Genomic DNA, 70,586 nt, shown 5'->3' with positions numbered 1-70,586 from the left:
GCCTTGTCAGAGTCCAAGACCTGCAGCTCGACCGGCAACGGACGAGACCGCTCAGTACTTCAGGTCCAGGAGGCTGAAGGCAAGATGCCTTTGTCACCTTCGGCGACAGGAAAGGCTCAAGACTTTTAACTGCACCAGCAGTTTGTCAGGTAACTCAAGAGCTCTGCCGTGGCAGATGAGTTGCTGAGCACGTGATGTACATGGTCCCACTGAAATAAAAAGGCTGTGACTTTTGCTGGAGCTTGAGAGTCAGACAGGATTTTTTTCTCCCTCACTTTTCTATGAATAATGTCAAGCTGCTTATTGTCTGCTCAAAGTTTTATAGAAAATAGCAAGTCTTGTATCAGAACTACTTATATTTTTGGTTTTAAATTAAATATTTTGGTGACCTTAAGAGAGTGCCACCCGTCATGCCCAGAGCTGGGCTCTCCATATCTGAAGCAAAGGCCCTGTGCTTTCCCTGGGGCTTTGCTCTTTCCCACTCACCTTGGAATCGTTCTACCTCGTATAAAATCAGTAGTTTTCAATATTCTGGATTTGAGGTCCCACAGAAATCTGTCAAGTACTGAGCAGGTACCTCTGAAAATCCCACCCGTGCGAAACACAGTATAGCGTACGTGAACTCACGAACTTGCTGGGTTTTTTTTCAGGACACTGTTTCAGGCTGAGCCTATGAACAAGAATTTCCTGTTTTGCAGGTAAATTCCAGGGACACCACATTGTGGGGGAGGGAAGTTTATTGACAAAGAGCTTTTCTTGATAAACCAAGGATTCCTGACAAACCTGCTCCATATTAAAGCTTATCAAAGCTGCACATGTCTGTGAAGTATTTTGCTTTTGATTAATCAATATCTTATGAAAAATCCTCATAGCCTCAGAAATTAGGCAATCCTTGGGTTACAGGATGATGCGTGAAGAGATACGTGTATTTGGCATCTATGCCCTTCACAGAAATATGCTCTAAAAGGCTATACTTTGGTAGCAGGTATACTTATGCTATAAAAGTCTGTTCTGAGTAGTCTGTATTGCCAGTAAAAGTCCACACGCGTCCCCCATCTCCCCCCCAGGCACTGGGAGGCTACAGCGAGTGCTGCCGTTCAGTGGTGACTTCTCGGGCTGTACCACAAACCCCAAGCCACGCTGACAGTCACTTTACTCTCACCATGTTGATTTTTGGTCAAGCTGGTGCCAGTTGAAGTGTTCCAACTTTCCTAGAGATAAATGTAAAAAGATGAGTTTGTGGAAGTGGTATCTTCAGACTGGAAAGTCCCAAGATGAGTAGCCTTCTAGTGGAAGCAAGCTAAACACAAACAGGGTCTGCGTTTACTCCGGAGTTTCAGGGCTGAGCTGTAATACTTATTGACATCCGTTTTTTGTGCTTGAGCAGTGAGCACTGCTAGAGGACCTCTGCTACATCATTCCTATTTTAACTCTGAAGATGAGCCGCCTATCCTGAAAATACTGTTTTGACTGGTAAGAAACTTTCTCTCCGTAATAAACCATAAGGCAAATACATGAACATAAATCAAGATTTTAACAGTCTTTATGTCTTCTGATGGATAAACCCGAGAGACATCATTCTTTTACTGTAGTGATACTATAAAATGAAGAGTTATCATGGTTGAGGTTTCAGAAGACACCACATGCTGCACATCCTTCACACCTAGAATCCAGATCGGGGAGCTAAAGGATGAGGATTACGTTTATTTATGCATGAATGTAGCGAACATCTGCCAAAAATCTATCTAATTATTTTAATCCTCCATTTCAACAAAGTTGACCATCTGCTCTGTCATCAGCAAAGATCTTGTTCTAAAAGCTAAATCAAAAGATCACCTGCCTTGTGCATCTTGTTCTCGCTTAGCACAAACAAAATTTTAATGGTATCCATCTGTAGGATGGTGACCTGAAGAAGGTATGTGCTCACTGAGTCAAAATTAGCAGCTGGAGTTGTAGTAAGCAGAATGACAATTAAAATGTTTAGACTCTGTCTAACTAAAAGGCATGTAACTTGGTGTACTCCTTAAAGCAGTCACTCTGTGTAATGGTAATATGGAACCTTCAGACACCTATAAAAGCCAGCGACACAGAAATTAAAATATATAAATTTTCCTCAAGGTGATGCTAAAGTCTGCAATGAAACTGTTGAACCTGTATTCTCTTTATATTTCAGGGGACGCATTTAATTGACATAGAAAGATTCTATCACTGCATAACTATAAAATATAATACAACAAATTGCCAAATTAATGTTTAATATGAGAAACTGAGGTTTGTGTAACGTTCTGATTGTTAATATAATTCCTCAAACTACAGAATAGTTCATTCCATTTTTTACTTTTTTTTTTCTTGCATCCCTCCCTGCCAAAACGAGGGAAAATCAGAGGTAGCTGTTAGAAACTAGACTTCAGTGCTCACTAACTGAAAAGAAAAATGTTAGAGAAGAGGGTTGTATCATATCATATGAGCTGGTTAATGGGCTTTTATGTGGCTTGCACAGCCATCACTGGCTTTGCAGACTTTTATTCACAGAATCCCAGAATCCCAGGTGGGAAGGGACCTCAGGGACCATCTAGCCCAACCTTTCTGGGAAGAGCCCACCCTAGACAAGATGGCCCAGCGCCCTGTCCAGCCAACTCTTGAAGGTGCCCAACATGGCCGAGCCAACCCCTTCCCTGGGGAGATTATTCCAACGGTGACTGCCCTCACTGTGAGAAACTTCCCTCTCGTGTCCAGTCGGAATCTCCCCAAGAGCAACCTGTGTCCATCCCCTTTGTCCTCTCCATGGGACTCTGTGTTAGTTTTAACAAGAAGAAGGTGGAAGCTTTGCAGGACTGTAAAGACTTTAATGGTGTTAATTTCTCGTAGGAGGAAATCTGCCGGCACCGGTACTCGATAGGGACTGGTCCCCCCCGGCGCAGGCTGCCGGAGGAGCTGCGCTAGCAGGAAACCCTGCGTGTTATTGCAGCCCAGGCCAGCTGAGCCGGGCCTCCAGACCGCTGCCAACGCTTCCAATGCCTGGCACTGCTGTCAAAACCCCAAGTTTTTGCTAACTGAGGCTGCAGATAACAGTACGTGGTTGCCGCTTAGCACTTAGCAAAAAGGCAGCGTTTATGTTATGTGCTTATTTGCAGTGCACCAGAACTGTTTAGTCTAGCATTGGCGTGAACTTGTTTCTGTCCGCTAAGTATAGTACTATCAGCCAAAATTACGTGACTTCATCAATCTCTCTCAATACCAATTAGTGGTTATTTTCCAGAACAGTCCCATTTAGATTAAGATAACCTATTACGCTATTAGTACTTATATTATCCTGATGATCACGATCCAGCTGCTTTAATTAGGCACATCAGCATGTCTGTGTAAGACTGCTCTTTTGCAGGCAGTCTTTTCAAATTTTTTTGTTAGAGGCTCATTAGCCTTACTGACACATCATGTTGTGTGCCAAGAAACACCTAGCGATCGGGCCTTACCGCTGAATTTCAATGGGAAATGCTTTTTGTGAACAAAGTCTTCATGAAAGAAAACGCAGTCTTTTTGAAATATTTTTTTAATTGAACAACAATAGGATTGTACTCAAGGAGTAGAGATTATCTGAAATAATAAAATAAAGTCTAGTTATGACAGAATCCCAGACTGGTGGGGGCTGGAGCTCACCCCGTCCCACCCCTGCGTGAGCAGGCACCCCCAGAGCAGGGGCACAGGGCCGCGTCCAGGCGGGGGGTGAATGTCTCCAGGGAAGGGACCCCACAGCCTCTCTGGGCAGCCTGTGCCCCTGCTCTGGCACCCGCACAGGGAAGGGGTTTGTCCTCATGTTCAGGGGGAACTTCCCGTGTTCCAGCTTGTGCCCGTGGCCCCTTGGCCTGGCGTTGGGCACCGCTGGAAAGAGCCCGGCCCCATCCCCCTGACACCCGCCCTTCAGGTATTTATAGGTATTGATGAGATCCCCCCTCAGCCTTCTCTTCTCCCGGCTGAACAGACCCAGGTCTCTCAGCCTTTCATGCTTTACCTCATGCAAACTTAGGCTGTGGATTAGTAGAGGTAACAGAATAAAGCATGGTATTTACTCACCATGAAAGCAAATTCCTTTTCTCTCATATGAACTTACCATGTGTCTTTCAAAATCCTACATGTTGGTTTCAAATAGTGTTTTAATAATCTATTTTTCCTTAGGTTTTGTGGAGGCTGGAGCCACAGCAGAGAAGAGGTAGCTCCTGGCGTACGAGGTCTGTGCGTACTCGCCGGGGCCGAGCTCTGTCACAGCAGCAGGAGTTTCCCCATGGCTCAGCCCATCCTCCTCAGCCTCTGCCCGAGTCACTGTAGGTAACTGCTCCGCCAGATAATACCAGGGAAAAAAGGTCTATGGTATTTAATATATACTTGATGCAATTTTTTCTCCATACGGAACGCCTTGTTTGACTATATCAGATGTTCAAATAGAGGCCATTAGCATTCTGTCTCTGAACAAAGCACTTTCCTCTGCACTAAGTTGTCCAGGTAATGGTAAAAAGTAATTCTGAAGGCTGATACTAAGTATAATTGAACGCATTCAGGGCACAACTGCAAATCTTTTGAAGTCGTCATAAACCATGCAAAACTACTTCCTTGGTGACAGTTTGTTGAGCATAAAACTGGAATTTGAAGAGCCTAAGCTATTGATTTCCATTCAGTGAGACACTCAGCACAGCTTACAGGTCTGTTACATTCCATAGAGATGCAGTGTCTCCTGAACATCGGATGATACCGTCTATATTATAAATATCGCTACAACGCTGCTGGTGTGTGTGTGTGTGTGCACACAATAGATGCACATTGGTAGCTAGGGTAGGAATATATTTATTTCGCACACTTTAAATACTTTCAAAATTAGGGAGCAGCAGAACTGTGGTTTTATACATTCTCCATCTCTTGTCTAGTGCATATGGTGTCTAAAGTAACTAGCAGCATGGTTTAAAATAGCAAAATTGTGACCACGACCTCAAAGGCAGCATGGATGGCTTCTCTAGAATCTCTAGGTATTTGTTTTAGAAAATGTCTTTATTCCTATGTATTAAAAGTTTGGGAATTCCTCAGTGTTGCTGATACAAGCATTTGTGGAGCTGGGTGGAATGGCTTCAAGCTAAAACCAAGCAAAAGATGTCATGAATGTAAAGAGTATTTCTTCCTTTTTTCATCTTTGTTCTCTTATTATATATTGTATACAGCTCGCGTTTGAGATACCATAAATTGGAAATCCCATGCAGATTTAGTATCGTGTAGTCACTGGCACTGTAGCAATAATTAAACGGAGTTGTGAACAAGAGAGTTTTCTAATGACTTTTTAGAGGAAATTTTCTTTCTGATGGCTTGTATTTTTGAGAGCAGAATGCCTATTATTTTTCAAGGATGATAGAAGAATCCATGGAAGCATAGACTGAAGAGGTGTTGTCAAGGTGCTCACCAGAAATATGTTCCTAAGTAATTTTAATTAATAGCAGCACAAATGTTTTTTTATCAGCTGAGCAATAATATCATGAGTCTGTGCAAATACTAACTGGTGGTCACTTATAAACCAAATGAATAGTGTTTCCTAGGAATTGCTTGGGGACAAAATTCTTCACCTACCTCTATTATCTAGCCATTATTGTAAAACAATAGATTTATTAATGATCCATTTTCTGGTGGGTGAAGAGGCCAATAAAATATCTTTGTTTTCAATCAGAAGACAGCTTTTCAATAACAGAAGAATTGAGCTGTAGATTTCCTTGAATTTTTTTCATTAGGTCTACTCTAAATCTGGCTGGAAAATATACACTTTACTGCACAACAGTTAAAGCATAAAAAGGCGAAGAGTTTTGAAGCATTGTTAGGAACGTGGGAACAAGAGCACGAGGCTGTATATACGACCAAGTAGTCAGAAAGCAATAAAGTAATGAGAGTAGACCGTAGTGACAAAATAACTGTCTCATTCTCATAAGATGAGTTTCTTGACGTTTATTTTTAACTGCTGTCTTTGGCGTTTAGACTGCAGCTTTATCCATCACTCTGATGAATTTATTGACCATTTATTCCCTAAAAATAAGGCACATTTTGTTGAAATGAATATGGCTAATATCTTGCCATTGGGGAGGTAAAATATTTTGCATTATTTATCATTCCGTTTTAAAACAGGGTACACGCACAGTAGAAAACCTTTCTGTCAAGTATCTTTTTTTCCCCCACGTAGTGCATGAGAGCAGTGGGTTCAGTATAAGAAAGGAAAATTAATACAATAACATTAATGTTCCCTTACACTCTTAATGCTTAACAATTTTCAAAAGAGAACCCATCAAGGAAGTTTGAGCGTCTGTGTTGGGGGCTGTAGCCCTGTCTGAGGTTTATTTCAGACTTGGAGGGGTGCCGGTGCTCTCTCCTATATTTTAAGACATGGCTCTACTAGGCTGCAGGTGATTTGGGAGGGACAGGGAAGGTGTTCTTTGTATTTTGTTGAAACTATGCTGCTGACTGTCCAAAGTTCAGTAGCAGAGCGAGGGGCTAAGCAAGACTGATGTGTGCCTAAATGAGCTAAAGAGCAGTTTCCTTTAGGGAGAGGAATGCCAGGACTCTGCCTTCACCTGGGGCGTTCCCTTGGAAATACTTTCTTCCTGGGAAGAGATGTGAGGCTCCCAGCTTCACGTTCAACAGCGTGGGACTGTCCTACAGAAACACCCATGGCTCCGGTACAGGTCATAATTTTTGGGGCCTTAGTGAGCTGTTCTAAGGCTTTCATGACCCTGCCCTATTCCTTCCTGAGCCTGTCCTAACCAAGTCTTTAATTTGGCAGGCTGAAGACCAGGCAGGTCCAGGCTGTTTATACCTCAGTTACCCTTCTGTAACACAAATCCTTCCCCAACACAAGTTGCCATGATGAGGAACTCATTCATATTTTTCAGATATTTATGTATTAGGAGGAGAAGGAAGGGATGAGATGTAAATACAAAGATAAGTAGAATTGACCTTATTGCACTCTCAGCCTTAAACCAAATTAGGTTAGGACAAGTATTACTTTAATTAAAGTAATTATTTCATTCCGTATGTGACCACCTTGTAATCAGACACCGAACAGACCTGTCAGCTCTCACACTTTCTTTATGAGACTCTTCCACACGGGCTCCACGTGCTGTTCCCCAGCCACAGTATCAGCATTACAAGCCCTTGCAAAGCAACCTCCAAGATGCTGCCGGGACTACAGCAGTGGTGCCATCTCCTGCTGAGACCCCTGAACTCCAAAGCGTCCTGCAGGACAGTCCACAGCCCCTGAGTACTCTCGTGATACCATAGCCTCATCATCAGTCCCTTCAGTGTCCGCCATCAGAGTATATGGAAAAATCATCTTTCTATTCTTTTCCTTCTTCCAAATCTGAAGCCACCTTCCCCCCACACTAAATATTTCACATAGCCATGTAGAAACAGAGCGCATACCAGCAAAATAGTGAAGGGAGAAGGACAGAAATCAGGTTTGCTTAAAGGACTCATAAATACAAATTTGAAAAAGAACGGCCATTTCTGTCATTTTTGAGGAACAGGAGAGGGAGCAGGGAGAGTTCAGACTGCAGGTGTTTTACTGTGTAAAGGCTGTTGGGCCTCAGTGAAAAATTTACCACTTAAACACTCATTTGTTACGATAAGGGTGAATTAAAATTCCATCTCGCTGCAAAATCATACAAGTATCTTAAAACTTGAGATTAGAACTCACTATAAAAATAGGACTCATTATTTCAAGCGTTTTAAGGGAGATATGCATAAACCAAAAAGATCACTGTATCTGATCATTCTGGTCTCAGTGATCTTTTTTTTGTTCTTTTTTTTATCCCATACTGATATCTACTTGATCTCAATGAAAATTCTGAGTGCACAAGAAGTATGAGACTGGACCATCGATTACCCCAGAAATAAACCCTTATTTGCTAATTCAGGTCCCTAAACAGTTATGGCAGAAACTGAACATAATGGGATCTATAAATATTTTATATAATTTCCAGCTAAGTGCCTAAGGGATGTCCTGCAGGCATAAGGAGTGAAAAAATATGTATACATATACATATGGATACACACACGCACACACACACGCTTATGTTCTACTTGATATTACATTAGTCAGAGCACTGGTTTCCTAATCTTTTCAGGGTAGGCACATATGTTGAAACAAGGTTATACCTGCAATGATTACAGGTTAACTGACAACGTTGATGAGTGTACACATACCAGATCATTGATGCCAAAAATCTACGGAATCATGCATGATTAGAACAATTCTATTACCAGATTTTTGAGTCTACCTAGATACAAATGAGGAAGGGAAAAATGAAAGTGGCTTTCATTTTGTGACAGTGGACGTAGTTCTAATTGAGGTACGCACCACTGACAGACACTGACATTCAGCCTACACTTAGTTCCTCGGCTCCTGATAGGAAATATTGCCAGGGGAAAGGCAAGGCGCTATTTAAGGTGATTAAAGAGTAATGAACTATAATATAAAAATGTAAATTTTAACTTACTGATAAAAAGCAATCTGCCCATACCGTCCATTAGGCAGCAGAGTAGCTTTTCAAAAGAAGTCACTGATGCATCAAGAAAGCTGTTCGAAGTAGACCAGATAAAACACTTAAAAGATAAGTGGAGAGGATCGTGGTGTAATTATAGTGCACCTGAAATGGCCCCAATGGTCTTGTCCGACCTTCTGATCTCTAAGTGTGGGATAAACAGACCATGGCATGTGAGCGTGAAGGCCGGATGAACAGAAAGCCACCCGTGACACTAGATGATGAATATTTTTCCCAAGCCCGCAGACACGGGAAGAGCAATTGCATTGCTTCCACAACAAATGGGAAGACAGCAGTAGTAATTCAGGGCTGGATTACGTGATGTTTCCTTCTTTTAGAAAAACACAGCCCTCCACGGTGAAGTTACGTCACTTCTCCAGTTTGTCAGCTTTGTAAATAAGCTGCAGACCTGTTGAGATAAACCTCCTCCGATCTCACGTGAGGTGAGACACTGATTTGACTGGGTATACAGTGAGTTTATGATACGCAGTGCCACAAGAGACCATCAGCAGAGGCAATATGTGGCTTTCCTCATGAAGAGGGGGCAGAAGGTGTTTGCCCTCAATGCAGAAAATCAGGAAAGTTATTTTTACTACAATGTTATTGCAATTTTTATTGCTATTTTGACTTCTGTTTTTGCATATGTAGGGGCTTCTTATGCAGAACTGCCGCGTTCACTTCCCTTGGCAAGCAACAGAGTACTTACCTAGAGGCCACAACTTAATTTATGATGCCAGTGCTGGCGGTGAATGTGGCAGCTAGTGTATGTAAAAGATGGCTAATTTTAAAAAATCTGTAGAAGCGCATACTGACAGCAATTCAAAAGAAAAGTAGAAAACTAGATCCAAATCCTCTGCTCAACTTTTTCTGCCACATTTCCTTCCATCTTGTATTATCTGAGGTCTCCCATCAAGAGGTTTTAACATCCCATTCCTCTTACACAGCATACAATCCTGACACCAAAATGCAGCAGTCTATTTGTCAGCACAAGGTCATTACTTTTATTTTCATGGAGTAAATAGACAATTTGCTACAGGTTACAGCATCATAAAGTTCTCTCACAGCTGTTCTAAGATATAATTTCCCAGTTAAAGCATAAAAGCCCTATCTACAACACATAAACACAGTGCTTGATAATCCAATTGCTTTAGCACTAGCTTTTTGTTGTTTCAAGCATCTCCAATTCCTAACCATGGATGCACCGTTTGCCCTAGACAAGTCATCCAGCAGGAGTCTGCCTGCTCTCTGTTTGTGTTCTATCTTGTTATCTATTATTTGTCTTTATTCATCCTGTCAATACCATATTGACAATATTCAGCCTGGAGGAGAGACGGCTGCGGGGAGACCTTATTGCGGCCTCCCAGTGCTTATCGGGGGCTGTAGGAAGGGTGGGGGTGGCCTCTTTAGCAAGGGCTGCTGTGACAGGACAAGGGGTGGTGGTTTTAAACTAAAGGAGGGGAGATTTAGACTGGGTATAAGGAAAAAATATTTTACTATGAGGGCGGTGAAGCGCTGGCCCAGGCTGCCCCGAGAGGTGGTCGATGCCCCATCCCTGGACACACTCCAGGTGAGGCTGGACGGGGCTCTGAGCGACCTGCTCGGGTTGATGTCCCTGCTCCCTGCAGGGGGTTGGGCTGGATGGGCTCTGAAGGTCCCTCCCAACCCAAACCGTTCTGGGATTCTGTGATATTTGTCAACATTGGTATCCATTCTGGTTTCCCACCAACCTAACCGTTCTGCCATGCTCTCTGCCCCCCTGACTACCCCGGCCCGTCACTGTCACCACCGCCCGTACCCGCTGCCTGTCGCTAACTGCACTGTCTAGTAAAGGGTAGATTCAAGTAGTATTTGTACAAAGGCAGAAATGTGCACAGGGCCTAGATAGAGAAAGCTAATTTTTTTCCTTGTGTGTTATTGGCCCTTATGGCGTTAGTTACTGCTACACCCCATTACCTGTCCTGGTAGGGTTCAGCAGAACTTCTCTGAGTTGCAGTGAGAGTAGTTCCTGGAAGCCCACAGTAGCTCTGTGCAGGTTCAGCCGTCCTGGGGTCCATCATCTCAGCAGGAAGGGTCCGATGTTTTATTGATCCCTCTATTATCTTGCTGCAGCTTCACAGCACGCTATTCTCCTGCCATTTTCTACCAGACCATGTAAATTATATATGTTTAATACAATCAAAAAGGGTGGTTACAAATGCTGAAAAGCGGGATAGAAAAAAGACAAACGTGGAGATATTCAGACGTCCATAGAGAGGTGTGGATATATGTTTGTGAAGCTGCCTTCATTTCCAAGAAACTTCCATTTAGGAAAATGTTGTTACTGCAATTGTATTGCTTTGTAGGAAGCATTAGTAGGGTCCCGGTTGTGCTTTTACATGGGCTGTGACGCCATGACGTCTTAACAAATGCTCGTGTAGTTCGCTTTTGCTAATTAAGGCTATACAAGAGGCCTTTCACATTCACTTTGGTTTCAGAGCCAGAACAGAAGACAAGGGGGGGGGGGGAAACCAAGAGGAAAACACCTGGAAAAAAAAAGGGAGGGGAAAAAAAAAAGAAAAAAGCCCAAATTATCCTTGTTACACTGGTGTTAATCTGGCTGGCTCAATGTCATTTTCCTCTTGTTTTTCTTTGTTACTAAATGTTATGACTGGTGAGATTCAGCTGACCTAAATGCAGTCAGTGGCCGTTCTGCACATAAATGTTTTTATCCTTCAAGCTCAGGCAGTAATTATTTGAGCTTGGTCTTGACAATTCCCAAGACACAGATATGCTTACAAAAATCTTAAAGACTTTGGACAATAGTGGTGGAAGAAACAGTTCATTTTAAATACAGATGAATTCCAATACTTAAGATATACCACAAGGTCCTCAAAATTTTAGTGACTGTCTCCCACAAACACTCTAAGGGAGCAGCTCTGGAATAACACCAATGTAAATTAGGCCAATATCGGAATGTTCATTATTGTAAACATAAAATGTTCCCTGTAGTCATCTTGCCCAAATTCTAAAGGTTAACTTTCTTCAGGGGTCTTCTGCCTGACTCCACGTTCCACAGAGTGTTCAAAACGTTGCAGAAGGGGCAGCCGCAGTTACTACCATTTGTCAACTACCAACACACAGAAATTGCTACGCTGCCAAAGGGATTCTTCACAACTGGAGTGAAAAATAAAATATGATGCTAGTGGTGTCATTTACCATGGCATACCCTTTCCTTTCCTCGGGGGGGGGGGAAATATCCTCGGAATAATAAAAGTATAATGCAGTTAATTAAGCTACTTCTCAGTCTTGGTGGTTGGATAATGCAATCTAATTCTTAGTTTAAGACCAAGGAAGACAATGGAGCGTCGTTCTCTGACAAATATTTCTATTTCCTTTTTCAACTCACAAGTGCCACCGAACCACTCACACTTCACTGCTCTCCAACAGGGTGTGCGTCGCTTTCTTCATCGTACGTTAAGTGCTCCGGCGATTCATCCCAGAGCACTTGGTGTGCCAACCGGGTGAAAACCCAAGCACTTTCGCTTTGCCTCTAGTAACCGGAGACAATAATTCACCATTATAACCTCAAACAGTGTCACCAGAATAGTTATGACCAAGACCTTTTGTATTAAATGTCATCTGAAAGGCAACAAATTGAGTAACGTTATTTCTGGTAGCGCTCTCTTACCGTCACCCCGATTTAACGCTAAGGCAAAGTGAAAACTGCCATGGCACGAAAAGCTTTGCGAAGGAAATATCTGTGTATTGTTCAGCATACGCTGTGCAGTGAGACTGATAGACTAAGACGGTTAAAAACACAGATTGCAGATAAAGGAACCAAACACAGGAATAGCAATTAAAAAGTTAGTGTTATGTATTGAGTTTTTCATTTGTTTCCCATTAAAACAACATTTTAACTTGAATAAAATTTTCACGGTCTCTATAAAAAAGACAATAGACTGCTAGCTTCCCTTTACAGAACTCATTCTTCTGCTAGAAAAAATAACAGTGATTCAGGGAAATAATAAGCTGACACAGAGGCATGCAGAGCTGAACAAAAGTTTCCATTTTTGCTGTTGCATTGAGCTGAGAAAATAAATTTCCATGAATAATTCAGTAAACTTAACCTTCTGGTCCACTCATAGACAATCCACTAAAAGTTCATGATTTTTCTAATTACGTTGTTTATTCCACCTTATCTGACAAATACATAATTTTAACTCTGTGGATTAAAACCACTAAAAGGACAAATCATCTTGTGATGTATCAGACCCATCATTTCTCTTTTCTGGTCGGGTGACTGTGAAAGTGTTTACTGCCTGAATGTGTCTGTATATATAACTCAGGTATTCATGAGCAGTTGCACATACAACGTAGCCGTTCGCTTTGCTTTATTGTGCATCGCTTCCATTAAATCCTGATCGCTGTGATGCTGAAAGCTACATATAGAGACAGAACTATGGTGAGAAATGGAAAAAGGAAAAAGAAAAGGAAAAAGAAAAAGAAAAAAGAAAAAGAAAAAAAAAGAACAAATTTACAAACTTTACAAATTCACAAAATTTACAAATTTTATGGTATTACTTGCAATATATTTTTGAATTAACAAAGAAACTGACAGTTTCCATCTCTGAGATTCTGCCATGGTCAAATGGCTGCTTAAACTGAAGAACTCTTGGTTAAATACAGCAAGGGGCATTTTTTCACTGACTTCTACTTCAAGAATGCAACATTTCACTTGGTTCAAAGTAGGTGAAACTTTTGACAGGATAAATCTTTTCAAGAGCTATTAATTTTCTTGCTTTGGGGTGAATAGAGACACAGAGGGTTAATCAAATGCCCCACCATGCTTTTAACAGGCCACTTAGTCTCATTTTGGGAGGTAGTTGGGGGCACTGAGATGCTGAGTCTGCTCGTTTTATTAGTTTTGCATTTCTCGGTTACAAAAAAAAGGAATAGGAAACATGCTTTTAAGTTTTTTAATTTTATGGGTATGAGCAATGCCGTAATAGTCAAATAGAGAAAGCTGAAATATTACACCACATTGTCTTTGAGCCACTTGGAATACTTTGCTTTCCCGTGTAGGCAGATAAGATATGGGATTTGACACCGATGAGTTAAAACTGACCTTACTGAGAACGCGTTTAGCCGATACTCGCAGAAAGCTACACAGGCCGTTCAGAGAAGTTGCACAGCTCAATAGTGAATTCCTGTTCCCTGTTCTGAAGGAGATGCTTGCAGACGGTGATGGCCGCCATCTGATTACCGTTGGTCTGCTCTGCGTAAGTAAGAGCATTGCACCATAAATAATCACCAAAAATGCAATACCGCTGTGACCGGATCAGGCACCGCAACAGCTGACAATTTGTAGCATAACGGGTCATCTAGATCTAGGCTCAACATTTCACGTTAGGTTCTAAAGGGGCTGAGGAACTTCCCTGTTGTGAGGACATTTCTAGACTTTCCTCACATAATCTGCCGATAACATTAAAGGTGTCCAATTTATAGCTTCTCCACTAGTAAAACACTGTGTTCTGCGTAATTCAGTGCAGCGGTTACACATAGTCAGAGAGCGCACGGCCAAAACAAACGGACGTAACAAGAACATGACATCTATTGCTATGCCTTTTTTTTCTTTTTTCTTCTTCTGTGTTCTAGTTGTCAGACATTTAGGTGAACAGTAAGTGTTCCATTGCCTTTCCCACCCCTCTACAATTAAAACCCCTCATCACAAGATCTATTTAGAAAGCAAAGGACATTTCTTTCTTTATCACCCAATTAAACACAAGTACAATTAAATAAATGAGAAAAGTATAAATTATTCCTCATTGATTTTGCTAGCAGTACCTGTTCAGGGTCTAACACCAGCCCCAGAACTTTCTTAGGGTAGAAATGACCCAAGTTACAATGGTTGACTGGAGGACCATAATACAGTTTACAACAAGAATTGGTAGAGTCTTAAACTTTCTCTGTAAAACCATTTAACTGCTGTCCCTAAAATGTTCTCTAAGGGATATAATTGCCAATAATGGATACTTACAGACCATCTGGGTGAAATAAGTCAAGGAATTTTTTCTCATACCTACACTGCACATTAATTATCTCCTCATTGATCTTCCTTCTGTTCCAGTCGACTTCCCTTAAATGCCTCCATATGTTGTATGGCACAAAACAAACCACGCTTGAAATACATGTTGATATATACAAAGTCCTGCTTCATTTGAATTATGGTACCTAAGCAATGTAGCTATGGCAAGTCATACCTTTATAGGCATCATGTTCCTTGAAGAAGGTAGTTACAGTCTTATTCCACCCTTGCTCCAGCACAGTATAAAGAAAATATCCAGCTTCTTCTTCATTTAAAGGATTCCTCAACACTCACCATTGATAGCTAAGTTACTTTACCATTTTGCGTAGCATAAAAGCAAATGCTTCCATAAAATCGTCATTGCCTGGGGGGGTTGTGTGTTTTCTACATTATCCAAGGGGACACCATATTTCTATTTTTAAAAATCAAATTTTTCAAACAGTGGAGTTGAAAAGGCCCCTTATAGGGGCTGTGATGTTTCCTGCAGGCCGCCTATCTCACAGGCTGAACAAATACGGGCCTAGCACCGTTCCAAGGCGCGGAAGGGAAGAGCTGGCTGGGATCGGAATGGCACTCGGCATGTGGCAGGGGAGGCAGGAGAGCAGGAAAAGAAGAACTGTGCCAAAGGTGTGGGGGAGTACAGTAGAGGAGAGCAGAACAGAGGGCAGCTGGAGCAGCGAAGCCAGAGACAAAAACAAGGAGAGAAAGGCAGCTTTCTCAGGTACGCTATTATCTTATTTCTCATACGTGAGGTTGGACAGATTCACCTTCTGCCCCTCAACCATCAACTGAGCGGTTCCTCTTGAGCCACCGACTGCGTTCGTGCTCTTCTGCAGCGAAGGAACTGAAAAGGAAGCTATAACAGAAGTAGTTAAACTTCTCTGGAAGAGAAATCTCAGAGATCCCAAAGGAAAAACAAGCTATTACTACCCATCATCTTCCTTCAAGTCATTTTAAAACCAGTCTGATAACCTGATAGTATGTGAAAACGGTAACAGCCTTTACCTTTGCTCGTAGCCAAGTTTCTCCCAATCAGCTACACGGCGTATCCCTAAAAATGGAAATATTTACTTTTATGTGCTTAATCCCAGCTGGTTAGGTTTGGAGGCTTTTTCCATGTTTAAATTCTACATCAAATTTCAAAATAAAATATAAAAACAAGAAGAGACTGTACCTGGAAAACTCAAAACTTGGAGTGGGGGGGGAAAAAAAGCCAACTCAATCTCCAAACCATGGCTTTCTTTCAAATCTCAAAATTTATAAGGTTTGAGATATTATTTTGGAAGGCTTGAGACTGGCAATATTGCAACAAAATTTAGACTATCAGCCTATAACAGGTTTCGACATTACTCAAAATCACTGTTTGGCCATTGACAGTGAGGACTACTTTGCAAGAGAAAATGAAATTTTGCCTAATGCCCACAAAATTCTACATCCTTATACTTCAGTAAACGTTCGACATCCTGTTGTCCAGCAAATACCGTACTTTAAACTTGATAAATTTCGGGGCAGGATTTCAAATTTTCATTCGTTACTGGCATACAAAATTAAGGCCTTAGTGACATCACTTTACAGATAGAAAAGTAGCCATAGCAATGATAAAAATTTCCTAGTGCTAATAATTTCTGGAAAAAACCTTAAAGCTCAACAGCAAAGCTGACTGTCACTCTGGGCTTCAAGACTCATCTGAAAGACCTGGTGTTGCTCTGGATGCCGTCGTTGCCGTCTTCAGCTTCTTTGTGCTCAAACGCTAAGGCCATATGGGCCAAAAACCTTGAAATAAAAGGAACAAAAAAGCAAAGTCTGGATGCAGGTCTGGTCCTTTCAAAGCAGCGAACATCTAGCCCACAAAGTTTTACTTACACCTAAGGAAACGGTGTCGCGATTTCTTTTTCTGCATGTTGCATTAAATTCCACTGTTAAGCGCAGAGCTGAGGCTGACTACACCAGGCAAAGCACACGCCGCACTCAATGTAATTAAAAAAGCGGATCCGCGTATGTTCAGAGCCACAGACAGCGCCTTCTCCTTATTCAGCATCTTCTCTTTATTTATGGCCACCTCAGATCCATGTGTGTCATTTCAAACATTTGCCACAATCGCTGGGAGGCTTGGGGCTGGAGTTGACATTTTAAGCGTAGGCAGACCAGTACCTCTGGGATTAGGCACTGGCTGACTAATAGCCAGCCCGGAATCAGGGTTTCTGAGGGTTAGTGCTGAGTGCATGGCTTAAACAAGGGTAGAGTAACCCGGGACGAGCAGGCAGTGCCGATCTGTTTCCAAGGGGCAGGAGGGCTCCCTGACCCGGCCCTGGGGGCAAACAGCAGCGTTGCAATGACTGTTAGCCTCCTGCCACATGGGGCTCCCAGCCTCTGAGGCCGCTCCAGCGACAGATCCAGGGGCTGCGCTCCACACCTTGTCCTCGCAAATACTGAACCCCAGCCTTCCTCTTCTATTTGCTGCCCCCAGAACGGGTCGCGACGGGTGCTCTTGGCCAAGCGGGCGGTCTGATTTAACGCAAGGGCTGCACTCTCGCATTTACCTCGGCGTTTTCTCACGAGAGACGCTGAAATGGGGAAAGCCGCCAGGGCTGTGCTCCATCTGTGGAATTCTCCAAGATACTACAGAATAAGCAAGTCTGACGCACCGCAGGGACAAGAACACGTCACGCTTCAGCCACTCTCACGAGGTCTAAGCGATGCCTGACTATACGGCTTGCTTCCCGGACGCCTTGGGAACAGGCACAGTGACCCCTACTTTGCAACAAGCCACCGGGGCTAACGCTGGACGAGCCGTGGTGTTGATGTGTCCAGGCACAAGCTGACTGGGAGCCAGGCAACCCGCAGGCTTGGCTGATGGCACAGGCTGGAATAACTGCTCGGCACGGCCCAGCTTGCTCTGGCGGCCAAGACCTGGCACTGGTTGGTCACAAGGACCGGCGAAACCGCCTGCGCGCGTAGGCACCGCTCACGGCCGACCGCCCTCAGCGTGGGGTACAGACACGTGCGTGTGTATCGGGCTTGTAAATACTGCATTTTCACTTACCCAGGTGTCCGTTTTGGGTGGTTTTTTTAATTTATTTTATTTCCTCCCGTGTGTCTGTGATGTGGGAAATGGGGTGCTGCATCGCCCTAGAGCCCACCACCGCATTGCCACTGGTTATGCTGGGATATAGTTACGATCCACGTCATTAAGGGACAAAGCATTACTCTTCAATTTGATTGCCATTTATTATTTGCTAGATACAGAGAATCACTCATGCTCGAACACCAGGGAATCACATCTGGGGGAAACAGTAAATGTACAGACCAACTGGAGAAGGACGTCTTTCCTGCGTTATAACTTGGCGTCAACGTGAATTGCAACGAACGGATCTTCAGCAGTGTTACTAATCTGGAAATTAGCCATTCCATCACCAGACACATACACCTGTTTTCCAGAACACTTGTTGCCCTCCTTTTGTCCAGAAATAACATCACAGTAGGTACCAGCAGGCAGTCCAGTTTGCAAGCTGATATTCATATTCCTATGTGAAAATGAGTGAGCACTATTTATCCATTGCTTTCAAAACTGATATTTCAAACTGGGTGTAGGATTTTTGACCCTGATGCTACTCCCTCACTTTGACGGGCATAGTAAAGTGTGGCCTTGCTGATCCGACCACTGCTTTGCTCCCATTTTGACTCTCTAGACCTGGCATGCAAGAGCATGACTCTAGCTCAGGGCTCAGTGAGCGCTTTCATCAGGAGAAGAGGGCATTCACCTTCCCATCAGCATTGCTAATGAGGGATGCTATGCTGCTCTCTGGGGACACGGGCTCTCCCACTGACTTACCAGTCATCATTATTGAAAACGATGAAGCCTTTATTCCCACGGCCAAAAGCCACTTGATTGCTGCCGTTGTCCCACCAGTTGGAGAACGGCTGACCGTCCACCACGTTACGGAAGATAACCATGTTCCTGAAAACGCAAGGAACGGCTCTCACTGCGGCTGCAAGACCTCTACAGCCACGACGAACACGCAGCAAAAGCAACTGCTTCTACTTATTTTTCCTCCACAGCCTCCTACTTTATTTGACGCCAGCGGTGTTCACAGACCCAGTTGTTGCCACACGTGGTGTCTGCATTGAGCGTAACGGGCTTCGTTGAGCCATCCGAGTTACTTGGCGGGCCCATCCAGTCATTGACGTCCTGTAATTAAAACCAGAGGTTTCAAACTTCTGACGGCGAATGCCGCGAGCCTCTCGGTAGAGGAGGGCTAGCTGGAGCATCCGGTTTGCACCTGCTACCTCCAACGGGGCACAGGGAAATCACTTAACGAACGTGAACGCGCCGGACTGCGTCGCTGGCCCTGGTCTGGTCCCTAGTCACTGATCGGCAGGATGACAAGCTTACCCGTCCATTCACAAAATATCTTGGCCAGCGAAAACTCGACATCACACGTGCGAACCCATACGGATGAGCAAGCATGAAGCCAACTGCCATTTTATAAGGCCTGTTTGTTAGACAAAAAAGGTGATGAGCCGCGGAAAGAGAACCGGTGCCAGGGAGGCGCGAGGCGACCCAGCAACAGGACGGAGCATCACCCAGGCAGGAGCGATGCCTTACCTGGGGTCCCAGAAGGTCAGAATGGAAGCTCCTCCGGCCCCGTGCCCGCGCTGGTTGTCGTGATTATCCACAAAGACCAGGGCTCTGTCGGAAGGCACAAAGCCCCAGCCTTCTCCCCAGTTCCTAGCCAAAAACACGGAGACTTGAAGCTACTCTGCCACCCGGCGCACCCAGGGTACCCCGGGGAAGCCGCAGCATCGTCACCCTTACCTTAAGTAGGCCATCTTTTCTCCGTTCCACTTGCGGATCACTGTCCCCAGCTTTGCACCGTATTTGAATTCTGTCACTCGGCCGTTTCCAAAGTAGTCACTGCCTTTGATCGGCTCTCCGCCCAAGTCGATTACCTGGTAATACAAAGGAGAAACTGTGCATCTGTTTTTGTCTCACAGAGACAGAAAATGCAGGGTACAGTCTTCAACGTTAGTTCTTGCTTTACACTGAGAGGAAAGAAATAAAGTATGTTTATTTGTGCTGTGTAGATCAACCCAGAGCCAGTATAATACATGACGGATACATGTAGAAACAATGTCAAAGAAAGAAGGGGTAACGTTGAATGACAATACCTGTTGCGGAGGCATTTTAAAAAAGCAAAACTACGTATGTCTGAAAGCTGCTCCAAAGAAACGGCTGGCTCTTTCTGGGGTAATGTTGAATGAAGGTGTATTACTGCCATTCCTCTGGAGGAGGAAGGTAAAAGGGATACCAACGACAAAGACATACATGAAGGAAAAAGTATGGAGCTTACCTCCTGGTAAATGAAAGGTTTAGTTCCTGCAGCAAACCAGTTAGTATTTAGGTCGTTCAGCTTGTCCAGGAATGCTCTTATGTCCCCAGGCCACATATGCTTGGCGGCATCAATCCGGAAGCCTGCTACGCCAATGTCAATGAGGTGGTTCATGTACTCAGCAACTTTTGAGCGTACATAGTCCTTCTCCAGGGCCAGGTCAAGAAGGCTAACCAAGCGGCAGTCCCGGACCTGTGTAATGAAAAGAGAAAAAAAAATGTTTTGCGGTGCCACTCTGTCAGCTTGTAAAAGCTTTCAGTTTGCTTGTTTTGAGCCATAAAATCCATTCTGTTTGGCTAAGTTGCACAGAAGAGACTTGAGAAAGACCTGCTGCACGTTCTAGCTACAAAAAGGAGTTAGCTGCTCACCCAGGGCACCGCCTTGCACTGCTGTCAGTTTTCCAAGGGGGCTACTTAACAAGATCAGCTGAGTTTACAATGAAAGAGCTCACCACAGCGGGCTCAGTTCAGGAGCAAACTCCTGCACACGCCCACGTGAACCGTGTGAGGAGGGTTCTTGCTTTCTCAGCACATGGACTATTTTGCACCACAAGTACCTTTCCTGAACCTATGTTCACTACTTCACTCACTTAGGTGATAAGCAGAGGTTTGGTGAGAAACTTCTCCATTTATTTGGCCTTACTGTAACGCTTACACAGGTTTAAAAAAAACAAAACAGGAAAAAGTAAAACATGCCAAACTTTAGCCAGAGAAAGTTACCTGATACATATCACCATAATTTTCAATGTCTCCGCTTCCAGTTCGACACTTGCCGTCATTGAAATCCCAGCCAGAGTATGGCACAGCTGGAAAATCTCTGTTCCCAGCGTTAAAATAGCTTCCGCAGGTGGAATGGGTGCCTGAGCCACCCGCAGCCCCACACATGTGATTGACAACAGCATCCACATAAATACGAACCTGGAACAGCAATGAGCACACGTCAGTATGTTTTGTTACGAAGGTGAAGCGAGAGCCAGAGCTTTACCGCATCCCGATTAATTCGATCTTCCCCCCCTTCAGTTTGCGCTCATTTATGCCTCCTTTGAGCACAGTAGCAGTAACTTCTCAGCTGAAACAGCACTTCTTGCCATATCGGCTCCAGATTTTAGGGCACCTACTCCGACGTTGTTGCACCTGGTCACCATGTCTCTGAATTCATTTTCGTTTCCTGATCGAGTGCAGAGCTTGTAGCTGACGGGCTGATATCTTTCCCACCAGGGTCTGTCCGGGTTAGTAATGACAATATTTTCATTTGGAGGTGAAACCTGCAGATAAAATTATGCACTTTGATAAGAAATCAATTGGGTTTATTTCAGTGTTTTCAGGGCACAGCCTGCGCCCAGCCCCTCTGCCCTCGGAGGCAGGCTGGCGCCCAACCCAGTCGCTCCCACAGCATAAGCTCAGCCTGTGAGATGGCTGTATCCTAGACTGGCAGGAGAGACGTCGTCTTTTAGTCCTGTGGGCTACCCAGGCCCAGCACGGGGCTGCTTTCAAGGGCACACGCATGGGAGGGCTGAAGCCACAGGAACTCGTTTTCACCTGGAATAGTGACAGCCTTAGGAAAGGCAAACCCCAGTGCTTATGCACTTCCCTCGGCGCAAGGTACCGAGCAAAGCTGAGCCTTGCTGGGGAAGCGTTGCAGAGGCAAGTGTGCCCCTTTGTACCTGACCTGCCGGAGGTACGACATTGTTCACTGGCCCTGCAGGAGCTAGGGTTGTGTCTAACAGCAGTTACTACTTCCATCCCCCCCCTTCCAACACCAAAGTGACTTGGAGCCAGCTGTCTTCGATTCAGGCATTTTGATGTATTAAGTGAATGCTACAATACCATTTTCCTTCCTACTCACAGGAAATAACTTACCTGAACTCCTCCAAATCCATTAGGAGCTAAATAGCGTTCACACTCAAGAGCAATATCGGCCCAGCGCCATTCAAAGAGGTGCACAATGGACGTCCTCCCGGGGCGAGTGTTGGGGTTGTACTGTGCCCAGCAAAGCCCTACAGCTGCGAGCAGGAGGAGGACGTGCATGATGCCGTCAGTATAAGGCTCTGGGCTCTCCGCTGGCAATTTATACTCCTGCAAGAAGGCAAAGTTCCTATTGCAGCTGGCAAAATTCACACAAGCCTATGCTATCAGTAATTATTTGGCCGGCTAGCTCAATAGCATTCTTCTGTTTTGTTTTTTCCTGGATTGCCCAAAAGCCACCAATAAAATACCTTTTCACAATGATTATGTACTACCACAACCTAAGCAGTCTGTGAGCAGTGCACCTAAGTTCAGAACCGTAGGCTTTCCAATCATGTAAACAAAGATGCTTTAGCAAAAAGTATTGCAAAAACATAACACAAAGACCCTCAAAGGGGTCTCTGGAAGTTAAAAGGAAAGGGGAGCGATTAAAACACAACTGGAAATCTAACAGCTCTAGGAGAATGACCGTGTTTGCCAGCATTCAGAGGCATCCAGCTCTCAGGATTAGTCCAAGCTCAAACCAAGGTACCTGGTCAGCCACTCCCCATCCATCACAGATGCATCACACAACCCATCGTGGGTCTTCACCAGGCGCATCACACTGGAAACCAGAGACTGAGCCCTTTTCGTGTCTGAACTTTTTCTAGCGTTGTTGCCCAGTCCATGCTAGGACCTGTCACCGCTTTTCTTCACATGGGTGTGCAGAGGAGCTGCTGCTCTACCTGCCTGGAAGTGATCGCCGCTGCAAGGGTTTTCCATGCCCACAGAGACTCTGCATAACGTTTCATCTCACTTTAAATGACCAGTGGTTCATCTGAGTGAAGGGAGGAAAGCCAAAATCAGATACAAGGTTACACTGCAGATGAGTTTTAGCTGCCTGACATAGAACTGGATTTTAAAGCCAGAGCTGTTGCCCAAGTCCCTTTTGCTTTTTCCTACAATTTCCTCCTAAAAAAAAAGAAACAAAAAAACCCCCACAAAATAAAAAAAAAAACAACCTGAAATTTGCTCATGACATAATTTCAAGTCTTCATTTGGAACTGATATAACACAATCAAGATCTCAGCAACAAAGTTCCATGAATAATTCAAGTCATGCTGATGGTAAAACAACACTCTGAGAGAATACAGCGCCCAGAAAATCCCTGATATTTGAAGAATACCTGTGAGAAAACAAAAAAGTGTGCGTGTCCTGGTTTCGGCTGGGCTAGAGTTAATGTTCTCCCTGGCAGCTGGTGCAGAGCTGTTGTTGGATTTAGCATGGGAATAACGTTGATAACACACTGATGTTTCAGTTGTTGCTGAGTAAGTGCTTACACTAGTCAAGGACTTTTCAGCTTCTCGTGCCCTGCCGGCGAGAAGCCGGGTGGGGGCACAGCCGGGGCAGCTGACCCCAACTGGCCAGAGAGATGTCCCATACCATATGATGCCATGGTCAGCGTGTAAACTGGGGGGAGTTGGCCTGGGGAAGCAGCGATCGCTGCTCAGGGACGGGCCGGGATCGGTTGGTGCGTGGTGAGCAACTGCATTGTGCATCACTTGCTTTGTCTATTATTGTTATTACTATTTTACTTTTTTAATATTTAAATTATTAAACTGTCTTTAGCTCAGCCCATGAATTTTCTCACTTTTACCCTTCCACTTTTCTCTCCATCCCACCGTGGGAGAGTGAGCGAGCAGCTGCGTGGGGGCTGAGTTGCTGGATAGGGTTAAACTACAACAGTCCTTTTTGGTGCCCAGTGTGGGCACGAAGGATTTGCGGTAATAACAGATTAACCAGAGCCTGTTAAGGAATTTATATCTGTTAACAGTTGCTGGTCACGATATCGATTCATCTGTTGTCGATAGTAGTTTTTCTGATCTGCGCCAAGTTCTTTTTATTGCAGTACATGTTAAGGCTTGGTGTTGGGTTTTGCAGTTTGCTGTGCTCTGCAGGGATTAGGAATGCTTTGCCTGGGAGATTTGTTATTAAAACACTGGCCTTGAGCTTTATCTGGTATTTGGGCTTTGTAGTGAAGACATTACTGTACTTCGGGTACCTCCTCATGGAGACAATTAGCAGTTATACCTCCTCCGCTGAGAGTTTTAGTATGGAGAAAATATAGAATATCTTTGTTACCTTCTCACTGATGTCTCCTCCTTTGTTACAAAAACTTCGCTATCATCTTGAACATCCTTGGGTGATTGAGATATGTCTGTTGGTATTTCTTGGGAATATTGTTTCAGTTCTGTCTAAGGTTAACCAGCAATTTAAGAATATCATCCAGAGACCTGCCCCGAGGCTGGGTAGTTACGAGCGGCAGGGTATGTGGGATAGTATGGCCCAATGCCTAGGGCAGTGGGTACCCCAGTGATCTGGGATTGCACCCCTCAACAAGTGCAGAATCCTGAAAAACTGGTAAAGTATTTTTGGAAAATTATGCTCTCACCCTGGCAGCTCCAGAGAGCCACAGCTCACTGCAACATGCTGGGGCTGGCCCGTGCCTACCGAGCCCTGCTCAACACTATTCAGTGCCCGCAAGGGGAAGGGAAGGCCTCCGGAGCTGGCAACAAAACATCAGGCACTGTGGCTATGCCAACCTCAGCACCCGGCGCTGCCGTTGAACCAGCGAGCCAACCCATGCCCCGGTATCAGTCACCCCTATACACAAGGAAAAATGCACAAGAAAAATGAGCTCACTGACTAAGGGATGAAGGTGAACCAGGGCCATCACGTGAACAGGAGGAGGAAGCGGCAGCCCCCCCCATAAATGAGACCGAAACCACCTGATCCCTATCCCTGAGTGAGCTGTGAAATATGCAAAAAGCTTGCAGTCGCTGTTCGGGTGAGCATTGTCACCTGGCTGCTGCGATGCTGGGCTAGCGGGGCCAGTAGCCTGCACTTAGAGGGAAGGCAGCCAAGCAGCTGGGATCCCTTTCTAGTGAAGGGGGCAGTGACAAAGCAATTGGCAAAGGACCACAAGCCCTCAGCCTCTGGAGGCAACGCCTGGCCGGAGAGAAGGAAAGGTGTCCCTTCAAGGAAGAGGCTACATGTCACCCAGGCAAGTGGCCCACCATGGAGAGGTACCCAGTACCTGAGGGAATTAGCCAGGCTGGAGGTGATTTATGGTGGCCTGAGCAGTGAGCAGTCACCCAAAGAGCCAGACGGCGGCAGGGGCACACAACCCACGTGGCAGAAGTTTGCACAGAGCTCACCATTGTCACATTCAAACTCACCGCCAGTGCTGGCCTGGAAAGGCAGAGAGGACCCAACGGTGGATGACTTGGCTGGCCAACTCAGCAACGCAGAGAAAGTCGCTCTTCCCTCCTACAGGCCTGTGTCTTGGCTGTGGAGAAACTGCCTGAAACACTGCCCTGGGGGGTTCCAGCGACTTGAAGCGGTTATGTCCTACGTCCCACCTGTACGGACCAGTATCTCAGCCATTAGGCGCAAGCGTCCCCCTGCTCAGAGAGAGCATATAGTGGATACACGCCGTGGGCCACCCTATGGTCTTACCTGCATGCCCACAGGGAGGACATGAGGCGGTGGGATGGAAAACCTGCCTCGACCCTAGAGCCACAGGTGAGTTGCAAGGGAAAACCCTCACAAAAAGGGGTTCTTCCAGGAGCACTGCTGCTCCTCTTTCCAGTGGGAGGTTCCCCAGACAGCGTAGAAGGGCTGATCTTATTAATGATCTAAATGCAGAGCCTTCTGGTTCATATTTACAAGAAGCGAGTAACAAATACTATGACCGGGAGTAGAGGGGCCCTGCCTCCAGCCAGGGGAGGAAAGGGACAACTGGGTTTACTGGACTGTGTGGATCTGGTGGCCTGGCACATCCGACCCACGGGAGTCTAAGGCCCCAGATGACATCAGTGCACCTTAATGCCATCAAACTGTAGGGGCCTGCCTTGAAGGGCTGTTATGATGGGTGGAGCCCAAAGTCATGGACTTAATGAACTCAGCAGACGTTTTACAGGGATGGCCTGTAGACTTAGGGAATGATACCTGGTGTCAAAAGACAGCAGAATCAGGTGATTAGCTGGGATGTATTGGAAAGTGTGGGACATGGGCATGACATAGATGGTATAGAATACAGGGTGGATCTTGTTCTGGTTTCAGCTGGGAGGGGGTTAATTTCCTTCCTAGTAGCTGGTGCAGTGCTGAGTTCTGCATTTAGGATGGGAATAATGCTGGTAACACCCTGATGCTTTAGTTGTGTCTGAGCAGGGCTTGCACTAGTCAAGGACTTTTTCAGCTCCCTGTGCTCTGTGGGTGCACAAGGGGTTGGGAGGGGACACGGCTGGGACGGTGACCCCAAGTGGCCCAAGGGATATTCCATACCATACGACATCGTGCCCAGTATATAAACTGGGGGCAGCTGGCCGGGGGGCAGCGATCGCAGCGCTCAGGGGTGGGTTGGGCATCGGTCTGCGGGTGGTGAGCAATTGTACTGTGCATCGCTTGCTTTAGATATTCATCTTCATTATTGTTATTGTTTTACTTTATTTTATTTCAATTATTAAACTGTCTTTATCTCAACCCATGAGTTTTCTCACTTTTACCCTTCTGATTCTCTCCCCATCCCGCCAGGGGTGAGTGAGTGAGCGGCCGCGTGGGGCTGAGCTGCCGCCTGGGGTTAAACCACACCGCCACAAAGTGGCACATCCACGCCAAGAGAAAAGAAATCTCAGTGCACTTTGTACCTGAACTGCCTCCAGTATGTTCTTTCTGAAACTACTCATGCCATTGACTATGTCACATGCATCCTTCTCTTTCCCAGAATTTGTCTTCAAGGACGAATCGCAGAGGCAGGTCCCATTTGCCCACCTGTTCATTTTCGTATCGCAGCCCTTATCAAAGGTCTCTTTTTCCACTACAATGAGGAAATAGTAAATTACTGCGAATGACCTTGCCTACTCGCTAACAGCAAGGAACCCTGGAGATGACTGCACCTTGTGATGACCAATTGAGGGAGCACAGACCGCCCCCACCCCGTTCCTCAGCATTACTGAGCGCAGCCACATGTGCCGGAGGGTTATTTTTACATCCCCATTCCCTGTGGGGTTCCCCGATGGGCGGGCACGTCGCTGCATAACGTTCTGTTTCCAATGACACGTGTGTGCCACTGAAATGCGGCGCTGTCAGCCAAGGGGAGTGAGGGCCCGTCGCTGCCAGCCCCATGCAAGGGGTGGCCCAGCCACTCAAGGCGACTGGGAGCCCTCGCTGACCGGCGGCAGGACTTCAGCGCGCTGAGGGAACACAGGCGGGCAGGAGAGAAGGTGGTCAGCCAGCAGGGAGGCGTGATGAGCCTTTCTGAAGTATAACCCCACGTAGAAAGTATTTAATGTGCGGTTTCAAATGTAGCATCTCTTTTAGCATGGTAAAAACATCAGGTGCCTAACAAATGGCCTCTGATTTTTTCAGGGGAGTTTTTAGGGGAGTTGAAGCTTTGGGTCGATGAGATGTTGGAGGGGTTTGGCTGTGTTCTGAAATCCTGTGTTTTAATCCATTTGAGCCCCCAGTATCCTTGGAAACCTGCTTGTGAAGAACTGGAGGATGTGGGTTCTAGGCGTTGAAACTAGACCCTTTTACGTGCAGTTGTTTTCACTGCAAGCCTAAAGAAGCAGGCCTGCTCTTACGTGTCCCTCTGCAGTCATAGCACAGCTCTGTCCATCAAATACGCAATCAGTACCGTGCTGCAACGGCAGAGCCTTCCCAACACACCACTGCAAAGCCTACCAGCGCGGGACTGACCGACCCACCCCTCCAAAGGGAGAAGGCGCCGCGGAGACAGGCAAGCGCGACTTGCCCGTGAAGCTCAGGGAATAACGCAGGCTGTAACGCTCCACAGGTGTGGCAAAGAATGCTGACTTTTATCTCAGCACAAAGAGGGCTGGAGGGTGGCCTTTGTGTTAGATAAACAGCTGTGTCAGCCGAGACATCAGCTGGTCATGTCACTGTTTATCCCCGAGTTAATTCAAAGAGGGTGAATGGCCCCTGGTTTAGCCAGCCCAGCGTGGGGAGGCGTGTACGCATGGCTCAGCACAACAGCGATTATAAAAAACTAAACACCTACCAAAAGATTTTCGAAGATAGCGATGGGCTTTAGCTGGTTTCAACCCGCATATTCCTTTCCAGTCTCCGGGGACACCCAGCATCGTGGTGGTGAGTGTGTTACAGACACCAGGAAGGGAGGCCACAGCCATACTGTGAATGAACTGCATATTGCAATTGTTATATTTTTAAGCGTAACTTACATTTGTATTGTGATTTCAGTATATTTTGTAGCACTTTGCTAAGTCAGAAAAAGTATCTAGCATCAATCATCTCCAAATAAGTAAATTTGATATTAAACATCGCCGCCTGCACACATGGAATATCTAAAAGCTGGTCAGAGTATTGGACTCTGACACAGAGCGATCTCAGTGCGATCATCTGCTTCACTGCTAGGTAGCCTGACCAAACGAATAAGCAATGTTGTCGTGCTCTGTCAAACAACGGCTTGAAGGGTGCGAAAAGGTGCCTAAGTGTGCTTGCGTATTGAACACAGTGTTCAACCGTTCCCAGACAGGTTATTGAAACCAGTGTAAGAGACTAAGGAGATGGTGGTCTTAAAGATGCTCAGTTGGCAATATTAGACTTGAATTACCATCTTTAAGAAAACAGAACATGTCTATATTCGTTGCTGCTCACTGGAGAGGTGAGTACCATCACACGCTACAAAGCTGAGACTGGCCTCCTCTCAGGAAAGACAGTTCTCAGCTTCCAGTGGTAGTTCCCACAGCCAGCCCACTGCAAACCCCAGGAAGGGTGGCAAACAGTGGTTTCAGAGAAGCAGAGAGCCAGTACAAGAAAAGATTAAGCTGTCGTAGCTGTAGGACCTATAAAATCATGCCAGTTTCCACAGCAGAGACATATTCATCACCTTGATTGTAAATCTGCAGCTGCCAGGATACTGCCACCATCACACACGACATGAGACACCGTGCTTTTAAACCAGCCTTCCTGAAAACTGACCTCAGGGATGTTCTAGCACAAAATGGGTGTGAGCCCACCCCTTTATCACCCCAGTTTGCACAAAAAGAGTGGAGCCAGTCTCTTTCAAAGGGGCAGGAGGGATCCCTGACCTGACCCTGGGGGAAAACAGCAGCTTTGCAATGACTGTTTTATTTCCTCCCGTGTGTCTGTGATGTGGGAAATGGGGTGCTGCATCGCCCTAGAGCCCACCACCGCATTGCCACTGGTTATGCTGGGATAAAGTTACAATCTGCTTCATTAAGGGACAAAGCATTACTCTTCAATTTGATTGCCATTTATTATTCGCTAGATACAGAGAATCACTCATGCTCGAACACCAGGGAATCACATATGGGGGAAACAGTAAATGTACAGACCAATGGGAGAAACACATTTTCTCCTGTGTTATGACTTGGCGTCAACTTGAATTGCGCCACGTTTCAGCCCAAAGGTGGCTCCCCTTGATTTTTGGACATGCTGTTAATTCCCAGCCCAGCTTCCCCAGAAAAAGAACTACATTTCTACTTATGCACAATACATAATTAAGCCATTTCAATTTTCTTTTTTTTTTTTTTTTTAGTACTTTAACTGAATAAAGCCCAATTACAAAGGCAAAGAGGCGCATATCGCCTCTTCCAGATCTGCACTAGCACCACTGGCTCCTCTCTCTGTAGAGCAGCTGCTTGGTATTTCATTAATATAAGCTACTACATTTTGCTTTACCGTGGTTCATTCGGTGCTGGCGCGGCAGGACAATCAGACCGCCTTGTACTCGACTAGCAAAAACACAGAAGAGAAGAAACACCACGTGCACAACAGAGCTAGTTACAATTTAGCATCAACGTGAATTGCGACAAACGGGTCTTCATCCTCGCTACTAATGAGGAAATCAGCCACGCCATCAGCAGTAACATGAACTTCAACTGCGGTACAGCGGTCACCTTCCTTTTGCCCAGAAACGACGTCGCAGTAAGTGCCAGCAGGGAGCCCAGTCTGCAGCGTTTCATTCAAAGACCTTTGGAAAACATTGAAATGCCATAAGGATTAGTTGGACTCTCAAATGCTTTGCAACTCATGTTAAAGACCTCCTCAGATGTTAGGTAAGTCTGGAGTTGTTATTCTGCAGCACTTCTCTGGTCACTCCAGAATCTGTTCTCCCACAAAATTACAAGACTCTAGGACTGCTGAGTGAGGAGGCTGGAAAACCACCAAAGGGTCACGCTGTGCTCGGGCATCGAGAGGCTGGTCAACACGAACGAGTTAAAATAATCTTCCATGTGAGCTCTTCTACATTATGGGCACTTAAAGGAACGTGGTTCTGTTCACATAGAATTACACTCCTTTACCGTGAAGAAAAATAATTACACAAATAATTAATACAGTAGTATTTAATGACAGGAAACTTTGGTGTTCTCACTCTCCAGGAACTTTAGGACTTGAATTCCAGAACTTCAAATTACACTCTAGTGCAATTTTCGTTTTTCCCTACCAAACCCCAGTTAGCTTCTTCTGACTATCCCGTTAGAAGTTCTCAAAAATGTCTCTGTTAGCAACTTGGTTTTTAAGGAGCTTAAAAGGTACTTGAAAATGCCAGATTCCACACAGATATTGTACTTCCTGACATCATGGTACCCTAGAAGAACATACCAAAATAGCCCAAAAAACTGTCAGCCTTAATAAAATTCCTCTCAAGTCTTTGCAGGATGTCCAAAAGGAGAGCACAGTAGGCTGGAAGAAAAAGTTAACTGAAAAGTCAACCACTACATCCTTCAAATTGCTCATCACCCCAACCTACTTCTAATTATTATAGATCTAATGCACTCCAGGTCGCTTAAATAACCTCACTGATGCGTACAAGATTGCAACACAGTTTTTAAAACTGCTGCTTTTGCACCATATGCCCGAGGTGCCAAGTCCCCTTGTTTCTATAAGATCAGATATTGCTGGCTGACCATGCTCTTCAGTGACAGAGCCAACTCCAGCAACTGGGAAATACAAGAGCACAGAACCAGGCCTAACCTCGGACCGTGAGTCGTGCTCTTGGTAGAGTGGAGAAAGCTAAGTTTAAACTGCGAAGAGCCAAGATGGAGGAAGCACGTTACAAAGTTCTGCTTGAGCTCGCAATACCTTAAAAGCTTTCTCTGCTAGCTAGAAGTGTAATTTATTCCTCTCTTACTTACCAGTCATCATTATTGAAAACGATGAAGCCTTTATTCCCACGGCCAAAAGCCACTTGATTGCTGCCGTTGTCCCACCAGTTGGAGAACGGCTGACCGTCCACCACGTTACGGAAGATAACCATGTTCCTGAAAACGCAAGGAACGGCTCTCACTGCGGCTGCAAGAGCTCTACAGCCACGACGAACACGCAGCAAAAGCAACTGCTTCTACTTATTTTTCCTCCACAGCCTCCTACTTTATTTGACGCCAGCGGTGTTCACAGACCCAGTTGTTGCCACATGTGGTGTCTGCATTGAGCGTAACGGGCTTCGTTGAGCCATCCGAGTTACTTGGCGGGCCCATCCAGTCATTGACGTCCTGTAATTAAAACCAGAGGTTTCAAACTTCTGACGGCGAATGCCGCGAGCCTCTCGGTAGAGGAGGGCTAGCTGGAGCATCCGGTTTGCACCTGCTACATCCAACGGGGCACAGGGAAATCACTTAACGAACGTGAACGCGCCGGACTGCGTCGCTGGCCCTGGTCTGGTCCCTAGTCACTGATCGGCAGGATGACAAGCTTACCCGTCCATTCACAAAATATCTTGGCCAGCGAAAACTCGACATCACACGTGCGAACCCATACGGATGAGCAAGCATGAAGCCAACTGCCATTTTATAAGGCCTGTTTGTTAGACAAAAAAGGTGATGAGCCGCGGAAAGAGAACCGGTGCCAGGGAGGCGCGAGGCGACCCAGCAACAGGACGGAGCGTCACCCAGGCAGGAGCGATGCCTTACCTGGGGTCCCAGAAGGTCAGAATGGAAGCTCCTCCGGCCCCGTGCCCGCGCTGGTTGTCGTGATTATCCACAAAGACCAGGGCTCTGTCGGAAGGCACAAAGCCCCAGCCTTCTCCCCAGTTCCTAGCCAAAAACACGGAGACTTGAAGCTACTCTGCCACTCGGTGCACCCAGGGTACCCTGGGGAAGCCGCAGCATCGTCACCCTTACCTTAAGTAGGCCATCTTTTCTCCGTTCCACTTGCGGATCACTGTCCCCAGCTTTGCACCGTATTTGAATTCTGTCACTCGGCCGTTTCCAAAGTAGTCACTGCCTTTGATCGGCTCTCCGCCCAAGTCGATTACCTGGTACAGAAAATAGAGCTAGGGCACCCGTTTCTACTTAAAAAAACCCAGACAAGTAGAAGGCATTGCCCTAGACATTGTTTTACGGAGGAGGCACTCCTGGAGCTACGTATATCATTTGGCTTACTTGCAAAATTGTATTTAAAGCTATTTTCTTCATTTTATCTCAGCCTAGCGGTGAACTGCCTCCATCCTAAACCTCCTTACGCTGACTGATCACTACCGCTTAATTAAGGCTTGGGCCATACCAACTTTATTCTTAGTCTAGTGACCAATGCCTCTGCTTCCAGCACATGGGCAACCTCATTTCAACATGGAGCTAAAGAATGCTTCACTATTTGCCCTAGACCTTGCAGGCAACATACTGATTTAATAACGTGAGTCTAGCAACTTCAGCTTCTGCTGACTGAGACCAACAACCACCTGCTTCTTAGGTCTTGTCAGGATTTGTTACTCAAACGTAAAACACAAATTCAGAGTGCCAAATAACACTGGTTATGCCATTGGAAAACAACATTTCATACCATAATCGCTATTTATCCCTCCTGTTGCAATGTATTATCCAGAATTTAAAACTGAGAGAGTGAAATCTCTTTTTTAAACCGTCAGAATTGTTACACTGACTTCGATGCAGTAAATTTCATCTCAAGTGAAACTTCTAGGTTACCTAGTTCTAGAAGGTCCAAAACAACTGGGGCATTCTGCATGTCGATGACCATTTGTGGGCAGATTAGATATTTGTAAATTACAGTTATTAATTCTCAGGGACGATTTCTATAGATCTTGAGTCTGAAAGCTGCTCAGGCCCAGCTCAAGCAAAGCATCACTCGCAGCGTGGGACCGAGTCTATTCTGTGTCTGCAAGAAATATGTTTGTAAAGTACAACTGAAAAAAAAAGATTACCTCCTGGTAAATGAAAGGTTTAGTTCCTGCAGGAAACCAGTTAGTATTTAGGTCTTTCAGCTTGTCTAAGATCGCCTTCACATCCCCAGGCCACATATGCTTGGCGGCATCAATCCGGAAGCCTGCTACGCCAATGTCAATGAGGTGGTTCATGTACTCAGCAACTTTTGAGCGTACATAGTCCTTCTCCAGGGCCAGGTCAAGAAGGCTAACCAAGCGGCAGTCCCGGACCTATATAAAAATTCTGACATGAGACATTTTTCACCTGATAAACCAAACGCTGTGTTCTACATATGATTTGAATTGTTATCTACATTTCAATGTGAAACTAAAACCTCCTCCAGCCACTGTTCGCCATGCATACCTTTGCCTTGGACGGTTATCTTGGACACTATCTACGCAGAAGGAGCATGAAGCAGGCTGCATTCACCCAGCTCACACAGCTGTAGGTGCTCAAGGATTATAACAGAGTCAAACCATTAAATCTATACTCAGTTTTATAATGCAAGTATAGGGCAAAAATATGATAGATTATTTTCACTCCAGTGTATTAAGGAAGAGATTCATTATTATTTGAAGCGCACTCATTTATTCTCTGACGTAGGAAAGATGTCTAGAAATTATATTTCTAAATATTCTAAAAAGCTTGAGTTATTATAGCCTTATAAAACATTAAATCCTTGTTTTCTATTCCCTTTTTGCCTTTCCTTCCTGTAAATACAAAATGATGGGCATCAATTTTCATCAAAAGAACACATTAAACAAACACCAAATTGCTTTTTAAAATATCTCTTATGATGGGTTTTCCATGGCCGTGCACTTCTGCCTCGGGAGACCAAGGTGCATCGGCCTACGTTGCAAACTGTACTAAAGACTTGGCTATAAAGATGCTCAGGAGTTCAGGAACATTTAAAGACTCCCCTTCTTCTGCCGTTTCTCCAAAACCTCTCTCCCCTCAGCTTAGATTCAGGAAAGATCAAATGCATTTGAAAGGCATAAGAGGTTATTTAAGATAGATGGGTATTTAACTTTAAAACTACCACAGAACGAAAGCTGCTTTTATAAAGGCCTGACCTCATAATCTGATATAGAGGAACAGATAGTCTTCTGGGAAGAGAAATCTCTAAACAGAAGGTTGATTCTCAAGATTTTAGCATTATTGGTTTTCTTTATGAAATCCTAATCTCGCTCTTCTGCAATTGAGACCACAGACAATTTCCAAATTACAATAAAAGGCAAAAAACCCACCTTTTTTTTTAAACACCAAAACCCCACACAAGATAACCCCTAAACAGATTTTACAAACTTTAAAACCGTCTTTATAAAGTATCTACGCATATTTGTTTAAAACTGAAATTGAGCTATTGGCTCAAGTACAGCCCTCCCTTTAAGAAGTGGTGTTCCTGATAGCAGCGCTAACCTCTGGTCTCAGGTTGGATGGTTTTCCATGAGATTTTTCACCTTGTTTTGTTTTTTTACAAACATCTGACAGTAAAAGGGAGCAAAGAAACCACAGCCCAGGAATGGATGTACGTGAAAATTATGTTTATAGTTCTAGGTTTACCTGAGATATATCATGATAATTCTCAATATCTCCACTTCTAGATTTACATTTACCATCATTAAAGTCCCAGCCAGAATATGGCACAGCTGGAAAATCTTCAGTCTTTGCATTGAAATAGCTTCCACACGTAGCATGGTTGCCAGCACCAGCGCTAGCGCCGCACATATGGTTGATTACTGCATCCACATAAATATGTACCTAGAGAACAGCATTCACGCTTCAGTTTGAGAAAGCTACTTCCCGCAGCCCCACTAATTAACGTTCTCCCTCTCTTACCTCCTGCCCTATCCCCCCTTTTCTGCTTGCTTGCAATTACTTTAAAATATTTCTCTTTTATTAACATATAGCAATGGGGATATAACATGCATCTCAACAGATGGGCAGAAAAATTCCCCACCTTCACTCCAGCGCTACCCTGCCTTCCCTTCTAAATTACCGGTTGCCTCTGTCCTTGCATTGTTAACACCAGAAGGGCTTTCAAAGCACTCACGCCAACTTTGTTGCACCTGGTCACCATGTCTCTAAATTCAGTTTCATTTCCAGATCGTGTGCACAGCTTGTAGCTGACGGGCTGGTATCTTTCCCACCAGGGTTGCCGGGGGTCAGTAATGATCACATTTTCATTTGGAGGTGAAACCTGTGAATAAGAGGGTGTCTCTTGGTAACAGGATAATAGTTTGTTCACCCAGTATTGATAGAGAAAGACGATAAAAATAGAAGATGCGGTCCCTTTAATGTAGGGCACTCACAATACCTAACCCACACAGACCCCCCCCGTACCCTCTGCTTACACTGAAGTGGGCTGGAAATAAAAGACTTGGGCTTGGAGCTCCAGCAGGTAGAAACATACTATAAAAATGATGTCCATGGACATAGCGCCCTAGTTATCTTTGCGGATGGAGGCCTCAGAGATCAACAGAAGGGTGTGAAATCCGAAGGACTGGTCAGGAGAGAGAGCCCAGAATCAGGAAGGAACCGATTGCTGAGCAACCGACAGAACATCCTGCCCTTAAAATTGATCGAACTGCCCATTTTTGTAATGCTTTGGATAAAAGCGTTCTTGACGTGACATTTGTCACAATTTCCAGATACGCTATACCTCTTCCTTTTATAGACAAACTTTCGCTGCTGCCTCCAAGCCTCTGGGCCTAACCCCCCGATGCCACCAGTCCTCAGAGACCCCCAGGCTGCCGCCCGCCTGGCCGCCACTACCGCCTGCGTCGCCGGAGCACGACAGTGCTCCCTGTCCCTTAGCTTTGTGACCATCTGACAAAGCTTACTTTCTAAGATCCTGTCAGAGCATGGATTAAAAAGACATCCAAGCATATACCAGTTTAAAATCAATCAGGCCTGCGTGCCTGGAAAGAAGGTTGCAAAGAAAAGATGCATTATTTGAAGATTATGGGAAAATTCTCACTCAGGCCAGCTTGCAAGCTCCCAGGCTACAGGAGAGGCAGACTTAAGGCCCTTGAGGGGCTGGAGCGTGTCCAGAGAAGGGCAGCGGGGCTGGGGCAGGGTCTGGAGCACAAGTGTGCTGGGGGGCGGCTGAGGGGGCTGGGGGGGTTTAGACTGGAGAAGGGGGGGCTGAGGGGAGCCCTTCTCGCTCTCTGCAGCTGCCTGAGAGGGGCTGGAGTGAGGGGGGGCTGGTCTCTGCTCCCAGGTCACCAGTGACAGGACGAGAGGGAACGGCCTCAGGCTGCGTCAGGGGAGGTTTAGGTTGGGTGTGAGGGAAAATGTCTTCCCTGCCAGGCCCTGGCACAGGCTGCCCAGAGAGGGGGGGAGTCACCAGCCCTGGGGGGGTTCAAAAAACATGCAGACGTGGCACTTCAGGGCACAGTTTAGGAGGCCTGGGGGTGTTGGGCTGGGGGTTGGACTTGACGATCTTAGAGGTCTTTTCTAACCTGAATGATTCTACGATTCCGTCGCCAATTTTTCCTGAGCAATCTGACAAATAAAGGGAAGCGGTTTAATAGGTGGCAGCTCCCCAGCCGTACCACCCCACCCATCTGACACCGCAGCTTCCACAGCGGCACGCGGCTGCTGCTCAGACGGAGCCGCCTCCCGTCGCTGCACCTCCACCAGAACCTGTGGGCAGCTCACTTCTGCCTGCTCACCCCACGCTCCTGCAAAGGAGGGTCTCTCAACAGCTTACTGTGACACGTGGCTTTACAGAAAGAAACTGCCAGTTTGGGTGAATAGAATTAGCAACCTTTTGTATTTATTTATTTAAAACCTTCAGCACTGTGGTGTTCTCTTTAGGAGCCCTTTTCTTCAGTCATAGTTTCATTTTATGTGTATCTAGCTCTTAAAAGCTTCCCTTAATTTAAATAATAGCAAGCAGATAAATGTAGGTTACTCTTCACAGCAATAAAAAAAAAGATTTAGCCCGTGATATGCAATTCTAATTCATCTAAATGTAATAGTACAGAGTGCAAAACATGCACTTTGGAGCCATGGAATAAATTCACGCTTACACGATGATAGCTGAGGAATATATTTGTCAGCATTTATTACTTCCATTACCAATTTCTGTTTTTCTTCCTCAGTACCTGTCCTTTGGTGAATTGACTATTTTCTCTGAAAAACAAATTACCGTCTACGTAGCAATTTTACTACCTACTGATAGGAACAGACATACCTGAACTCCTGCAAATCCATTAGGAGCTAAATAGCGTTCACACTCAAGAGCAATATCGGCCCAGCGCCATTCAAAGAGGTGCACAATGGACGTCCTCCCGGGGCGAGTGTTGGGGTTGTACTGTGCCCAGCAAACCCCTACGATTAACAGAAGAAAACAGACACCCATCCTGTGCTCTGCGGTCAGTTGCGCTCTTCTTACTGCCTATTTATGTTCCTGCAAGAGGGTAAAGTACACATTACAAAATACACATTTAAAAGTAAACGGCCATCACTGGCATCATTTTTATTTAACGTTACTTGATTGTCATTTTGTTTGAGAATTGGCTTCTACCTAAGCTATATCAACACCCCCATACTAACCGTAACTTTGTTTTTCTGTGGTTAAAATTCAGGCAGTGCCTAACACAGGCTGTCTCTAGTGTGCAAAAGTCATGTTGTTATTAGTATAAAGCCCCCCCAAAACCACCCCATAAGGCGAAGGAGCCTTTACAGAGGGTGAAATGGGCATTTCATTTCTCATTTCATTGTAACACTTTACATCCCTATTTATCCTTGAGAGGCATCTTTTCTTTCAGTCTGTGTTACTATGACTTGTGCATATTTAGACGAGGCCATGGAGAAGCAGCACGCTTCTTATCGCGGGTTGCCACGACAGCCCAGGTCCTCTGGAGGTCTAACATTAGCGAGCCCGTCATTCGTGGTACACAGGACATCTATCATTCAAACAGCCGCCCTCATCCTGGGAGATCTCTCTGAGACAGAAGTGACCCAAAATCAGAAATGCTAAATATTTAATCTCTGTACACCTGCAGGATTTGCGTGGAGATACTCTAATACGGCTCGCGGAGGTTGGAAGTGCTGTGAGGAGCCATAACCAAGAAGGCTCCTTCTCAGCGCCCCGGTACCGAGCTCTGCAAAGGCACCAAAGGAGCTTTCCAAAGGAGGAAAAACACCAGCACTGCTTCTGATGAGCCAGGCTACGAGCTATACTTCCCAGTCCATATTGTATTTGTATTTACTTGCATATGAGCACGGATGACAAGCCTGTTAAAATCGCCTCTCCTTTTTTCATCTAGAGCGATACAACTTAAAACAAACCAGAAATTAAACTACTTTCAAAGTTTACGTTATGCTATTTAGGATCTCATTTTTGCGCTCTTCATGCTTAGAAGTTGATTTAGAGAGTCTGAGATACAAAGTCGTCCTACAGGATCTGTTGCAAACAAAAGGCTGGATCGCTTCCCCTAAACAACAGAACACGGAACCTTGTTACTCTCTAAGTATTCTTTGTAAAAGCTGTCGTGAGAGGAACACCACGGGGCAACCAGGGAATAAGGCGATTCCTGGGTGCTGTCCTAGGGGACACCAACGCTTCAGTGAAGGCTCAGACATGAACACACGGCCCTTCAGGTGTGCTACATGAAAGAAACCTGCACCATTTCCTGGTTTAATACACATCGAGGAGTGCACTGCTGAAACCTCCAACCTGCTACGATACAGCTACTAACGAGTTTATAGAAAACCTGCCATTATTTCTACAAAACAGCCCTCCCTCTCTCATTTTTATTTCAGGGGAAGGACGATCCGTATCTCAGGCAGCAGAGCTGCACCCTTTGGAGCAAATTCAAGCACAAAAAAGTGCCAGTTTATAAAGCGCAGAAGCTGCCTCCCAGAGCCTGTATCAGCCGGTATCCCTGTCACCGTACTTCAGAGGCAGCCAGAGTTATTTAAAGTGAATCATTTGATAGATGTAGCTTGTTTTTCTGCTTGGGAACAAAGCAATTTTAATGAACTTATTTACTTGTAGCTCTTTGGTAGAGTATAGAGATAAATTTCAGCCATAAGCAGTTGTCCTGTGTGCTTCCACTTCTGTGCCAGAACGCTTCTTTGCCCTGATAGGAGGAACGTACATTAACAGAAAACGAGCTACGAAAGTTCGATCTTCTCTGATGGGAGAAGCCATTTATCAGGACGGCAATTTTTACTTACAGCAGTAAGTACACGAAGCAGTAAATTACACCAAGCAGTAAGAACAATATATTCTGACCCCGCCAGCTCCGAGGCCTAGTGATTGAAGAGAAGACTCAGGGTACTTTTTCATTTCTTTGAAATAGGTTTACAGCTGCTCTGGCTTCAGTACAGGCAACGACAAGAGCGCGGAGATGTTGAAAGCCCCGAATGCACTCCGAAGGCTCCTAGCTTCAAAATGTTTTTAAAACATGGAAAAAAGCGAGGCCTGTATTCCTCTGCAGAAGGAAAGAGACCGCGGTTGACTGCAATTCAAAGAAGGTGGGAGAGAGTTGTTTCTGGAGACGGCTACTGCTGCCTTAGACAAGCCGAGAACGCACATCGGCTTGTTTCCTGCTGGGCTGAAGCCCGCGGTATGAAGCTCGGCCGCTATCGCCAACGTACGAGCGACAACGTTTAGCTTCGCGAGAGGCCCGACGCAGGCCTGCTGAAGCTGCAGGTGCTGAGGGCTGTTACGGGACAGCGAACTTCTCGTCCCTCCCCACAGACCGCCCCTCAGCAGCTCTGCGTCTCCTACAGACGGAGCAACTCTGCTCCGGTGCCTCCTTCGGCGGCGCAGCACGACCCCTCGCACAGCTCTGCTCCTCAGGAGCAGCTCTACCAGTCCCGCCGGGCCTCTCCGGCGCCCACAGCCGAGGGCCCGACGGGGGGTAACCTTGTGCGAACCAACAAGCAGCCACAGCGACACAGCCACAGCACAGCCACAGCCTTGTGCGACAGCCACAAGCAGAACTGCGTACGCACCGCACCTCCTGGGGCTGCGCCATTCCCGGGGGACTCCGGCAGCACCGTCCATCCCGCCGCCATGGCCGTGACGGGAGTCCGGCCCCTTGCGCGGGCACCGAGGGGCGCCGAGGGGCGCCGAGGGGTGCCGAGGGGTGCCTCGCACCGCTGCCCACCACCACAGCTCGCAGCAAAGCCCCATCCCCCCATCAGGTTTGCCAGCGAGAAAGCGTCGTACGGTACAATAAACTGGTTTACCCAAAAGCTAATGTTACACGTGATGACGTCGACGCAAGAGAAAACGACGTTTCGGAATGTATTTGTTCTCAAGATCTGAGCAAGGAAATCTCTCTGCGCATAGGTTAAAAAACCAAAACAAAAGCGAGATAAGCCTATTTGTCTTTGAGTAGAGCACCACCTTGCTGCTATCCTACTTCACTGCTTTGGAAATCTACTTAGTTGGCCTTTTATGCAGTGTTTTAATCGCTTGGCTCTGTACGTGTAACTGGGCGCGGGCGTGAGGGCCTAGCGCATGTTTCCTCTCTTGCACACCTTTTTGTGTGCAATGAGCTGAGTCACAGAGCTGTGTAACGTGGCTCCATCCAGCTACAGACTAAAACCGGTGGCACAAGGAAGGGTTCCACCTCTTTGAAGGCTACAATAACTAGTATTTTCTACTTCAGTGTTGCTACAGTGGCTTTGCCATATGAAGCGACACATGGAGCCTGTCATCATCAGAATAATGTTCTTTTCTCTGGGAACAACCACAACCAGAACTAGGGTAAATATTTGTCTGTATAGAATATAAACGGATCCCACGGCAGAAGCTGCTTTCTGGGCTGGAGTAAAACACTCAGGTAGGAGCCGCAGGACTCAGGACTCCTTAGTCCCACAACAGGGAGGGAGAGACACGTAAGATACTTAAGGAAGCCAAAGCATTTACATGTTCTCTTCACTCTTCTATCAAGTAGGAAAATCAAGGAAATCAACTATCAAGGAAAAAAACTGTGGGAAACGGCTCAGTGACTGTTCTAAGTTACTATTGCTGTAAGGATAATTTAGCTAGAAACTGTTCATCTCTGAATGCACATTAACACCACTTTGCAGGCAATATTATTACCTTCTCAAGACCAAAATCTCTTTTTACCACTGTATGGCAGAGTCCCTAACATTCAAAGTTTTTGAGAAAAAAAAACACCCAAGACTGCAACTGAAGATGATCCTCACATACCAAACTCACACTGCGACACTGGAGAAATGTATGTGCTTTTTAAAAAAATCTACCTCTTCAGAATTAAAAGCATATTAGGATGACCTTCTGAATGTGGCTCTCAAAGAAAATTGACAAGGCACACAACTCACATTTATATGTAGAGAATAAATCTAATTCAGCTTCTGCTATCATAAAATCGTTGCTATATCAAGGAGTCAATTTATACAAGAGCATTACAGTATCACCCATGATTGTTAGATTATGAGTCACCCTCGCATTGAAAATTATAGTGATACAAGTATATTCAAAAGCTTAACTAAATAAGAAACATTGCTGTGCTTTATGCCATTAGCGTGTGAAGAAAAATTGTGAAATAAGCCCGCATTGACTGCTTATGTGTCATTGCAGAAGCCGGCCCTAAAGACTTGCTAAAAAAAAAAAACCAAAACACAGGGGTCATTTGACCTGAAGTCATAGAGTCACAGAATGCCCTGAGCCGGGAGGGACCCACAAGGACCATCGAGCCCAGCTCCTGTCCCTGCACAGGACACCCCAAATTCACACCGTGGCTCTGAGGGCCTTGGCCAAGGGCTTCTGGAACATCGCCAGGCTGGTGCCGTGATGCCTCCCTGGGGAGCCTGTGCCAGGGCTCCACCACCCTCTGGGGGAAGGACCTTCCCCTAATGCCCAGCCTAACCCTCCCCTGGCACATCACCCTGCCGTTCCCTCGGGGCTGGCGTTGGGCACCAGAGAGCAGAGACCAGCCCTGCCCCTCCTCCTGCCCTCGGGAGGGAGCTGCAGAGCGCCATGAGGCTGCCCTCGGCCTCCTCTGCTCCAGCTGAACAACCCCAGGGACTCCAGCCGCTCCCCGTACCGTTTCCCCTCTAAACCCTTCCCCAACTCCGTGGCCTCCTCTGGACACTCTCCAGTAGCTTTATACCATTCATGTCTTGCGGTGCCCAGCGCTGCCCGCAGCGCTCGGGGTAAGGCCGCCCCAGCACAGAGTCAGACCAAAAAGAACAGACATCACGGTGGAAGGGGGGGGGAACCCACCATCAGAAAACCCCAGCAGAAATGGGCATGCAAAACCCAGTTGCTTTAAAGGAATGAAGGCTTTGCCTTCTGACCTTAAAAAAAGTTCCCTCAACTGGATGGCAGATGTTTCCTTGATAGATTATCAGTATAGGATAGCAAGGGAGTAGGTTTTATTTGTTCTTTAGTAATAGAACCCCAGCAAGAACATGGCTTAGCTTTATTCATAATGGAATGGCCACAGAACACTCAAAACATTTTTAAGCCCCTTTTTTCTCTCTTCTAAGCATCACAAACCTTTCAGAAGTTCTCAAAGAACTTCCTCTCTCTGTGTATTTTTCCTGGACAACTACTCCAAATACAGACAAGGTAACTAATGAAGAACTGCACAGTCCACATGGGAACACAGCAAATAATTGAAGAATTCCTGTAAAAGCATTTTAAAGAAATCTGCTAAGCCAGTTCGCATTAAAAAAGCAGCAGAGATAACACTTATTTTGGTCCAGTGATCGATACGAGTGATTTCGGCTGTTCGTGGGTTGAGCGATTGCAGAACAAAAGTCTCTACACCCACCTGTTACCCCACCATCAACTATGAATTAAGATCTTCTGGAAATTTTTTCTCCTTAAATCCAGGGGACCCTCTTGCCAAGTAAATGTCATTGCAACGTCTCCCACGTGGTTTTAGAAAGTTAAGCTAATCTTCCTGGCATGTAACAAATCTTGCTACGGGACCTCCACATCATTGACTTTTATTAAACATGGTTCAACAGGGCAAGGACCACACCTGCACTGGTTCTACACTGTTTTAACTGCTACTCTTGTTCTAATGACTTTAGACCCACTAGTGATATTTTTCAAGATGTGGATGAACAACAGAAATTAATTATTGAGGAAAAAACAGTGCCTAATTTCACAGTACAAATTCCTGCCAAAGCACTAGGCCTGATTAGTCTCCAGGACAAGGTTTACACTAAAATGAGATTATCCTTAGATTTTCTTTTTACCCTGAAACACTAACAGTTGAGCATTATGCTCGAGGAAGGAATTTACTCTGGTGCATATGTATACTCTGAATCATCTGTGCAGTTACAGTTGGATTGGTCACCTTTTAAGGAAAAAAAAAATGTTTTCCTTCTTCCCACTCCCAAACCCCACAACAAACCAAAAGTCAAAATGAAGAGAAATGAAATAATTTATTAGAGATTTCACAAGCAAACTAACATTTATCATGTAAGTCTTGCGGCAGTTTAAAGATATCTGGAATCTTTAAGATGAGAAAATTTATACTCTGCCTTAAATAATGCTACTACGCACAGTTCAAGAGTCCCGATGATTACACTGCTTCTTCCCTCAGCTTGATAATACTTGAAAGAGATGGAACACAAAAGGGACCTGGAACATCACAAAGGCATGTTAAAAGTAAGAACAACCAGAAAACAGTAGTGTTTTGCTTTCTTTTGACAACTAAATTGAAAGATGCTTAGTATTTAGAGGAGTGCTGAATGTCTGGAAAAGTCTCACTTAACAGACACAGGCTGTATTAATTTTGTATTACGGTAAGTTAAACAATTTAATATGAAACCCACAAGAAAAATAAGTCACTGGGAACAACACTACCTCAGTGCAGAGAGCAATCTAAAGAACCACGCTCAACAAAAAGGTAGCAGTGATTAATAGTTGATTAATAGTTCAAATACTTCATTATGAGATATTGTTAGATCATCTTCTCTACTTAAAAAAAAGTAAGGAATGTATAAACTAAGTCAACTACAGATTGTTTCTCATATACCAGGACAACAGTAATCATCAAATGATCTAAAGTACTGGTCAACCCTTTAATATTATTAAGAATTACTCCGCAATGTATTTTAACCAACATGTTATTATATTGATTTAAAGAAAACCAAGAAAACATCCTCGGTGTGAGCTCAGCACAGCTCCACACACATCAGTGAAACGCTTCTAGCTCATACCAAGCTAAGGAATTCAACCACAAGTTAGCAAGTTATATGACCTTTAAAGAAGAAGGTGGAGGCCACCTTTTAAGACTAGGAACTTTCATTGTGTTTATTCACGCAACAGACAACTCATCGATATTTTTTTCTTTTTCCCCCTGAAAAAGCACCCTTTGCTTTTAAAATGACCAGATTAGATCAAGCTCTAAAACATGTAAACTCCTCCCCACACCTACTCTACACAAAAACTTAGATGTGGTTGAGTGCTACGGGAAATATTGCACAAAAAAGGATACAACAAGAAAGGATACACTCTGCATGACAGTATTACTGCAGTATTTACGCAGGAATGTTTCTAAAGAAGAACAGCAGAATGTGGTTTAATTTTACTTGATTCTCAGTATTGCACACACATAACTTTATGCCACCTATCAAAAGCAAATATGCCTCTTTAATACAGTTTTGACATGGGGTGATGAGTTCACCAACACCAAACTCCATATTCAAAAGTAAATGCATTTTTTGATAACTTGAGCTACTAGGACACCACCAGGTTTTTCTGTCTCATTAATTCTTCAAGTCTTTGCCATTTTTCAGACTCACTTTTTCCATCGGGTCCATAACCCACTCATATTTCCATTCAATGCAGGCTTTCAAGTCACTTCTTCCCTATGAAGAAGCTGGAGACCTCCCAACAGCAGTTTCTTCTACATAACCATTCTCCCATAAAGCTGTAGTTTAGCTACAGAAAAAACAGTCGCCCCAAGTACTAACTGAAATTTTTTTTGCCAGTCCATCAAGAAAAAGCCATTTCAGCCAGCAAGGAGTTACACAGTATTTTTATAAGCCATATATATTTTCTCTAAAAAGGATAAAACCTCTGTAGAGAAAATAGTGAAAAATATTTGCAATAACATTTGTGAACTTAACACACTGCTTCCTACTTAAGAATAATCAAAAGTTTAATTTATGTCAATTTAGTTGTTAAAAAAAACCCAAACCAAACCACATTGAGGCACAGGGTACAGATCAAAATGAAGTCCCTAAATTGTTTGCATACACTTGTTTATATGCATATTTATGTTTCAGATGAGATTGACACTTTTTTTTTTTTTTTTTTTTTTTACAGACTCAGATTTCTATCATGGACTTTCTCATTACGAATCAGCATCTATCAGACTATTCCAGCAGGGACAGGAACACAGTCATACAGAAACAGGGTTCAGTTTCACCGTTAGTTGGGAAGTAAAACAATTACTTTTAATAAAATCTGTATCAGTCTGTGGCATATTCTGTATTCTTTACAAATAAATGGTCAGGGTAAGGAAGTTCTGCCCATGACACAGTAACTCAATGACACCAAGGAAATTCATGTAAGACTTTCAGGTGCACAAATAACTCTTGCATAAATACATGTTTGCTCACTCTAAAAAGAGCTTCTGAGTTGACCATAAACATGATTAATAACCAAATAAGCACCTTTGTCTTCTTTGTCATTCATTATTTAGCATGTTTAGTGAAGTCAGAATTGATTTAATGTACAAAATTAGCTGGAACTACATGGAATTCCTAAAACATTAAGTGTTCAGATGTCATTTATAAGGCTTTCCAGTAACTGAAATACTTCAAGTTTCTTTTATGCATTTAAAGCAACCTCAGTAACTTTCTTCTGTGACACTGGATGAAATATAAATACAAGGCTTTTTCTAACAAGGAAGGAGTAAGAAAGAAGACTGAAACATTCCTATAAACCCTCGTTTCTAACACAACAGGGTTTCCCATTAGAATTAGCCAAGGCCCATTTGCTTCTTTTCAATGGCCAATACAGAAGAATGTCTGTAAAAGTGATTTTAATTTGATAAAATAAAATACAGGTTTTGCAAACCACTAATCAATGACTGAAAGCAGGAACTGGGAAGACCAAATAGCATCTCAGAAGTGAAGGAAACAAGCTCAGATAAAATCTGATGAAAAAAGTCCTTAGACAACTGACAGAGAAGCAGCCTACAACTGAAGTAACTGTTGTAAATAGCCATACTACCCTCACTATAACCATACTGCAGGGCCAACCTGTTGTTTTTTTTTTTTAAAATCAAACCCCAGCTGTTCACATCCTTTACTTCCAACTTCAGGGCTTTTCCTGAAGTAAAAATGTTCAAAATATCTAGGTTAAGAACACATCACGAAGTATTCATATTCATTCATATTAATAATATGAATTTCAGAAGCATTCAGCCTTAGCTTTGAGCTCATTTGGTCTTAGGCAGCGGCATAACCAGAGTGATGCCCAACTGTAATCTCCAATTAAGTTAATGTCCTTTAAATTTGAACTAACTGATCTATCAGAGGGTACAGATTGAGAAATAAGTGCTTCTCATTCTTGTACTACTTACTTCACACGCTAATTTGAGACAGTTCACTACTCAAATGTTTTTAGGCCATAAAACCCCTCACAGCTAAATTAAGAGCTGATTTTGCTTGAGTTACTTTTGTATAAAGTAAATACTTAAGGGTAAGCAGTAGTGAAGTAAGGCTATGTGATAGGAAATAAAGTTAAATAGTGATTACTTTCTGCTAAAAGTTACTTCCCATCAAGTTTAGACAAATAATGCCAAAAATCAGGACCTATACATCCCACAACAAAGGGAGACTTGATCAATGCAACATTAAGTAGCACTTTCTGACACAACACCCCTTCCTAAACCAGACAAGTTTAAAGGATGCTGCAACAGCACTGAGATCTCATTTTCCAAAGTCAGCAAAGCCAAAGGTCCTTCACAGAGCTAGCAGAAGTGAGTTACTGCTGCAAACAGTTCTTCAAGATTGCTTAATAACGCTGGGGATGGAAGGGTAGGAGAAAAGAGGCAACTCTTTTCAAAGCCCAAACCCCAGAAGAGTACTAAAAGGCAAGCGGTCCGGTTCCACGGGATTATTCTCCTTAGCTGCCCAGATTAAGGAGTAGAGAAACTGACAACGACCCTAGGACATCAGGATTAGGTTTATGGCAGTCTGAGTTTTTAAGCAGAGGAAGAAGCAACATTCTAAACTTACACCAACTATATACCTTGTATTCTGGTTTTCTGATATAAGTGCACATTTAAGAAAAGAAAATTGTATGGAACATTTCCCCTCCACCATCGCTATTCCTAAAGAAGCCATTAAACACATAACGAGTGAAACCAAACAAAAACCCCCAACAAAACAAATTACCAAGAAGCTTGTCTTTATTTTTATCTTCAGGCAGAGAATTCATACCTGTGCAGTGTTCTACTTTTTTCTTTTCCCTTCGCTGGCGTCCTGTTTTGGTCTAGCTGAACGAGCAAATTGCTGAGAATCTGTTAAGGACTACAAGTTTCAGTGATAAACGGAAGCCAATCAAGAAGCAAAACAGAAGTATTACTTCAGAAAAAGATAGTTTAAAAAGGGGGCTTTGTGAATCAGCTCTACTACAGTACTAAATACTATAACAATCATGTCTATTAGTCAAAGATTAGGACCTCACTGATCTGCAGGATGAAAAATTTAAGAGAGTCGGTCCAATATTAAGTAAGGAGGACTAACCGGGAGAGGGTTAGGTGCAAACAGAACAACTACAGCAGGATAAATGCTTGATATTTACGATCCTCCATCCCAGCATGTTGATGCCATAACTTGGATGTCTCGGTATGTATTTGGGAGGAAAGAAGCTAGAAGGAACAGAGGTTGGGTAAAAAAAAACCAGAGAAAAAGAAATAAACTATGAAACCTTTAAGAGAAAAATAAGCAAGGACTTACAGACATAAACCAGGGCAATGCTACCACGAAGTGCAGAAGTCCCAACATGTTACATAGGCCCAAAAAGTAACTGACAGCTCTGGCTGGAGCAGCAGTCTAAACGGAGACCACTGACCCTGACAGGGACATTTATGTTCTTAAATTCTGGGAGCACAGGCTTCACCATGTCAAAAAGCCTGCTTGATTTAAATACAATGGTCATACAAGCTATATTATCTTTGTATTCTGTTTGCAGGATCAAAGAGCTAAGACCAGAGAAGACAATTTCATTGTCTTAAATAAAGCACATTTACTTTCGTATTTCAGGAGGGGTGCCTCTACATATTTTTCAGTTATCATAAAATTAACAATACTGCACAACGCTGTGCTTCCTGATTTTCTTAAGGTATTTCCTCCTTCCATTGATTTCTAGTAAGTAGAACACTGACAGCAAAACTAGAGATTGACGGACAGATTACAAAGAACATAATGTAAACGTTAGAAGAAAAAGATACAACCACCATCGGTTTTTCAAATAAGACATATCCATTTGCTTCTTTTAAAGCTTTAGCAGCTGCTTTTTCATTAGGAAGTCCAATGAAAGCCTGTCCCTTCATACGGCCTTCTTTCATCAAACGTATATCAAACCTGGAAGCAAAATTGAGAACTGGGAATTACTCATCATGCTTCACCACACTTCCCTATTTCACGGCACAAATATAATTCTCATGCTCTAGTTTCTGCTATTTCTTCAACTCAAAGCAGCGCCCACGAGCAGGAATTATGTCACTGGGGACTTTTTTCCCAGGAAAACCATTTAGTAAAGAGTGACACTAGACTGCAGGACGGCGACTTGGCGTGCAACTGCAGGAAATATGACGTACGCAAAATGAGCAGGCGTGCACAGTCACCCACACTGTTCATACTGCGCTGCTCAGCCAATAAATGGTAAATTTGGCAACGGAAATACAAGGGCAAAATAGTCAGGTCTTCAGACACTATCGAGAACACAATTCTGTTTCTGTACTTGTGATCAATAAAGATTTTCAAATGAAATGACTAGTTTTTAAATCAATTTTCACCAGTTTTATAGAAGTTAACATAAACGGCTTAATTTTAACCAAGTACCAAATTAACTTACATATTTCGTTCCACTTCTGACTGGAAGTCAACGTATCTTCCAAAAATGAACTTGAGATCCTGGAATTAAAGGGTAGTTATAAGAGGAAAGCTGATAAGAAGTCCTTCTGACAAATATTTAGTTTGCTTTTTTACCTACCTTTTCTTGAACTTGTTTAGCTAAATTCTTCACATATATCCTGCAGTTTGGATCACCTGGCTCATAGTTTTTGAAAACAGAAAATTTTTCCATTTCTTGAAGGCAGAAAAACAGACAATGTTTTAGCACATTTACCTACTTTGTATTTTTGCTTAGTATAAAATAACTAAATATATGATCAATTAATAAAATAAATCCTTATTTAAACCATTTGTTGCAACAAATCAAAGAGCTATTATATAATTTATTCTCAGTTATACCTTCTTTAGAAAGTCTGTGTTTTTCTAGATCCCTTCTAGAAATAAATTCTGATGGTATTTCATCATCTTCCTCTTCTGTTTCCATTTTATCATTTGAGCTAGGAGCTGGGAAAATCCTTCCAAAGCCTGTATTATTGATTTCTTCCGTGGCTGCATAAAGGTCTGAAATTTCAACACATTATGTAAGTGGCTTGTATGCCTATTCACAAGAGGATCAACAGCAAGCAAAAAAAAGAGTACTCCTTCCAGTAACATTTTAATACAGTAGACTTTTTATAAAGTGATTTGAACTCATCCTTAAAGAAATGAGTCTTAATCCCTGGTTTGAACAAATGCACCTGCTCTATAAAATCAACTGTACTACAAACAAAAGCCATGGCACATGCCAGTTTAAGTAAAGCCAGCCTTCCTGCTCGAGCCTGCATCCATTTCAATGGTTTACCTAACTTTCATTCAAAGGAACTGTTTATTACTGTAAAGTACCAAGAACCACAGACAGACCATAACCCTATAAGAAACCATCACACCTCATTGCTATTATCGCCCAGCACTTTTATAGCAGATAACCAGTGCATCACAGAGAAGGAGTTGGCAATCACTTGAATGCTGCTCTCTAAGAGCTGGAAAAGGAAAATCTGAAATTAGCCTGATATATACAGTTACACTGTATAATACTAACAATGCATTTGTAACGTATTTGCTAAAAACACCTTAGCATTTAAAAGGGAGTGCAATTCACCATAAATACACATACCACAGAGGAGAGAAGAGGATTTTAAAGGTCCCTTAGATCCTTTACTGTACCAAGGCACCAAGGCACAGAGTTCTGTGCTTTAACATGGGAAAAACAGCACATGCACACCATACACGAGTTAGTATACTATCAGGGTTTTTTTTAAGAACACTATCTACGAAAGCTCCAACATAAAAGCAAAGGAAAAAATTCCCTGGCCTAAACTTCAGCAGCCTTCTACACACTGAAACCACCCGAATTTAATATGAAATACATTCAAAGTACGAACTCTCTCACCATTTTTTTCTTCTTTTTCTGAGTTTGTCTGGAGAACAGCTGGGATGTCCGTAGTAATATGGAACTCAATTTTTTTATGACCTACATGCTGCGGCTGCTCAAAGACATCTGAAGGTGACAGTGCAGGGTGCAAATTACTGTTTAAAACAACAACATGTTAATTAAGGATTCAGACATTGATGAATGCATAGTCCAATGTAAGATTTCTTCCCAATAGATTTTATGCTGTTTACCACAGCTACATGAGTTCTCCATTTCATAAGTTTCACCCAGTACAGTTCCAGTTGATTAAAACACTGCAAACACCCCAGGTATGGCTGACAGTGAGAGCTAACCCAAGAATTACATACCACATTACAGTATAGACAGGCAGTTATAAACACTTTATCAGTCACTTAGACACAAAAAAATAACTGACCTTGCGGCTGCTCTCAGATAGCGTACAAAATATAGCAAATTTTCAAAACATAGAGCAAATCACTTGGAGAAAGAAGGAGGCTATTAGTAAAAATGCATTCACAGTTGATCATCACTACATAGAAAGACTACACTGGCCTACTGAGCCACAGCACTGCAGTTTCAAAAACCAAGCTTATTTTAAACCACATCAGTTCTTATTCTTCCAGTACCATCCCCTTATTTTTATTATTTATTTTAGTAACTATCCCCAAAAATAAATCCAGACTGCTGCTGTCAGGGCTGGGATATGAAATTGTTTTTCATTTTTATGAAAAAGGGGCTCTTGTTAGTTTGATAGCAAGAGAAACACAGAGCTTGAACCAGGCACACTTTAGAGATTAAGGTGTTGAGCAGGCTTGAGTTCAAATTACATAAAAATTTGGACCTTTAGAGCAATAAAACCAAACACGGGGATAAAGGAAGACCAACTCCACTACCAAATTTACAGCTCAGTGAAGAACGCTCATTTTAAAACAGCCACACTAAAGCGAACGTGATACAGAGAACATCATTTAGTAAAAGGAATAATCTTCTGAAAAAGTGCAAACGGCACGGAAATCATACAAACCTGTGGGGGGTACACACGGGAACGTTCAGCAAGTCTTTAATTCTTTGCTTTTTTCTAACACCACGCCTCTTTGTGTTTATTGGTCTTTTAGGCTGCAGGGTTGCTAATTCCATCAACTTGGTCATTCTATTTTAAACAAAATTTAAAAAGAACCTATGTGTTTTACAGTTTATTTCAAAATAATGATTTTCAAAACCCTTCCCCCTTCCTTTACAGCCTTGAAATACAACTTTTCAGAACATGGTTATAATCTAGCTACCTTAACACTGAATTAATAGACCATACATAGACTTAAGGCTACTTTAATAGACTATAACACACAGCAAACCGATATACACAGAGAGCACCTGAGTGACCAATCAAAACCATAACGAGTTCAGTGCTGCCCATTCCTTCCCCGAGAATGCACCTAATTAGGACACTGAAGGTGTAGAAATGCTAAGAAGCCCCAGGCTGAACCTTTTTTTAATAATACTATTTCCATTCATCAGGAGTGCCTGTTTCCAAATGCACGTATTTTTCTGAATATAGCATAGGGACTTTCCAATTTACTTTTCCGTTTAAATAGCAAATAAAAAAAATTACTTCTTCATTTAGTATTAAGGATTAAAAAAAACAGCCATGATGTACTTCAGCCCCAAACCTGCAGGAGAATCCTCAGCACACACAGCCTCCCGTTATTATTACTCCTGGCAATCCACACTGACGTACAAACAACATTTTGGAAGTCAGAGAGCACATGTGATTAAAGCTGAGTAGTTTACTCAGTAAAGATATGGAAAAATGAAGAATCTAGAAAACAAACTAATTATTGCTTCCTATTATCTGTAGTCTCTCTTCATTCTGAGTTTTTGTTTTGTTGGGTTTTTGGTTTTTGGATGTGGGAACAAATGATAATTTGCATACCATTTGGCCATTTTCCTTCTCTTACTGTGCACTGTCCTTCTGTTTCTAAGTCATTCTGGAGCTTCCTTAAGCATCTGGAAAGATTATCTATATACTGCAGAAGTTAACAGATTCCACCATTTGCTGAACTAGAAGGCAGAAAAATAAAAACACTGCTTTAAAAGAGCTCAAAAGCTTGCAAATGACTGTAAGACACACCTCTCTTTTTCCTCCTCATTATCACTTTCGTATTCTGACTCCTCTCCACTAGATGGTTGCTCTTCTTCCTCTTCAGGCAAAGGAGGCTCTTCAGGAGGCAGAGGTGGGATTGGGGGAGGTGGCGCAGGCACTGGTAAATACTCTTCATACTAATTATGGGGAAGAAGTTTAAAAAGTAAATGTTTTAAGAAAAAAAACCCTGCATATCTTGTTTTCCTTTACATAATACAAAACCAAAGCAAAAAATTAGAAGGTGACTAGAAACATTTTTTTCAAGTATGCTTATATGGATCTAGATGCTATTTTGCTAAGCTACATCAGTAATGAAAACAACCTTTCACAAGAAAAAAATTTCTGTTTTCTGAAGCATAACAGTAAATGTTTTCATTCTTTTAATCTGAGGAGGTAGAAAACCAATAGCAACCACGGCTCTGGGTTTTAACTCTGCACTCAGCTTTAAGGACTTCCCTGAGAAGAATATGGCCAAAACATATGGGAGGAGGGCTAAGCCCTCAAGCCATCTCGGTTTCCACATGGAACCTTCCACCACCGAGCAAAGGTTACATTTCTATTTCTGCAAGGAGTGAGGATTTCACGAAAGGAATCAGTTTTTTCACTGAAGACTGCAAAAACCACATATAAGGAATGCCCTACACACAAATCATCTCCAGCCCCATTTTCAACAATCTTAATACACTTAACAGCTACTTTTACATACCATCAGTTCCAGGACTAAAGGCACTGATGTCTTCTTGCATTAGAAATACTCTCCACCCTTTAGAAACTGCTCCAGGAATTTTGAGGACTGCCTTCCTATTTTACTACTCTTTTTTTGCATGACCATTAAATTCACAGTGCTTAACCTGGCCCAATACTAGGCAACAACTACAATTATTCCCAGAAAAATCAGTGTGAACTCATTTATTTGATAGATTTACTTCATAGTTTCTTTTACCAGCTAGCTCCGCTATTATTAGAAGCGGGTGTTCTGTTCAGGCAAACACAAAGCGTAGCGGAGCACAGCTTCCCTATATCCAAACACTGTAGCTATCACTATTAATGCAAGTCCTCCCTGGCTCTGTCTTGCACTCGGAGTCAGTTAAACTACTCCGTCACAGCAAGAGAGAACTGAGACCACAGACCTGGTATTTCTATTTACCTTCAGAAACAGCTCCCCCTAAGCCTCTGCCAGTTTCCCATAACCCCGCCTCTTTCAAAAAAAGATCCTGGAGACAGAGCAAGATAAATCCAAAAGCACCGTGTAATCTCATTAACAACCTTGATCTCATAAGAACTCCAAAGAAACACACAGATCAATGAACTTAACACGCCTTTTAAGGCAAGGGCCTAATGCACTGTAGTTCCTGTATCTGTATCATGGTGCTACAATCTCCCTTTTTAAAATACCCAACAGTTTGAAATGCCCCAGGGCTACTGCCATACGTGTATATTTCTTTGCTCTATAGTTACAAAGATTTCTTTGTAAGACTAACATGCACATCTTGCCATCCTCTACATGTTTCTCCAACTTTTAGAAATTTAAACTAAAATCTCCTACCACACTGCTAACATTTAATTGTGAATCCATTTTATAGTACTTAAAACATGTATTTAAAAAGTTACCATGGGAGGGCGAGCAGTAATTGGTCCGAAAGGCGGAGGAAGATTCATTTTATTCATAAGATGAAGTACCTGAAACAATTTAGGATGAGTAATATCTCCTTTAAATAAATAAAGGACAACAATTCCCTACTAAGCATCACAGCCAATAACTCCTGGCAGGTGTAAGTCAGCTTAGGTTTTAATGAAGACACAACTATGTTGGTTATTGAACAATGTGAAAGCCTGCACTTGAGATCCAACACTAATGGTAAATATGAGCAACACCCTAGAAACGTTGACCAAAAGAAGTGAAGCATCTTCTCAGAATTAAATTCCAAGTACTCAAGTCACATCTAATTAGGAGGATCATACCCAGTTAAGTCTTCAGTGGCAATAAAGTTACTTCTGATCAACGAAATCTTATTATCAACACAGTAAAAAATTAACGTTGGTCAGCACTACCACAGGAAAACTAACTTAGCATTTACTATGACAAAAATTATTCCTGTGGATCATTAGAAGAGGAAGAAGGAAATGTATTTATTTTTATACTTTCTTTTTTTGGCTGTTTTTTACTTACCTGGACATAAAATTTGGGCACGCTTGCCAAGGCATTTGCTATATTTGCTAGAATTGTACTTGAAGGTGGTGGATACAAATATTTCAGGCAAGAATTGATGGGAAAGGTGAGGCTGAGAAAAAAAGATTAGAAACAAGACATCTTAGCACCATTGCCACATAATGGCTCGTAACAGTTAATGATTACTAGAGGTTTCACTATTCATTACATCTGCAGCATCACTGAAATATTATTATTTCCCCTAGAACAGTTTTGGGCCACTTGCATTATGTCTTTAACATCAGGGAGCAGGCCCCTACGCGTGACAGACTGCCTGGGTTTGGGCACAATCAAAGTACCAACACAGGTAGAAAAAGCCTAAAGCACACAGAGGCACACAGCCTTTCCAAACCAAAAGCACAGCACAGCACGTTGAACAAGCCTCAAACTCAGTGCGCAAAGGGCTGGATTTATTAGCCCAAGAAGAAATTTATTCTTCATATATGCAAAAATGCAAATGGTGGAAAAAAGAACAGGAAACCTCAGAAAACAGAAGTCAGCAGCATTCTGCTGTTACCAGTCCTCATACTCCTCCCAGGAAAGCAATGTGTAGCGTGCTAGAGGCCTCCTACGCAACCCACCGCTTCAGGGCTCAAAGCACCAGTCATAACTCAGTTGTGAGCGTTCTGAACTTGAGGAACTGAAGTTTCATTATTATGACAATTCCTACCAGCTGTGCATGTAGAAGAGTAGCATACTACGGAACGAAACAGTTCATAACACTTATTTCAAAATAAACTAACAGAATAAAATAATTAAGAAAAAACCCACTAACCCATGGTTGGGTGCAATTCCATTCTCTATTTTAACACAGTTTGGTTCTTTCTTCTCTTCTTCTTTCACTGGTTCTTCTGAACTGAAAGTTAATTTAGCATTAATTAAAACAGGGCAAAATTCAAATGCCTTATATATTTCAGATGCCTAATCTCTAGTAAAAATATAAGAAATAGATTAGTATAGTATTTTAAACATATTTTATCAATGGTATTACTACAGCCATTATTAATCTTTAATAATTAATACACATGAATAATTGTAGTAGCCAGACTTCAAAAATAAATAGCTATGCAAATTTATATTCAAACACTTCTGACTTAAATCTATTTACAGGAAAAGAACTAAAATTATTTCATGTTACTCTCAGTTCAGAGACCGTGTAAAATCAAAGGTATTAAATTATTGATTTGGTTATATTCAGAGCGCAGAATAAATAACTACAACCCTCTATAGCTGATTTTAATTAAGCACTATCAAATAGGTTCTATCACTTAGTTATATAATACATAGGTAAATTTCAAAGCCTAACTATGCAATCTATGGTTTTAATTAAGTACTTGACAGATAACTGAAACTACCACAGTTCTTGGTCACACTAGCATTAGGATTCAGTGATTTTTTTTTATTTTTTAAAATATTACATATTCTTTAACTATTTGAAGAGCGACTCGGACAGTTTTATGTTTGTTCCACTCATGCTTCAAGCTAGATACATGCAAACCAGCTCCAGCTTAGTAGCCAGTGGCTATAATAGCCTAGTTTTATACAGTTACACTAGGCAGGTGTCAATTCTGCCTGGCTCTTGATTAGATTAGAAACATCAGGAAAGCATTGCATGCACTGGTTAACAGCAAAAGACAATTATAATCCTGACATTAAAAAACCCAGTAGAACAGTCTTTTTTAAACACAGGGAACCTGTGCAACACAGAGGTCAGCTTACGCAGACTGGAATCTTGCTCTGTAAGTGAGAACAAACAGGACCATCTGCTGATTAAACATATTAATAAGTACAGGAATAAGGACGGGAATTATTTCATGACGATACCGAATGAAACACCACCAATGGGAAGAATGCGGTCACTTATCTATTGACCTGAACCTGCTGGTGAACGCTTGTCAAAGGCTACCATTTACCCTTTGATGTAATGGTACTGTGAAAGTACCATGAACACAGAATTTCCTTTCCTTAACCACAAACGTAGAAACTAAGTTATTATGCACATACCTTTTGCACTTCTCTGAGACAGAAGGCTGGCTAAGTGCCTGCACACTCTCTTGCTCCTTTGCAAATTCAACAACTAAGGTGTGACCTAAAAGTTTCAGCTGATGCAGTCTTGACAAAGCCTTCAAATAATTATAACGGAGAAGAAAGAAAGGGAAGAGGAAAAACATCAGAATTATTTCAAACATAACTGCTTTTTCTTTGGTTGGTAAACTAGCCATAGGATGCTGTCCAAATCTGCTCTAAGCTAAGTCTGTACCACAAGAGACACAGGCAGTTCTGCACCGTTCCTGCCTCTGCAACCCAGCTTTTAGCAGCCTCTGTCCTGCTAACAGGAAGGAGAAAGTGGAGGTTGCACAGCTGGAACCCTGCAGAGCCTTAGGTCACCTGTATGCAGCAGTAAAACCGCAACCTTAACAATGATACTCATGACATAGCCTAGTAAATCTCTGATTTCAAGTAACCAACCCCTTGCTCATGAGCTATAAACATGCTGAAGTCCACGAGTAATATCTGGGTATTTTAAAGTCCAGATTCTTAACAGCAACACTAGGAAGCTCCAGCATTCTGCAAGTCCAGATCCTGATCAGCCGCTAACAATTGACACAAAGGAACCTAAATTCACCCTGTTCACCCCACATAGGCCTCATGACTTTTGAGTAGTATTTTACAGCATGGCCTAAAAAACCAAAATAAAAGCAACATAAAAAAAACAGGGCATAAGAAAGAAATTCAGGACACAGGCTTTTTACCAGATTGATAATTAAAAAGCATTATTAGTATTACCTTTTTGGCATCCATGTCCCCCATTAACAGGGTAGTTTTCTTTTTCTTATCAAAGTTCAAGGCAGTCTTGAATTGTGTACATCACTACGTCTGAATTTTATGGCAAATACACAATTATGCAGGAGACAAATTATGCTTGGCTTAGTTTATATATAAATGCACGCGCACCCTAGAAAGGCCCTGATCAGTCTCAACTCATCGAAGTTCACCATGCTTCAGGTGCCAGGCTGAACGAGATGACTTCCACAATCCCTTTACAGCCCACCTTTTTTATGACTCTACAGAAGTGTTTTTATCAAACTCTTCAAGCACCTCCTGAAACAGAGCTCCAATAGTGCATTGCTCTGCAGTTTTTCCCCCAACACCAAGTATTAGATGATGCATAAAACATTTCAGAGCACAACTGGCAATTCAGAAAAGTGCTTTTCTAAAACATTTGGTAACAAACTCAATACAAACCTTTGCAGCTGCATTTTCACTGGGAAAGGTAGCAAAAGCAGTATGTTTCTAGAAAACAGACAAAAAAAAATTGTCATACTCAATTCAAATCAAAGAGGTAAGAGGTGGCACATAAACCGTGTACCCACAAGTAACTGGTAAATCCAAGTTTACGTATATGAAAGCTTCCAGACAAGAGCCATTTAACTCCCACATGGGGCAAAGGCGAAGGACTGGAGAACATTTTTCTTAAGAATTTAGGACTAGAACCTCCTGAAGTCAAAAATTAAGACAGGAACTCGGCAGTTTGAGGAATACAGGTAAACAGTATTTTTCTTCTAGCGAAGAAAAGCCACCTGAAACTGCAAGAAAGCATGTATTGATAAAGAAGTTTAATCTTCTTTTCAACAACGGAAATTCATTTCGGCACCTCTCAGCAGAATGTTTTCACCAAAGCAGCTCCTAAAAATAATAATTTTCCTGCTCCAAACGTTGGAACTATTGCTGTGACCTGAAAGCTTGGACGGTTCCTAACTAACATTTTCACTTACTTTTTAAGTTTTTTTTAAGAAAAAGCTTTCCAGATTAGATCAAATCCTCACAGAATACACGGTTCATCTTAAATTTGTTGTAACAAACCTTATTACTTCATCTTGCCACTACGTGATTCAGTATTAAAAACCCAAAGCATTAATACTGCTATAAGAGCAGCTATTAGGAGAATAATAAGGAAGCCTGTATTTTTAACCTTATGTAAAGGAAAGCACGGCCCTGACACAGGACGCGGACACGATTTATCCGCAGCTCCGCAGGAATACCAGCCTGCTTCCCAGCGGCATTCCCCGCCACACGGGCACTCCTACGCCCTTGTAATTTGGGAGAACAAAATAAAACAGAGATTTCAAGGGACAGACCGGCGAAGCCGCGTCCCTGCGCCCCCCCACCAGCCCCGCTCCCCGCACAGCCCCGCTCCTAACGGCGGCCGCGGCTGCGCCCGAGGGCTCGGGGCTGCACCAGCCGCTGCCGGGCGGGACCGCACCCCCCCGGCAGGAGGGAGCGCCCGGCCCGGCCCGCCCCCCGCCCTCCCCGCGGCCCCTGCCCTCACCAGCCGCCCGTAGTCCGACAGGACGCGCACGGACACCGCCCCGAAGTGCTTCAGCAGCTCCTCCTTCTCCGCCGCCGCCAGCTCGGCGGGCAGGTGCCGCACCAGCAGCGTCCGGCCGCGCCGCCGCGCCACGCCGGGGTGAGGCGGGCCGGCCGGCAGCCCCGGGCCGCCGGCGTGAGGCGGGCCGGCCGGGTGAGACGGGCCGGCAGGCAGCCCCGGGCCGCCGGCGTGAGGCGGGCCGGCCGGGTGAGACGGGCCGGCAGGCAGCCCCGGGCCGCCGGCGTGAGGCGGGCCGGCCGGGTGAGGCGGGCCGGCAGGCAGCCCCGGGCCGCCGGCGTGAGGCGGGCCGGCCGGGTGAGGCGGGCCGGCAGGCAGCCCCGGGCCGCCGGCGTGAGGCGGGCCGGCCGGCAGCCCCGGGCCGCCGGCGTGAGGCGGGACGCCCGCCTGCGCCCCCTCACAGCCCCCCGCCGCCGCCATGGTAGGGCGCAGGGCCGGGACGGCAGCCGGAAGCCCAGGCGCAAATCTCGTGAGAGCGGAGGCGGGGGGAGGGGCTCGGCTCCAAGTCTCGCGAGAGTGGCGGGCTCGCGGCGCAGGGTGGCGGGCGGGAAGCGCGCGGTGGGGTGCTCGCTCGGCTGAGGTGGGCTAGGGTGGTGAGGCAGCCCGAGGGTTTGGGGTCCGTGTCCTGCTGTGCCGGGGCGGCCTCGGCCTCGGCCCCGGCCCCGGCCCCGGCCCCGTACTGCGGGTGTCTGTGCCGTTCCTCCGGCCCCTGGGTGGGCGGGAGGAGCAACCTGAGCTTGCGGCGTGCTGCCCGGGAGCCACTCTTACAGGGCTGTGTCTCAGTCAGGTGATGCCTTAGACAGATGATGTACAAAACCTGCCTTAGTCAAGGCTGAAATAGTGCTCCAAAGGGAGAGATGACGCTCACCCTCTTCCCCTTGCTTAGCAGTTAAGAGCTTGTCCTCGCACTGAATTTGGAGAAGTTGTATTGCTTTTATAATGCCCTCCTCATTAGCCGTTACCTGAAAAGGCTTCTCTTTTCCACCTGAACAGCAAGGTATTAAGGTCTGTCTGGCACAGACGTTAATATGCTGCTTCAGGATAACGCAAGAGCGCTGAGGGAGACCCAGGCTCCAGGACTGGTGCCTGGGGGGCTCTGGAGCCCACCACAGAGGAAAAGCTGTTTTGTAGGCTGTGCTGTGTCCCAGGTGGATAGGGAATGATTGTTTATTGCACCTTTCAATAGAACAAATAAAGCCTTCGGTCCATGAAGTCCTGAAAGCTGCTTTGTTTCCTTGAAGAGTCACGATGGGCCCGGCGCTGTACGTGCGGTACACCTGAAGGGCCTTGGGCTGAGCTCGTTCTGTGGCTGGACACTGACAATTTGGGGAAAGATTGGCCGTTGTGGGTGGTCCCAGTGGTCTCACCAGGGAGATCAGATCTGAGCTCATCCAGATGGGTTTGGGAAGGAGTCGGGAAAAAGGACTGAGGAAGCACAGGGTGTTCAAAAGGGGTGTACGAGAAAAGCAGAAATTCATCAGTGCTTTCTTACAGGATCCATGACTGCATTTTTGTTGCTGCCATTGGTATAAGCTAGGAAATATCTATGAACTTGGAACCAGGTGGAAGAATTGGCGCAGTATGCAAATACATGGGTGTATTTTCTCCCTCGGTGATACCAGCAGCACTGTTCTTTCAGAGGCTGATGAAACTTTAAAAGTAACGCTGGCCGGCCTAGTAAGTTGTGTGTGTGGCCTGTGGTTTGTATAAAGTCCAGATGACTTTCTGGGCTATGCTGGTCGACACGCCATTGTAGCAGATGGGAGCGTCAGGATTGTAGAAGCAAGTCTGTGGTGGCTGTGCTGCTGCATCCTGTTTAAATTGGCCTGACTTTTAGTTCACTCCTGGGTAATGACATAGGAGAAGTTTTTATGCAGCAGGTCTATGAAACTTGCAGGCAAACCAAACCTCCCTGCTTCCCTTGTAGCTCTCTGCTACATTGCAGTTATTAATCAGCACATCAGTCATCAGAGGTGAAATAATGACACAACTTCAAAGATGTTTTCCCCTCAGAACTAAGAAACACTGTTCTCAGTTCCGGTGAGGGTAGGCTGAGAAAAATGTGTATTTTCTAGTGATGTTGAGCACTAAAGTGACAAGAACAATTTCACTGGAAAAAACTCTAATATCTCGTGGCTGTTCAGCCCACCTGTCCCTCTCAGCACAGAATTCCCCTCAAAGAAAGAGGAAAAACTTCAGAAGTTTCTTTATCCTGATGGACCAGGCCCCTGAGGCTGAACAGCTCTAGAGCAGAGGTTTAACAGTGTATCATGCAAGTCAAGGCGATAAAAAAAGCGCACTTCTTTTTCCTAAAATACAGAAAGCAAAAAAATGTATTTTTTTCCATTCTCCCCCTCATCCCCACATTCAAAACAGATGTGTTTTGTTACTTTTTTTACTTTCCAAGACATTAAATTTGTAGCTACTTGAACAATAGGGTTCCTCAACACCAATGCATCATGTTTTAGTGTTGAAATTCTAGGTTTAGGGGTTCTTTGCTTATACAGAGAGAAATTTCAATGCAAATGTGAGTGTGTAAGTAATACCAGTATGGCTCAGAACTACAGCCTCAGTTCAGGTCAGAAAGGAAGGGGCTCCTTTCGTGGAGATCTCTATTCCAGCCTCCTCCTCACAGCAGGGTCAGGGCTGGATTCCAGCCACATCACTCGGGACTTTCTCCAGCCTGGTCTCAAAAGGCCCTAAGGGTGAAGACTCTACAGCCTCCACAGACAAGCTTTTCTACTCCTTAATTAACCTCCCGGTGATTATTTTTTCCCCCCCTCCCCTTTTATCCAGTTGGAAGGGACTGTATTTGTATAATTTGCGGTAACTTCATAAAGACAAAATTTCAAATTCCCAATTAAAATTTGAGTTGGTAGGAAATAGAAGTTTGAAAACGACCCAGCAGGCTAGCTTTGTAGAATACCCTGATGGTTTGCGCACCATTCATTACCCACCCCGTCCAGCTGCCCATCAGCGACATCAACTCACCAGTGGCCGGGGCAGATACAGGGGTCCAAAGCAGTAGAAGCCCAGCTCAGCCCGTCCATCACAGTTATTCGTGAATGCAGCAAATCAGTGGCACACAGAATGCTGAACGGCTTGATTTAAATTTATAAAAAACAACAGATAAGGGCCCACTTGAAATTGATGAGCATACTTTTGGATGGTGTGAGTTAGCAAGCTCACAATTTTTTTGGAAAGTAGTTAATTGTCCTGCGAAAGAGTAGCGTTGCTGCTCTCCTAATAACACTCACCTTTCCCTGCCTAAGGATGCAGATAAGAGACACAGAGATGCTGTTAGATCATTGTCCTCATAAAGTAAGACCAGAAGGAGGCTGAATGTTGAGGAAAAGCTGCAGTGTGGGATTTCTAGACCCTGCTGTAATCATTATTGATTATGTCTGGGTTTTTTTTATATATCACAGAGTCACAGAATGGTTCAGGTTGGAAGGGATCTTTAGAAACCATCCAGTCCAACCCCTGTGCCGTTGGGCAGGGACATCTTCAACTAGATCAGGTCACTCAGAGCCCCATCCAGCCTGGCCTTGAGTGTCTCTAGGGACAAGGCCTCCACAGCCTCTGGACAACCTGTTCCACTGTTTCACCACCCTCATTGTAAAATATTTTTTCCTTATACCCAGTCTAAATCTCCCCTCCTTTAGTTTAAAACCATCACCCCTTGTCCTGTCACAACAGGCCTTGCTGAAGAGGCCACCCCCACCCTTCCTCTAGTCCCCCTTTAAGCACTGGGAGGCTGCAATAAGGTCTCCCCACAGCCTCCCCTTCCCCAGGCTGAACAACCCCAACTCCCCCAGCCCGGCCTCGCAGCAGAGGGGCTCCAGCCCTCGGAGCGTTTCTGTGCCCCCCTGGCCCTGCTCCAGCAGGTCCATTTCCTCTCTGTGCTGAGGGCTCCAGGGCTGGATGCAGCGCTGCGGGGGGGGTCTCACCAGAGCGGAGCGGAGGGGCAGAGCCCCCTCCCTCGCCCTGCTGGCCTTGAGGTATATCCCTCGAGGTATTTTCTGTTGTCTCCAGTAGATGTTCCAGCTGGCTGGACACGAGCAAGCTCTGAGTGAGGAGGCAAGCAGCTGTGTTAGCATGGCGGTAAGCCCGAGGTGGTACGGCTTGTTTCACCTTGTCTACAAAACGCTGAATGCCCGTGTACTTAAATGAGTCTCCAAGGGCAGCCTCGCATTTTGGGACTCCTGTACGGCTAGGACCAGAAAGGCCACCAGATGGCCCCCAAAACGGGCTGCACAATCCACAGAATAAATAACGCTGTATAATGGGGTCACATCCCTCCGTTAATGAGATTGCGTATTAGAGCTAGCGCTACAGAAAGACTGTACAATTGCATTTACTGACTCTTTGGTTTTGCGTTCATCCTTTACTGACACAAGAAAAAAAACCTTCGGATTACAGCAGTAGCAACTCCAAATAACCTCAATTCAAGTTCCTTCCCCCAGAAAGAACAGTCAGAACTTTTAATACAATTTGGGAGGCTGTCAGAAAGGGCTTTTTTAAGGAAAACAATCGGTTCAGTAAAGGGAAGAAAAAATGCTTTCCTCGGTTATTTTTTTCGAAGGATGCAATTGTTTTTCTTGGGTTTTTTTTTTCTGCCTTTAATGAAACACAGGAAAGACTTTTGGTACTCTCTATATACGTATATATTATGTATTTTGTATATCTGTATATTCTGTACGTTATTGACTAGTTGACTGTGGCAACTAGAATTCCCCTGTCAGGATAGGGAGAGAGTTGTCCCTGCACACTGTGAAGCCTCAGCAGCAAGTTCTAATAATTTCTTTACTTTTTAAAGGAAGTTCACAGAGTGTGTTCCAGCAGCGGTGCCTTTTGCCTTTCTTTCGCTTTGCAGTCGGGTTCTCGCTGCTTTTCCTCCAAGCCTTAGTTTGAACAAAAATATTTGTAACGGCATCTGCGTGTTTAAGCGCGTCTTGCAGCATAGGAGTAAGAAACCGCTTAGTGCAATACTTTCACTTTATAATAAAGTCCTACATTTTAACAGTGAAGTGTCAATCAAAACAAATCACCTGTCACTCAATATGTCGCAGGGAAGAGCTACGTGCTTTTCGAAGTCAGTTCTCAGGTCACGTGTCTAATGCTACGGCGATATACTTCAGGTCTCAAAGCACGTGTCGACAACCTTTCAGGCGAAAGCACAGAATACCCCCTGTGTAAGACGAGGGCCCGTCTGTCGCACCCGCGGGGGATCAGGTTGCAGACCAAAGCCTTGTGTGCCATACTGCCAGGTAAGGCGCTCGGTGTCTTCTTCCACCGCATACAATCAGTACATTATATGCAAGTGCAACGTCATTCTAGACCCTCGGGCTATGGCTCCTACATTGACATGAAGAGCCTGTGCGCTCAGTTATGCGCTGCCCTTCCAGCAGGGATTGGCATTTGACTCTCAGCTGCTTGACACCGCAAGATCTGGCAGTTGCAATCTGCAATGTCCCCTCCTTCTGTCCCTCCTGCCCTGTGGAATGATACCTATAGCTGTGTGAGGAATCGCTATAGGTGACAGAAAGTAGCTGGGGGAGGGGGAATCTTTGTTCCCCTTCGGAAAGAGGAATGCGTGACAAGCAAACGGCTTTTAGAACGATGACATCCACAGGAATATCATTTTAGTTCTCCAGAGTTGCAAATTCAGCTTTTGTCAAAATTCATTCTTTTACTTTCATCCTTTTTTTTTTTCCAATTCATATATTTTCTGCCTTATTTCAAAATCCAGCAAGACAGACTTGGATTAACCAAAGACTGCCTAGTATAGGGCATTTATCTGTGAATAAATTGAGTTCAATTCATCATATAGAATTTGGTGACATCATTACTCTGACTTCAGTGTTAAAAGTGTCTAGTGACTCCAATACTTGTATAACAAGTGTTTGGCACGAGAAGCCAGAGACATTCAAAGCTACGCATAAATTTCATTGCGTTCCAATTGTGTGTTGGTACACGGATTTTCTCACAATATCAAAAACATCGACGTGTTTGGCATCAGCTGCTCCTTAGGAGTGCGTCGGTGCTGACTTGGCTGTTTCTGCAATTGCATCTTTTAAAGCAGAACTTCTCAGTTTGTGGCTCATGGTGCAGAACAGATCTGCCGACTGGCTGGTAAGTAGATCTCCTCCGTGGAAGAGCATGAGTACCTCATGGGTATAGTCCTCAAACATGCCTTCATCATAAGCAGAACTGTCTGTCAAACCACAGGCAACACCAGGGTGCCCAGCCTTATTCTTGGGGCAAGTGTCAAAGGCTAATACCCTGTCAAAGTTCGGGTTCCACCTTAGCTCTCAAAAACCAACATGAAAGATGGGATCTGTAACTATGCAGACAGTGACTTGCCGAGCTGCAGAATGTGCAGCCAGGGCTGTTGGGCTGGTTCTCCGAGCAAAGCCTGCTTTTACTCTTCCTTGATAGACTCAGGGTACAGGTCACAAATACTGCGTCGCACTCCAGGTTCTGCAAAGCTTCTACGAATGCTCTTGCACGTTTGCATACAGTTACAGACACATTGAGAGGCTCATATGAATGTCTCCACACACCTCATGGCTTACAAGGCCTCTGCTGTTATACCAGGCCTGTATTTCTGCGTTAGAGTGATAAATATTCCGTTCTATACAGAACGAGTACTTGTTACTACAGTTTATTTCAAATCTGTTTTTCAGTGCACAGGTGAACAAAAGTAAATTAAATCAGTCCTATCCACCTGATAAGAAAAACTGAGGTTACATCTACACAAGTTAAGACAAAGCTCCAGACAGGTCTAGACGAATCCAAGCAAAGCAAGGCTGACGTGCCTCGGACTCTGCAAACTCTGTGAAAGCCTGGGGCTCCTTATTAGTAACGGCGATACTGTATTTATGGCCTGCAGGGTAACATCCTGTATTCCCAGGTCGTTATTGCAAGAACAACTCTGTAGATCAAAAATATAGGAGGTCTAGGTGGTATTACATGTTATTCAAATTCAGTGCCCAAAAGATATTTTTTCTGCCTAATTCCTTGTGAGCTAGGCAAGGCTAGCAAGGTGTTAAGAGTTTTAAAGGCCTCAGGACAAAATGTTTTAAATACTAAGGGAAAAGAAAACCGCAAGAGCAGCTTTGAGACATGAATGGCAAAACTGCTGGGGAGAATTTGATTCTCATGGTGACAGTTCTGTAAGTTTCTTCATATTAATATGAATAGTGTAGTGTAACAAAGTAGCCTTAGAAATAAGGTCACAGAAGGACCAGAGTACTGCCGACGAGATACCAGCTGTCACTGGGAGCATCATGTCTGCACGTTACAGAAGCATCAAGCATGGACAAGGGCTGTATTCTGTTAGGTACTATGTAAGCGTACGTATAACCTCAAAGAGACTGCAAAGGGATTGCTAAATGTCATCGCACCTGACTTGTACATTTTGTGGGGGGTTTCATTTCATAGAATCACAGAATCATTAAGGTTGGAAAAGACCTCTAGGATCATCAAGTCCAACCCCCAGCCCAACACCCCCAGGCCTCCTAAACCATGTCCCCCAAGTGCCACGTCTACACATCTTTTAACCCCTCCCAGGGCTGGTGACTCCCCCACCTCTCTGGGCAGCCTGTGCCAGGGCCTGACCCCTCTGGCAGGGAAGGCATTTTCCCTCACACCCAACCTAAACCTCCCCTGACGCAGCCTGAGGCCGTTCCCTCTCGTCCTGTCCCTGGTGACCTGGGAGCAGAGAATTTCCATTCACAGTGTATCTGAATACAGTTAAAGAAAACACCAAGTAAGAGTACCTGATGTCTCCTCTATTAGTGTGCTGTATTACGTTTCTTTTCTATGGAAAGAAAAGAGAAAGCAGATATTTTAAAAAAAGCCTTAAGTCAGGCAACTGCTTTCCTGGGTTTTGCCTACAATGCCCCCTGAAGTGTAAGTAGCCATTTTCGTTATGCTTTGAGTTTTCTCTCTGGATAAAGTACCAAAACAATGGATAATTCACTTAGAGTTCTGCTTTTCGTATTTGACCGCTAGATGATGCTGTGACTCTTGATTGCAAATTATACTGTACTGTAAACAAGTTGTTGTCAGGCTTTCATTTTATAGAACTCTACAGTTGTTCTTATATGAAAAATTGGTATTTTCTTGTTCTTGCATGCATTGTAGCTGTGAACATACAGAGACTAGTTAGATTTTATACAAATCCATACGGATCACTCATCTTAGCAGTATCTCTTTCTGCCAATACTGAGGATCTCACATGAGTCTAGAAGCTGTGCATGTATATATTCCCCATAGATGCAGATGTGGACTGCTTGAGTAAAGATTTCTGCAAGAAGTGGAAAGTATACTGAGAAGAGATTTGATGTACTTAATTCAGATTTATATTTCATTCTGTTTATCTGTCCTACCTAATTTGTTAGAATGGTATTTCAGTTCCGGTTTTAGAATTTATTTTTCTATGCTGTAACTGCATCTAGAATTAAGGGTGACATTTCTATTTTGCAACTATTGCTAAAAATTGAGGTGATCTTACTTATTTCCAGAGGCATTATTCCTGGTTTCTGTTGCCATAAGTCATTTCCCCTTTTCATAATAAGAAGTGCAGTGGTTTGATCCACCCTGTCGGGTCTCTTAGCCAAGAGCTCCATTAGACCCTCAAAGATGACACCATTTTACTGATGATCTTCTCAAATGAACAGCATTCTTTCACGCGAGCTAATTCTTTTTCACCACTTACCATTTCTATGAGCTCCTACAAACACTTTTTAATTCCTGCAGTAATTCTTCCATCTTCTTCGGGGAAGCATTAACCCCAGTAAGGTTAAATCGACTGCAGCAGAGGAAGCGCACATATTCAAGCAGCCGCCTCCTGTGTAGGAGCGTTAAAGGCATGGCTGCATGCCACGGCTCCAAAAACAGCGCAGGAGTGAAAGCAGGTTCTACAATTCGGAACAGCCTGTAAGCTAGGTCAGTGCCTGTCAGTTCCAGCATAAACGAGGTTTGGAACTAGCTTAATGTCAGTCGGCCTCTCCCACTTGTAGGCGCGCGGTAGCATACCTCTGCCAGTCAGAGGTCTGGATCCTGTTTTCGATACGTAAGCGAAGAAGCTGCTCTCAGAGGTAAGTAGTACGTAAGGCCTGTTTTGCCCTCACTGAAGTGGCGCCTGCTAGTCACGCTGGGGTCACGTCGGGGAACGCTTCATCGCGCTGCAGTGCCGGCGTCACCGTGACACTGCTATACCCACAGCAGGCTCCGAGCTGAGGTATAATTCAACATCCATTTTGAAAGTGAGCTTCCTTTCTGCAAGCTCATTACCAGTTACACTGAAACTGAGCTCCTCTCACGTCGGTGTGCTTCTCTTCTTTTGGTGTATGTCTGTCCTGATTTATTTTGAGGCAGGCTTATATAAAGGACACCAAGTTATGCTAAACATATAGGTTATTACTCATTTTACGTCCAGGTATGAGCTTACTGGCACCTTCAAAGACATCTAAAACTGCCTTCCAAGAGTCATTATATCCTTACATAGGCAAAAGTCCTTAAGTGAAAACTTTGCCGTTAAAATTTGTTGAAAATCCTCTGCCACTGGAACGACAGCATTAGGTACCTCGACTCTAGCGAGCACGCTTACACAGTTGCGGCGTGCGTGCAGTAACACGTTCTAATGAGGCAGCACAGCACAGACTCATAAGGCTTTCTTCAGGCTTAACCAGAGGCTGGGCTTAGGTTCTAAGAGACCTAGAGCAAAGACTGAAAGCCACTTGTTTTTCTTCTTCTACCCCAGGATCGGGCAACTTAGACCCTTGTTTCACTAATGGTCCCACTGATATCCAGGTACTGCGTGAAGTATTTATTCAGTATTAGTCGGGATATCAGCATTCTACCTGGACTTCATCTGGTCTTGAAACTATTGCTGTACAACTGTGAGGATTCAAACTGATACAAGATGCTTCATCACCAGAATTTCCACTTAAATAAATCTATGTATTTCCCAAGCCCTGAGGAGTCTTGGGTCGTAACAGACTCCTGTTTTGTTTGAGGGTGACTTTTTAAAAAAAAAACAAAACACTATTTTGTGTCTCAACTCTTATTTTTAGATGCTAGTCGGTCTATCTCTTTGTGCTCTAGCGGAACTTCTTTGGTCAGAAGAACCTTCCCTGCTGCAAAAAGAATTGTCTTTGATAACTTTAAAAAGTCACCTGGAGATTTGTTGACTTGAATGACAGCAGCTCCCTTATCACTAAGGCTTTGTGTAAATCACAGAAGAGGATGGCAAATTTCATATGGGAATACAGTGGATTTCACCCATTGTCACCGATAAGTAGAAGAGCTCCAACAGCCATTAGACGTGTACATCTACTTTATGTATCGGTGCCAAAGTCAGCCTGAGATTGGAGTCAGGTCGTATTTAAAAGGAGGAACAGAGAAGAATGAGAGAACACCATCTTAAGACAAACTGCAAAACATAAGGAATATTCACTAGTGGTTAAATTCTTTCCAGTGCAGTCTCTATATAAGTTCTTTTGCAGCTCTGCTTCATTTAAGACACGGCTATAAAAGGCTGGATTTCCCCCTAGGTTCTTCTCCTTGTTGAAGCCTAATTAGGGTTTTTATCTGGTGTGTTATTATTCTGAATCTACTGAATAAAGGCATGGCTGTTTTGGAAGGCTTTCAAGTGCACGCTCTCAAGTCCACTTGGTTTTTTCTGGCTTTTATAAAGCAAATTATTTTTATATTTATATGATGATGTTTAAGTATTCATTCTCCCCTTGGGACATTCTTTTTCTTTTAGCACGCTAGCTAAAAAAACTGCGGGGCTGACAAAGCATTTCATACATTTAGAACAATATTTTTGTAGTGTAACTTCAATAAAATCTGTGCAGCGAAGCATCACAATGCCTTCATCTGTGTGCTTTCAGAAGGATCTGGCGGAGGTCTTCAAGTGAAAGATCATCATCTTACTAGACCTTTTTTCCTGTAAGGTTAATACCTTCCAGACCAGCCTACCTTAGGCCAAGAGCGTTCCGTGCAGCTTCACTGAATCCTAGGAGCTGCGAGCAGCGTTACACGTAGGTTGCTCACTGTGCCAAAAGCTTCTACGCCGCGCGGTGCTGGGCGCGCTACCTCGAGTAAAGCGCTTGGAGCACACGCTGTTACCACGTTAATCTCATTAATTGCTGGCTGGATTGAGGTCTAA

General features: G+C 44.1%; 3 protein-coding genes and 1 long non-coding RNA gene across 7 annotated transcripts in view; 1 reads left to right on the top strand and 3 right to left on the bottom strand.

The window, feature by feature from the left end:
• The window catches only part of LOC135313988 (uncharacterized), a 51,469-nt gene extending 39,661 nt beyond the window's left edge, over positions 1-11,808 (top strand). Inside the window, exons 2-5 of one of the 2 annotated variants that reach the window (XR_010373514.1) lie at positions 651-698; positions 1,388-1,473; positions 4,174-4,319; positions 11,587-11,808. This is a non-coding gene — a long non-coding RNA (uncharacterized LOC135313988). Of the gene's footprint in view, positions 1-650; positions 699-1,387; positions 1,474-4,173; positions 5,301-11,586 lie in introns of those variants that run through there. The other variant, XR_010373513.1, reaches the window with a different exon arrangement.
• A 6,040-nt stretch (positions 11,809-17,848) lies between these two features.
• LOC104051259 (pancreatic alpha-amylase) lies at positions 17,849-40,347 on the bottom strand. Its single transcript, XM_064455624.1, has 11 exons — positions 40,164-40,347; positions 21,875-22,011; positions 21,133-21,279; positions 20,735-20,932; positions 19,977-20,207; positions 19,442-19,575; positions 19,232-19,354; positions 19,019-19,118; positions 18,693-18,814; positions 18,458-18,583; positions 17,849-18,149 (listed from the first exon to the last, which is right to left on the bottom strand). The coding sequence occupies exons 1-11, from the start codon at positions 40,345-40,347 to the stop codon at positions 17,960-17,962; spliced, it is 1,692 nt and encodes a 563-aa protein (XP_064311694.1). The 3' UTR covers positions 17,849-17,959.
• Positions 29,261-37,552, bottom strand: LOC104049233 (pancreatic alpha-amylase-like). The gene is made up of 10 exons (XM_064455626.1): positions 37,385-37,552; positions 35,237-35,383; positions 34,747-34,944; positions 33,183-33,413; positions 32,146-32,279; positions 31,936-32,058; positions 31,723-31,822; positions 31,397-31,518; positions 31,162-31,287; positions 29,261-29,996 (listed from the first exon to the last, which is right to left on the bottom strand). Exons 1-10 carry the CDS (start codon positions 37,550-37,552, stop codon positions 29,807-29,809), a joined length of 1,539 nt encoding a protein of 512 aa, XP_064311696.1. The 3' UTR covers positions 29,261-29,806.
• On the bottom strand, positions 37,472-59,863 carry RNPC3 (RNA binding region (RNP1, RRM) containing 3). 3 transcript variants are annotated; one of them, XM_064455623.1, is made up of 15 exons: positions 59,345-59,863; positions 58,261-58,308; positions 57,019-57,137; positions 55,790-55,870; positions 54,976-55,087; positions 54,417-54,485; positions 52,794-52,942; positions 51,690-51,815; positions 50,663-50,799; positions 49,633-49,794; positions 49,373-49,467; positions 49,235-49,293; positions 48,609-48,741; positions 47,596-47,667; positions 37,472-37,600 (listed from the first exon to the last, which is right to left on the bottom strand). In XM_064455623.1, the coding sequence occupies exons 1-14, from the start codon at positions 59,819-59,821 to the stop codon at positions 47,608-47,610; spliced, it is 1,827 nt and encodes a 608-aa protein (XP_064311693.1). In that variant the 5' UTR covers positions 59,822-59,863; the 3' UTR covers positions 37,472-37,600; positions 47,596-47,607. The 3 variants fall into 3 exon arrangements, with proteins under 3 accessions (XP_064311693.1, XP_064311692.1, XP_064311691.1); XM_064455622.1 differs by lacking the exon at positions 37,472-37,600 and adding an exon at positions 43,560-44,695; XM_064455621.1 differs by lacking the exon at positions 37,472-37,600 and adding an exon at positions 43,560-43,777.
• Between the last annotated feature and the right edge of the window lie 10,723 nt (positions 59,864-70,586).

The sequence above is a fragment of the Phalacrocorax carbo genome, chromosome 6, assembly GCF_963921805.1.
Source record: "Phalacrocorax carbo chromosome 6, bPhaCar2.1, whole genome shotgun sequence".
Lineage (NCBI taxonomy): Eukaryota > Metazoa > Chordata > Aves > Suliformes > Phalacrocoracidae > Phalacrocorax > Phalacrocorax carbo.
Note: the sequence above shows the minus strand (reverse complement) of the source record. Positions and strands in the feature narration are given on the sequence as shown.

Excerpts from the sequence above, each read along its gene's own strand:
- LOC104049233 (XM_064455626.1), bottom strand. The coding sequence starts at position 37,552 with ATGGGTGTCTGTTTTCTTCTGTTAATCGTAGGGGTTTGCTGGGCACAG. Across the intron at positions 35,384-37,384 it reads ATGGATTTGCAGGAGTTCAG|GTTTCACCTCCAAATGAAAA; the intron begins GTATGTCTGTTC and ends TCTTATTCACAG. Across the intron at positions 32,280-33,182 it reads AACCTTTCATTTACCAGGAG|GTAATCGACTTGGGCGGAGA; the intron begins GTAATCTTTTTT and ends TTTCTGTACCAG.
- LOC104051259 (XM_064455624.1), bottom strand. The coding sequence starts at position 40,347 with ATGGGGGGATGGGGCTTTGCTGCGAGCTGTGGTGGTGGGCAGCGGTGC. Across the intron at positions 19,576-19,976 it reads AACCTTTCATTTACCAGGAG|GTAATCGACTTGGGCGGAGA; the intron begins GTAAGCTCCATA and ends TTGTATTACCAG. Across the intron at positions 18,815-19,018 it reads GATATTTTGTGAATGGACGG|GACGTCAATGACTGGATGGG; the intron begins GTAAGCTTGTCA and ends TTTTAATTACAG.
- RNPC3 (XM_064455623.1), bottom strand. The coding sequence starts at position 59,821 with ATGGCGGCGGCGGGGGGCTGTGAGGGGGCGCAGGCGGGCGTCCCGCCT. Across the intron at positions 49,468-49,632 it reads ACACAGACTTTCTAAAGAAG|AAATGGAAAAATTTTCTGTT; the intron begins GTATAACTGAGA and ends TCTGCCTTCAAG. Across the intron at positions 47,668-48,608 it reads TTGAAAAACCGATGGTGGTT|CAATTTGCTCGTTCAGCTAG; the intron begins GTATCTTTTTCT and ends ACAGATTCTCAG.